Source organism: Physella acuta, unplaced genomic scaffold (genome assembly GCF_028476545.2).
Source record: "Physella acuta isolate Inbredline_101_S28 unplaced genomic scaffold, ASM2847654v3 ptg000289l, whole genome shotgun sequence".
NCBI classification, from domain to species: Eukaryota; Metazoa; Mollusca; class Gastropoda; family Physidae; genus Physella; species Physella acuta.
In genome coordinates, this window is record NW_026731808.1 from 273,896 (window position 1) to 342,500 (window position 68,605).

The following is a 68,605-nucleotide window of genomic DNA, read 5'->3' on the forward strand; positions in this document are numbered from 1 at the left end:
ACAGCAAAGTTGGGATCCATCGAACAGCGATGGGCAGCAGAATTGGCACTCTTTGACCTAGAGATAAAATATCGCCCGGGGCGGTCCAATGGCAATGCGGACGCTTTATCAAGGAATCCTTACGAGAGACCGGGCGATGAGGAAGAAACGCTGACAGGAATATGTGAGGTCAGAGCGTCAACAGATATCCCTCATGGGGTGCAAGTGATGCAAAACGGACAGACCGGGGTGGAGCACATTTCCACAGAGCCCCGTCATATGGACATTAGTGATTTTAATTGCCTTAATAATAAAGAGATAAGAGATGCCCAGAGAACGGATAGTGGCTTACAGCCGCTATTGAAACACGTCCAGGAACAAAAATTCCCAAGAAAAAGGGAAAGAGAACAGTTTGGTCGAGAAACAAAGAAACTACTGAGTCAGTGGGACCGTCTCAGTATAAAGGATGGTGTTCTCATGCGGAGAATTCATGACCAAATAGATGGGACAATACACCAGGTGGTGGTGCCTGGACAATTACGAGAAGAAGTGCTAAAGTTGGCACATGACAGGGCGGGACACCAGGGTCAGGACAGGACGCACAAAATATTACGACGGCGGTGTTACTGGCCCAATATGGAGATGGAGGTCAAACGCCATTGTGAGGCTTGTGTTAGGTGTCAGCATGCGAAAATGCCAGTTGTCAAAATGAGACAGCCATCAGGACACCTACTGGCGACAAAACCACTAGAGATTGTGGCTATGGACTTTACGTCGTTGGAGCAATCATCGGATGGGACGGAACATGTGTTGGTAATGACTGATGTATTCACCAAATGGACTGTTGCGGTGCCCACACGAGATCAGACTGCCAAAACAGTGGCAAAGGTCTTAATAGAACATTGGTTCACCAAATATGGCATACCAATACAATTACACTCTGACCAAGGAAGGGCCTTCGAGTCAGAAGTAATTAACCAACTGTGCAGCCACTACGGGATCAACAAATCTAGAACAACCACATATAATCCTAAAGGAAACGGACAGTGCGAGCGGTTCAACCGCAGCATGCATGATTTGCTGCGTACTCTAGAACCTGAACAGAAAAAACGTTGGCCTGATTTTCTCCCAGAGTTGGTATATCTATACAACTGCACCCCCCATGCCACAACCGGCTTTTCGCCACACATGTTACTGTTCGGACGGGAGGCTCGACTCCCTCTTGACTTGTTCCTAGGAAAAAAGGAGAGTATGACTGGCTCATACACCGCGCTAGAATATGTGAATGAACATATGAGACGAATTAGAGAAATGTACAGGGTGGTACAGGAAAGACTAGAACATGAAGCACGGCGAAGGGAACCGCCGGTACAGACAAAGGACCCGCCACTCCAACTAAACGACAAAGTATTACTGCGTAGCCACCCATTAGGCAGAAACAAAATCCACGACCTCTGGGGACAGGAGATATGGCAAGTCGTGGAGATGCCTAAAGTAGCAGGTGGCCCCTTTAAGATAAGACCCACCAATCACACCAAACAGGATCGGTGGGCGAATATTGCTCAATTAAAGAAATATTGGCATAGTCAAGAAGAGCATTTACACACAAAGAAACCTAAGACAATTAGGGAACCGGAAACTACAACGGAAATTCTCATACCCATCCAGGAACCATGTCACCATCAACAGCACAACAGCGATACACATGTGGAGGATAACGGCAACAAAGAGGATCCCGGTCCTCACAGAAGCAGAGAGACAGTAGAACAACAGATAAGTGGTCCGCGGAGAAGTTTGAGAAACAGAAAGAATACGAAATTTTTCGTCAGCAACCATCAATTCTTTTATGGTCGCGCTGGGATGAGAACAGACTGTTCAAAAAGTTATAAAAGTGAACTGGTGAAGGCACCAAACGAAAAAAGGTGGATGTGAATTCTAGAACTGCTTTGTGTCTGAGGAATATGATGTAGACACATTTGATATGTGAAATAGGGATAACTGTCAATCTTTTACGAATGTGACGACATTGACAGTGAATGGAACAATAAATTTTTTTTACGATGGTGCGATTGACATTTAAGAAGTGCACCTACCAAGCGTTGTTTGTGGTTGAAAACACACAAAAAAAAAAGGCGGCGGTGGATGTAACTAGTGTAGTTACCAGAGGCGATAACAACGCAATAGTGCAGGTGTTGGGCTGATAACGATCACAAAGCCAAGGCGTAGTGGGAAGCGATACGATAAAGCCGCTGCGCAGTTCACAGGCTGACGTAACAGTGCAGATGGTTTATTAATCGGATTGTATGACAGAAGCTGCGCAATTAATATTCTGATGCAACGATTAGAATACGAGTACGAATACGAGTACGAATACGAGTACGAATACGATTACGAATACGAAGGGATATATAGGAAGGCGACAGCTGAGAACGAGAGATCAGTGTCAGGATCAGTATCAAGTTGGTTACTGAACGGTGTAGCCGTATTGTGTTAATAGGGACGATAGACATGTGCATTCGGTTATGTGAAGACTAGTGAGGACGGTTGGGGGTCAGTTGACTCATTATATTATTGTAAAGTATTTCTTTTGATTCATGTAATAAAAGGATCAATGGTAAACCTGCATCTTCGAGTATCTATATTGTGGTCGATGTTGTGTAGAATGAGTAAATACACTCGTTAACATTTGGCACTACAAGCAAATAGACTCGGTAACATTTGGCGTTGTCGAGCAGAAGATGCAACTAGACTCGGTTACATATATATATATATATATATATATATATATATATATATATATATATATATATATATATATATATATATATATATATATATATATATATATATATATATATATGTGTGTTATATATATATATATATATATATATATATATATATATATATATATGTGTGTGTGTTATATATATATATATATATATATATATATATATATATATATATATATATATATATATATATATATATATATATATATTTAGATATATATATACATGCACACAATAAGCCTTTAGATCATCATCGGAATGTAAGTACACACAAACTGTACAACCAGATAGAACACTCGCCCCAACACACGAGAACTATTACGGTGGTGATTTATCACGGGACGATTGCTCTCTATTAGCTTCTCGCTGCTAGGCAACGCTTCCATTGTTGTAAGGGGCAATAACTGCAATGGGGTCGCGGACCTGATTAACGCCGTATTCGTGTTCTTTTGATCAGCGCATTCTCGCTTCTTGTACCGGGCGAGACAAAATAACTTTTTTCGATTTCTTTGAAGCATTGGAATGCTTTTTTTTTTTTTAGTTCGCGTATTGTTAAGATCTGAAGTCATTAGTGCTTTTGTTTTCGTTTTATTTCTAATTTTTTTATGTAAGTGCGAACATTGCTTTGTATTTGGAATGAACGCGTACATGATACAGTAAAGAAAGAGAGAACAAAGTTTGTGAAGAAAGAAGATGATAGTGAAAAAAATTCATGTGATAAGAAAGAGAGGCTGATAAAGACAAAAATGTATTGTGTTATTGCATTGTCAATGATGGAATGTCTTGTTTGTCTTTGACATTTTTTCCCCGTAGGGTGGTGGGAAGGGGAAGGGGAAGCATGAATAGGTCGGGTCGGGGTCGTGGACCCTGGTTAAAGTATATATTTTTCTATATACTTTATATTCTTTTTTTTTCTATTTCGTACAAAAGGTAGGGTGGGGGGGGGGGGGGGGCAGTGTTTCTTCCAGACTTTTTTCGGGGGGGGGGGGGGGCAGTAGACTTTCTTCGGGGGGGGGGGCGGACACTGTTAAAAGTATATATTTTCTATATATATATAAATTTTTCGGGGGGGGGGGACCACACGCTTTACTTAAAGACCACGCCATTTTCTTTATGTCAAAATTTGCTTTTGTAGATGTTGTACGTGTTTTTTTTGTCAGGATTAGCTTGTTTAGATGTTGATTGTTTTACATGTTTTGATGTCAGAATTTGTATTTTGTAGATGTCATACATGTTTTGATGTCAAGATTTAACGTTTGTTGTCACATCATTTTCACCGAAATAAAAATGTAAATAAATTTACTTTTTTAAATTCATTTTATTTTTATATTCACCCAGACCGTTTCTAAAAATAGATCTCTCTAATTGATTAATTCTCACTTCGCGCGGTGAACATATCGAGAAAACAGAAACATAATCGTCTGCTAGCTTTTTTTTTGTCATTGAAAACACCGGAAATTGAAAACAGCGACCTGACGTCGCCAATAGTTTTTTTTCTGTTTCCTAATTCTACAACTAAATCACGTGATAACGGCGTCCGCCATTTTGCCAGGGGCTGTAGTACTCTTAAAGTTTCAAATATAGGATAATTACTGCTCCATTTATTTTTGTTTTGTACTTGTCGATTTTGTTTTGTTCAATTAAAACGTCATTAAAATTAGTTTTTCTATGCATAATTAGGAACATCATCCCTGGGTAAAGCTGGGAAATTTGCGTTTTGTATATTTCGCTACCTATTGCCCAATTTCACTAACTATAGCCTACTTTTTTCGTTTTGGTTAAATATGTAATGGTTTCGCGGTTATTGTTTCCAAATCTTTATCCCTTAACTCAAAACTCAAGAAAACGATAATTCTTCTATTTTCTGTAAAGAAGACATTGCTTAGTTGTTTAGCCACCGAAGTCTTAACCCTATCTATCTCACTAACCCCAACCCTGATGCTAACCCTAGTTTAACCCTTAACAGCAATACCAAAATCGGCATACTTGTGGATATACTATTCTTTTACAACAATATTTTTTGTGATGTATTATAAGCGTTTGGATTATAGACTTATAGACTACTATCTTTATCGTGGTTTTACATGTTTCGCTTATGTGAAATGACTTACAAGGGGTCGTCCATACATAAATGACGTCAAACTCGTAAGGGGGGAAGGGGGGGGGTCCGTTATTTTGTGACGGTGTGTGATGAGGGGGAAAGGGGGGGGGGGTTCAGATGGTGCGACGTCACACTTTTGCATTATAAAAAGACAATGTTAGAAAACGAATTTTAGACGTTATTTCACGTTTTAGAAAACTGTTTTAATAAATTGTAATAGGAATTGATTAAAATATTCTATTTTGACAGAGTTCAGACAAGATTTTAGAAAAATATCGATGTTTAAAAAAAAATTCAACTGCAATTTTGAGGGAGGGGGGTTGTAGGCCGAGGTGTGACGTCATTTTAGAGGGGGGGGGGGGTCTGGCCTTTTGTGAAGACGTGTGACAGAGCGGAGGAGTAAGGTAAAAATCGTCCAAAAAGTGTGACGTCATTTATGGATGACCACCCCCCCCCCCAATACAAGCTGAGGAAACCTATGTTTGCTGGCTACAACGGGTAACACTTATTAATGCGATGTATGACAATACCACTCATGTGTCGTTCCGTCCCAAAGGATAATTTGATTTCATCTTAGGCCGATTTCAAACTGCTTCAACTAGCTTGACAAAAGCTCACTAAAGCTATATGGGACTTTATTCAATGAACATAATCGAGTTGACGAGAATCCTTCCATCAATATTGTTGACATTAATAAAAAAAACGTGTTTTTTAGATTTTGCAATCAAATCGACCGTAAAAATAATTTTAAAAAATAGTATTTAAACCTGAAAATAATTTTGAATTTTAATATTTTTAGAACCCATGTTATAGAAGTTGCAAATCCAGAGTACTTTACAGTATTTTTTTGCGTTTAAGACTACGTTTTTGTTTATTTTCATCAAAACCTAAGTTATAACCTGAAGTTTTACTTTCTTAAGAAAAACATTGATTGGCTCTAGAGCAACTCCGTGATCGATATTCTGAAAATCACACTAAAAATTTAAAACAAAATAACAAAATCATAATAATTTGTACTCAAAACTTTGCCCATACAGTTTTTTAAAGTTTTGCCATTTTTGTTTTCAATGTCTGTGATAGATGTTTACAAATAAACTGATTTTAGCTATTTTTTTTTATTTTACTTAGTTAACAAAAAATACTAAACACATCAATGACATTAAATCTTCAGTAAAGCCCAACAAAAATGAAACCGATTTTCATAACCATAGTTATTTTCTTTACATCGAACAAGATTTAAAAAAAAAAAAAATAATGGGCCTTTCGAATAATTTTCAGACTATTCTCGGTTGAGTTCATTGATTTCGACCCACTGTAATGACTTTATTAAACGCAGAAATTCCATCCCCAAACTGATATTTCCCGTTAAGCCTTAAGGTCTGTGGAACTCAATCTATTCAATCGATTTTTACCCACTGTAATGATTATATTAAAAAGAGAATTTTTTTATTATACGTGAAAATTTGATCCCAAACATCTTTTTTCCCGTCTCCAGGTCAGTTTTTCCTCATACCAAATATCTCGTTATTGATCATCAATTATTACTAACCCAACCTCATTAAGATTTCGACCAATGAGCCTCCTCTGAAAAATCCAGACTATATTCATCGTTGGTTCGGACTTTTAAAAATTCTATCATAAAATCCAAGTCAGATATATTAAAGTCGGAATGATGTATTGATAATTTTTTTTTCACAAAAATTGAATTTAACTTCGTTTCTTATTAAGAAATTTAAAAATAAATTTTTTAAAAGAAAGAAAATTTATTATTTTTTTCCTCTTAAGAACTGGCTGAACGCTGGTTATATTAAACCTCTTGGATATCAATAGATGTATCGCTGGGAAGTCGAGTGTCTCTAAGGTATGACGAAGGGGAGGCGATCATTACTTCATAACGTGTTCACGGTGGCGGGAACTGGATTGATAGCTTCTACGTCTGGGTCTGAGGATATTGTCTTTTGTGATGGCGGGTCATTTTCCCGTGTTTGAAAAATCACTCCCTAACCGCGTATAAAAACCTTTTTACTGAAACGTGAATCTAGGGGGAAAAAAAATTTCGTGGACAATGTAGAAATAATTAGTTTAAAAAAATAGAAGATCTAAGGTAGGAAGATATTAGAGTTGGTTTTTCTTTTTTACGGTTTCTTTTAAGTGTAATCAAGAAAACCAAGCTTAGGGTAATTTGGCTAATGTGTCTAAGGCACCAGGAACCACTTTTAAGCCGAGACTGAGCTTAACTTCAAATGAATACATTAAAGGTGACTTTTTTTTCAACTTTTTTCTCTCTCTCTCTTTTCTTGTCGTGTAAATGAAGCCAAGTTCGATGAAGCATCCGAGGAATTCAAATTCAATCTCAATGTGGACAGATCGCTGAGCGGATACTTTTCACCGTCATGATTACATTTCGATATCTCCGGGCAGAGACTGTGTGTAAAAAAAAAATGTGACCGTTTCAAGAAGGTGGCTGTGACGCGTAGTTCAATGATTCATGGCGGTTGTTTATATAAAGCGTTCTTTTGACTTAATAAATAAATTAACCTGAAACGATATTTTAAAATTTAAAACGCTGTTCCTAATTGATTAAAAGCGGTTTAATTTATATATTATATATTTCTATTTGAAAAAAAAAGTTTCTAAATGTAGACATATTTATAATTGATAGAAAGCTTCTAAATTTTAAAATTTAATTATTTAATTTTACTTAAATAAATATTTGTGACGCCAACTTTACTAGTTGCTTTTAGTTTTAATAGATTAAAACATCCTCCTTTAACACGTTTTACAGTTAAAAGATGAATGTTAAACACCAAATGTTAGCGGTCTAATGGTTTGTATCTATTTTTGATACCAGGTTTGACCAAGTATTCTATTATAAAGTATATCTGATAACGTTTTGTCCTAACACCCTATGACGACCAAAGCTTTTAAATTTTACATCAAAAGGAAGAGATTGTTAAAAACATTGTTATTGTAAATGTATTTTTGTACATACACGATTTTATTTTTAGATGGCATTTTCCATTATTAAATTATACAAAATGGAAAGTAGACCTATACGGACTAGTTCTGTTTTACAATACTTGATTTGTTTTTCGAATAGGTCCATCGATTTAATATTAAGTCTTTACGATTTTGGAGAGAAACTGCGATTTGCTGTTTAGGAAATAGTTTTCTTTTTATTTTGGCAAGTGGCTTTCGAACGACATTGTAAGACCCAACATATATCTACTAACATTTATTTAGAAAATTTTATGGAACGCCAATATTTCCGAGTTTTCATCAGTTTCTTCAAGGCATCTCTTCCGGGGGTGGAGGGGGTCTCTGCCCCACCCGGAGAACATCTACTTCCCCCCCCCCCCCCCCAAACGAAACAGAATTTATATTGCAAAGTTATACTTTTAACAGTAGTGCCCCCCAACCCGGAAAATTTTAGACAACCCCCTCCCTCCTCGAAAATTCCGAGAGCCCCCCCTCCCCCGGGGAAAAAAGTCTGGAAGAAACACTGGTTATCATGTGTCTTGATGTTTTTATATTTTGGTCTGCGAAACGCCATTGTGATAAAGTAAATTGGATTTTCACCGCCAACTATTGAGTATACTTTTAATCATTTTAATAATCCATAATCTTTAATAATCTCTACAATATATCACAAAATAAAATAGTTTTTTAAAGCTACTTGCACTTAAATACCTTTGCGGCTTTTGAAATCCAGCCTATTTTTTAATCCTTTGTGTTTAATTCTTTTGAAAATTCATTATCTTCTGGATTTCCGACCGTCGGATGTAACGTGTTTTCCGGAAACTTCCTCTGCTTTTATCTATTTACCACGCCTTTTTATTTTACCATTTTGCTAACAAGGGGAAATAATTCCTGGGTTTTATGATGCGTTAAAAATAAAATCTTCGCCAATACGTGTTTGGAGTTCGTGCACCGGAAAACTGACAAGTCACATAATGGCTGACATTGTCATGCTTTCCGGAAGTGACGTTTTCCCCTCCAACACACGCAAGCACCTCCATTTACGTGTGTCTTCTTATGTTTGTTGATGGTTTAAGTCGTGGGCGATCTAGAAGCTTCTACATACATTGCCTTTTACAGATATTCGTATACATCTTTCAATATTTGATACAAACGAACGTGTTTCTTTACGTGTGCTTGTATTCTTTATCATTAACTTATTTTGACCGACATTTAGAAAAAAAAACATATAAAGTAAATAATTAGAAAAAGAAACTTTAGCAATCACGCTTGTTACGATATACGTATTGCTATAAATCATGTGAAAATATGAGATAAGTATGTAATATGAGAATAAAAATAACATCATTATTATATAACACCTCGGTTTTTTGGCAAATATACAATTTGTTTGCACAGCAATTGCACATAAAGGTGCTAAAACGTCTAATAACATTTTTAACGATCCCTTTAATCCATCAAACATATTTATTTTTAAAATCTTTAATTAAAAAAAAAGATTACATTCTGATAAAAAAAACATAGCTCTTAAAAGTTCAAACCTTTAAAAAATGTAACTACTCTTGCTTGCTTTTTAAAAGACCTCGTTTTAGACACGTCTATAAATATCTTCGAATCAGATCACGTCTAAACATAGTAGCTTGAGGTCTATAAAAACAGCAGCAGATGAAATAAAGCCGGTTAAATATTTGTAAACAAACAGTCATTGAGCAATTTCTTCATGCTAATTAGTAGACTTGTATTAATAATGATGCGAATTAGATCGGATATTTCACCAGGATATGGTTTTACTGGGATTTATATAAAGTAAAACCATGTTACACCTTATAGTGTTCTTTAAGCGTGGTATTTGCAACGGGTGTGTGACTTTAATAGCATTATAAACACAATATGTAATAACTGCATACGTTGCCCATGCGTTTTTGAGGTTATAGCTTTATTTAGAAAACTGATCTTTATCTTTTCTTTGTTCCGCTCTAGCATAGAAAAACAACTTTGCTACTTAAAATGTTATCTTTACATAATTTTAAGGAATTACATTTACTATCAGACTTGTGCTTTTCTCACATCTTTAAAATGAAAAAAAATTGCATTGGTATTATATTATGTGCTTTATTAAATAAAGCTCATGGATGGTAAGCCAAAAATTCTCGAGTCTGAACCCTCGGGCAGATGAGGCTCGTTAGCTGGGGACAGCCACTCTTGGTTCTTGGTTGGACAAAGGCTATGGAAGCAAATCCAAAAAGAAAAGCAGGCTGAAATCGGAGTCAATGGCCTCAATGGCGCATAACCAGTTGACACATATACTTAATTGTGTTCGGGGGGGGGGGGAATCCCTTCCAACACTAAAATTAAGAACGAAGAAGAAGAAGAAGAAGTTAAACATTTAAAAATGTTATCATTATTAGGTCCGATAACTATTTAAAAAAAAAATCTTTGCATTAGTGATGTCGCCCTTACACCCTTATTTTAAGAAATAACAGAAATTTGCATACTTATATATCCCGGCAGTGTTTTGTTTTAAAATAAATTTTGAATGAATATTTATAGTATAATATTTTTATAGTATTTTATTAAAATAAAGAAAAAATACCTCAGATCAATAATATATCGACTAAATGTTTGATTTTTAAAAGAATAACTTTGCCTCAGTGTTATGTCCCCTTATGCATGTTTTTTTTTTAAATCAAAGCGGGCGATCGCGAGTTTTTTTTCCTGTCGGCTAAAAGCTCATGCACTGTCGGTGAGCATCACAGGAATCACTGCACATGCACTCCCGCGGGACGTAGCAGTTCTGTTCAAGGAAATCAATAATTAGATCACGTGACATATACCTACATAAACACATAAACAGGATTATATTTTTTGAACCTTTTAAAAAATAAAGATAAAGTTCACTGTGTGATTTTAATATTATATATTCATGTATGAAGATTGAAAAAACCGGACCAATTTCAGGTAAAAATTAGAAAATCTATTTATATTTAAGGATGCAGAATATTTATTTAAAAATGCTTTGAGCGTCTAAGAATTTAAAGTTACCGAGAAATTCATTCCCGCTGTTATTACACATTTATAGGATGATTCTTCAGTGTTGTTTTCGAGAGAGGAACTCAATTTCCAATGTATTTTGGACATTTAATAATATAAACTAATTAGGGTTAGATGAAATAATTGTTAGATTTAAAGCATTGAAAATAAATATACAATATCTAGTTCAGGAAAAAGAAATAATGATCTATTGTACAATTTTCAACACAGATACGTGGTTTTGTCGTTGTATGCTGTCTTCTGTTCCTCATTCTCACTTTAATCATTTTGTAGTATCTGGTCGAAAAAATGATATTTAAATTTCATAATTATCCTCTTTGGTATTTGGTAGCAAAATGGCGATTCTTTTGTGTGATGCAGATCTTTACAGAAATTAAAAATTAATTTTAATGATCTAAAAATTTAATGGACACGATGCAATTTCTAAAAAAAATTATATAAAGCGAGTTTGTTAAATTTTATTTCATGACTGGAAACAGTTCAACTTAAGTAATTTCCAGGCTAGCTTTTGACATTGTCCAACAAAACGGAAAGTCCCGGTTACTCCCCCCCCCCCACCCCTCCCCCTCCTCCCCCTCCCTCCTGACCGCACGAAAACGCATGTCAGAAGATTCTCTCTGTTCCTTTTTTTCTTTTAGGAGAAGAAAAAGAAAAAAAAAGCACCCGATCGATTTATTTCTCAAGTCGACAAGATCGATATCTTAGATCAGTGTTTTTTAAAAAAAAGATAGGATCGGCGATGCGTCAAATTAAAAGCGGTTTACGTAATGGACAACAGTACAACATGCTACAAACTACAGCAGCAAATGTAGCATGTTGTAGTAATTTTTTTTTTACCAAAGGTTTATGTGATGTTGATCTTAGAATTGAGAATTGAGAATTGAGTTGAATTTACCATTAATCTGGCTAGTCTTAAATACATCTATTTCAATAAAGAAGAAGGCACTTTAAGTGTGTGTGATCTCAAGAAATTACGATAGTACTTTTAATATTTCCAGCAATCAGAATCTATGGCGTACTGTAGTACTGTGGGATTACACGCAAGGCTATTTATCAAATGAGTTTCGTAATTTTACTGTGTTAGTTTCCACAGTGTCGATGGTTTTCATAGTAACTGTAGTTGTTCTAGTTTCGGTTATTTTCATAGTTACAGTAGTTTACCTAGTTTCGGTGGTCTCCATAGTTACAGTAATTTACCTAGTTTCGGTGCTTTCCATAGTTACAGTACTTGACCTAGTCTCGCTGATTGTCTAACAACAGCAGTTTACATAGTTTCCATGTATACACATTTTTTCTCCTCATTTAGTTTTATTCATACCAATTTATACTTCGGTTTTCAATTAAATATTGTTTGTTTTGCTATTAATTTTTCGATAAAAGACTTCAATAAACATGAAATTAGCCCTTTGAAAGAAATTGAACGATTTCACTGGAATATATACAAATACTTATAGTAAACCTCTCTCGTCTTATGAAATGATCAGCTTTGAGGTGGCTTAATTTATTGGCAGATACACAAACATGAAATATGAGTTAATTTGTTACGTCTTTAAAACGGTTTGTTGATTTATAAATAAAGTATTTAGGCTATTAAAATATATTTATTTGTCTTATGGTACTAACAAACAACTGATTTTTAAATATTTACTTTAGAAATCCGTTCAAAAGAACAATGTATTTGCAGTTTTATCTTATTGTTTATTACTATACAGCTTCTAAAACGCTAGCCTCGTCCCTTCATACAATTCACTATCTGTGCCTTTATCTGCCACAATTGATTGGCCTCATTGGAAATCAAACACACATACACACACACAAACACACACACATTTATATACGCACACACACACGTACACACACACACACATATATATATATATATATATATATATATATATATATATATATATATATATATATATATATATATATATATATATATATATATATATATATATATATATATATATATATATATACGCACACGCACACGTACACACACATAATTATATATATATATATATATATATATATATATATATATATATATATATATATATATATATATATATAAATACGCACACACACAAACACACACACACACACAAACACACACACATATACGCACACACGCACACACACACGCACACAAACACTCACACACACGCACACAAACACAAACACACACACACACACAATACAGATACAGATACAAAAACACGCCCGCCTACAAAAACAATGATTCCAAATGGAGATCAGACGCTTGAAGCCATATATATTTTTACGTACACTCTGCTTCGTTCAAACGAGTACATTGTCAGATCTGGCGCCGTCTGTCTGCTTCACCGTTAAACGTATGCATCGTGTTCGGTTCGTTACACTTGATACAATTCAAAAAAAATCTTTGATTTCTTACGCTTGACTCGGTTTCCATGGCAACTGTATTTCGTTCCTATTGAAAGGTATTTTGTCTCCTGTTTTTTTTTTTATTCTAGCATTGTTACATTTTTTCTCTATTCTGAAAGCTCATTTTGAATCTAATAAATATATTTAATAATGGTTCAAAATCAGTTTTAATCAGATATTTGTTTTCCGCAGGTGGTGCACTTGGGTTTGGGGAGGGGGTATTTAAAATTTCCATGCGGGGGGTGGGGGAGTGTGTTAAAGCATATGCTATATATATATATATATATATATATATATATATATATATATATATATATATATATATATATATATATATATATATATATATATATATATATATATATTAATTTCGTCGAGATGAAGGTAGAGAGGGGAGAGGGGGGGAGGTGACATGCTTCGGGTGTAGTGCTTTCAACTACCGAGAAAATGCCTGAAAGAAACTCTGTTTAAAACCTAGTTTAACTCTAAATTCAGTTCCCACGAGTACTAATTACACGATCAGTATTAAATATTTAAGCGCCTTTAATTCTAACCGGTCAGTATGAAATATTTTTAAGCGTGTATAATTCTACCCAGTCAGTATTAAATATTTAAGTGCGTATAATTCTACACACTGTGTCAAATATTTAAGTGCTTCTAATTCTACACAGTCTGTGTTAAATATTTAATTGCGTATAATTCTACACAGTCCGTGTCAAATATTTAAGTGCATAGGCCTATAATTCTACAATGCCATTGTGTTGGTTGTTGACAACATCGGCACATTCGTAGATCAATAAATGGCTCAACTAGCTGATCAATAACTACGGTGTTTACAATAGTAGGTTAACATGTACATGAGAAATTAGAGTGAGAAAATGTGTAGTTTTTTAGTTTTTAATTCAACACAATTATGATTTTAACTCGCAATTTAAACGAACGAACAAAAAAAAAACGTGACAGTCTTTTTAACACTCAGAAGGAATCCTTTAAAATTACATGTTAAATAAGTTACTTAAATAGGAAAATGAACAATAAACTGGTTGAATAAAAACAAGATTGCTTCGTTCATTTATATTTCACCAACAGATATAGGTCGCGTGGTCGGACGATAGAGCGTGCAACTGCTTACACGAAAGTCTCGAGTTCGAATCCCGGGTTTGAGTAACAAACTGAAGACACTCCGGTTAGCAGGCACTTGCTTGCTCTGCTTGACCACCCCATTCCTTTCACTCTATTTCTGCATTCAATAAATGTTTACAACTACGTGTTTACTGTAGCTTTGTGAGGAAATAAAAGTACAGAGTCCGTGGCACGCTCAGTCATTACCCCCCCCCCCCCTCCCCACCCCTCTACCCCTCCCACACTCCGATAAATAACACACCAGGAGACGATCTGGTAAATGGAAAGGTACTCTTTCGAATGCGGAGGATGTGGTCGAGTGTAAGAGCGCTCGAATGCTAACGCGTAGGTCACGGGTTCGAACTCGGTACCTTCGAGTTAGCTTTATTACTCTCTACCGTGGTATTCATTGAAGACTGTACCTAAGCAGTGGTGTCACCTCACTCCCTTCTATCAATTTAGCATTTTCGGTTTGGCGTCACCCCTCATTTTTTATTATTTTAATTGGGTAAAACATTGTTTTAACAGTACATTTTTATTAATTAAATAAAATTGGTGTCACCCTCTTAATGTTGTCACCTGATTCAAATCGCAACCCCACCCCCGCCCGCCTTATAACGCTACTCTGTCTAAGTATCTATCAATACCATTTACGTGAAGTTCATCATTTAGTTTACTTGCCCATGTAAACATCAAGATATTTATATATAAGCATAACTAGAGGGACGAATAACTATACATTTACAATTTTGGTTTGTTAATCTAAAGTATTAAATAACACAAATAACAAAGCGTACTTGTTAACCATAAGTCACAATTTGATTTTTATTTAAGGTTAGTTTTGAATTGAAAACATGTTAAAACGTGAATAATAATTCATGAGGAATTCAGGGGAAAGGGGCTTTTATCATGAACCGATATCACGTGAGACCTTGTTTTTGTTGAACTAGCGAGTCACATGACTCTTGCGACAGCTCTGTGTTCAGTCAAGCGTGTCTGATGTGTCTAGACACTGAAATGGACGAATTACTCGACCATGTCACGCTTGACCGGCGTTGAGACTTTACCCAGAGACTCGCCAAATCCACTCCGTGGTAGTTTGAAATAAAATTGTTTTTAAATCCCGACATTTCAGTTACATCTAGTGATATATAGCATTTTTTGTAAAGATTCGTAACAGCTGTAATATTTTAATCTGGGCGAATAATTTTTTTATCACATGATTTTCATAGTCTGACTTCATAATTTTGTCAAAACATAACATTTTAACTTTTCTACTTCTCTGGTAAAGTTAGAATAATACATTCTTCTTCGTCATCTTAATTGTATTTCATGCAATACAATTGAGTATCGGCCGTTGACTCCGAGTTCAGCCTGCTTTTCTTTGTCCTTTTTTGATTTTGGAGGTTTTTTTTTTAAATCCTAGATGAGTCGGTGTTCCCCAAAAAAATGTATAATTAAATAATGATTAAGGTTAAATAATCTTAAAATTGTTGTTTTAAATTGGTATGCTGATGTGTTGCAAGATTAGTTTGTTTACAATTACAACGAACGTGTCGAAACTTCAAAGTTGCAAGCAGTTTATCACCCATGTTACATTTTCCTAGTGTAAATTAATAAATACAAACATTTTTTGCTAAAAAGGCCATGAGATATGCTTTGTGCGTTGACTGTACGCAGTGAAGGATTCTTTTTCACATTGGGATAAATTATGCAAGCTAATGCGAACGTTATGTGTTTCCCGGCATGCACCATTTCATAAAACATGGCGGATATAATTCTGGACTTTGATTGGACTAATATCTCGGCGCTGAAGGCTTTAATTATTCTATACAGTATGCCGAACAGGTAACTTTAAAACAATGGAATTTTCATGGAATTTTTTCACTTGTGTGATTTCGTTGAGTACTTAACTTTGAACTCAACCCTTAGGCTACAGCGATCGGTGGATGGATAATCTCCTCATGACTCCCACGTGACCTGGTAATTAAAGGATTACTTCCTGTTGACAGTAAACAGCACTGTTTCCCTGATTCCCATTGTTAGCGTGACCGCTGTCAGGGCAGCAAAAGACAGCTTTAAAACATGCTGTCACGCAAGGGCACTATGTCACGGAAGAACAGAGCCAGTATGAGGAGGGGCAGGGGCAGGGGCACCACGGGGGTGTCTGGGGGTCTGGCAGGAGGAGGGAGCGTTGCCGTGTCCGGGATCCCTGGGTCCCGTGTCACCGGAAGTATCCCCGGGGGGATGACCAGACCCGGCTGTCCCAAAAGTCCGATTCTCCTGTCCCCGTCGTACCCCGGGCAGACTATACCCAAAACCGGAAGTACAAAAGATGTTTCTTTCGCGCCAACGGTGGAGAGGTGTACGTACGCCTTAGACAGCATGTCCGAGTTCACTGAGAGTTACCTGCTCCGGAGGACGGACTCGGAGCGGAGGGCAGAGTCCTTGCATAAGGACGGAGGAGCGAACTCCTTAAAGGCACCAAATGCCCAGGAATCGAACGGGTCCGTGACCAACCTCACGTCTGCTGAGAATTTAGGATTTTATCAAAGCATGTCGAAATCGAAGGTAAGGAATAACATTTTTTAAAAATATACTTCTTAACTGTCTCTTTTTAAATATAATACTATAAATACAATTCAAATTTTATCTTTAATCATAAAATGTATGCAAACTTCCATATCTTCTGAGAAATAAATTTTAATGATTTTTTTTTTTAACAAGGATAACTTTTATACAAACAGCTTATCCGTATTGTATTAGAACCGAAACCTCTATATGTTCAAAAATATCAGTACCTACTATATTTTGTTTTAAGATAATTATTGTGTAGGTGCCACTATATGTGAACCAAAACAAACACCATGCTAGCTGGTACGTCTGAGTTACTAGCACCAAATGATTTCACTCTGAATGCTAACCCTACCTTACCCCTTAAAGCTCCATATGCCTTATCCAAACCTTAAGCTTAGACACTGATCTTACTTTACTCTTTAATACATAATTAATATAACAACATTTTAATATTGATCTATTACATATAAAACATTTTAACATAGATCTATGTTTATTCTAAGAACCCATTTACATTCAGTGTTTATTAAATTCTTAAATTAAAATCAAACTACAGTCTCTTTAATAAAATCTTGAATTCGCACATGCACGAACGCACGCATATACGCATGCACACACGTAAAGACAAACACGCGCACATGCAAGCACGTGCAAACACACGAGCACATACAAATACATACACATAAAATCACACATAATGGCTCAAAAACACGACCGCATACTACGCCCAATTTTATACGCACAAAACACAATGGCCTATAAACATATACGCAAGTACACACAACCACATGTGTACACACACCAACACACAACACAACACACACACAGCACACGGACGAATACATGTATGCATAGCCTCACGAGTTCAACACGACACCAAAACAACCTTTCCATAAATGATGGATCGGTTTCCGAATTCTACATAAACATACGTACACACACGCCCCAGCGCACACACACACTTACACACACAACAGAACTCACCCACAACACGCACGTACACACACATGTATACATAACTCCACAAGTCCAACACGACACCAACACAGCCCCTTCACAAAAAATGGATCGGTTTCTGAATTATACACAAAAACGCACGAACACACACGCACCAGCACACACACGCCTACACACACAATATAACACACTCACAACACACACACACACAACATAGGCACGTACACACACATGTATACATAACCCCACAAGTCCAACACGACACCAACACAGCCCCTTCACAAATAATGGATCGGTTTCCGAATTATACAAAAACGCACGAACACACACGCACCAGCACACACACGCCTACACACAATATAACACACTCACAACACACACACAACATACGCACGTACACACACATGTATACATAACCCCACGAGTCCAACACGACACCAACACAGCCCCTTCACAAATAATGGATCGGTTTCCGAATTATACACAAAAACACGTACACACACGCACCAGCACACACACACCTACACACACAATATAACACACTCACAACACACACACACATCATACGCACGTACACACACATGTATACCTAACCCCACGAGTCCAACACGACACCAACACAGCCCCTCCACAAATGATGGATCGGTTTCCGAAGACGTGACTTCGATACCATCGATTGGTCCGCTGGTTAATTGAAGAGCTCTCTAGGACCTCAACGCGAAACAACCGTGATAAAGGGGGAGAACTTGTCGAATTACCGCCCCTAGTATTCTTCATTTAGCCTTCTCGGAGGTACCGACGTACAGATAAGTCAACAGGAGGGTCCATGCCTGGGTCTATTAGCTCAATATGTCTAGACGAGTTTTTTTTTTAAAATCGGAGAGTGATGTCCCTTTTGGACATTCAGTTCATTAGGTTGTTAAAATTAGAAGTAGCAGGAAAAAACGGAATAATTACTGTGGTTTAGAGATGTTTTAACTCATGTAGAAAATTTACTTTGATATTCTAATTTAGTTCTTTTGTAATAATTTAGTACTGAAAGTTCAATATATATATATATATATATATATATATATATATATATATATATATATATATATATATATATATATATATATACAAAGAACTTCCATTTTTCAAAAATGTATTAAGATGAGGTTTTAAAATGATGGTACTCAACTCACGTTAGGGAAAGTAAAGGCGGCTGGGCATAGTGTTGACCACACTATCCCTCCATATGCTGAATTTAAAGAAACTTGCCACATTGTCTCACTAGTAAAACAAGACAGGATAAAACAATATTTATTAAATATGTAAAGTTGTTTCTGCTTGCACTTTTGATTAATTTAGGATTAATTTTTGCTATAGCACTGACGTCAGATTAGGGTTTAGGATTAGGACTAGCTATAATTACTGCTAATTACAGCGTAGGGCTAGGTAGGTTAAATTATCAAAATTAATCATAATGCGTAGTTTTGACCGTCATGTGATTGGTTGTCGTTATATATTATTTCATGCGATTTTCGCCTATTATTCAAACAGCCCCCTCCAATGCTTAATTTTAAACTTCGGAGATACAAAAGGTATACTACGCAATAGTTTTTATGGACCTACCTCCTCCCCTCCCCCCATACACGTAGTACATGGTTACAAATATCACACCACCCCTCCCCTCTCAATAAAGTGCATCATGGCAAATATACGGTTCGTTAACGTAACAGAACGGTTCTTTAATTGTAATCATTCCACCTTCTTTGTTTACTTTTTTTATTTAAACAGTTTAAATTCTTAAACAGGGCGACTAATATTCCTAGAGTGTACATATGCATATTCTTATTTTTATAGCACCGCCGTTATTACTCTTACGGTGAAATATTTCAATCGTGTATTAAGTCAATATTGACTTGACAGTAGTGACCTGACAATATTGACATGACAATGTTGACGCATTTGACGAATATAAGAGCCGAGGTGAGTACACATATTTGAAGAGAATTGAACAACACTGGGAACTCGAGTTCGTCTAAACATCATCTTAAAGTAAGTAGCGCCGTTTTTTGTCTTTAATTTCTAAAATGTGGACGTTCATTGCCATACGCGAACGCAAGCAAATACAGTTACAATAAACAGTAAATTTATACTGGTCACATGTTTAGTTAATGGAAAGAAGTATTCGAGTAGAATATATCATGTATCTTAACGTATGATTAACACAAAGTAAAAAAAAAAAATGTATCCATTTTTTATTTTTTTTTATGATTAAAGTAGGACCAATTTTTAAATTAAAAAAAAAAAAATTGTTTTGAACTGAACCTACTCTAAATGAAGACAGAATTCTCGCTTTATTACGTTCAGAAAAATACAATCACTGTAAATAAAATACACGATTTTCACCTTATAAAATCCCAATTTCACAGCATAACCATCTGTAAGTATTAAGTTATTTTCTCCTGATACTTAACACGATTTCCTGAATTGCTATCGAAAAAAAAAATTGCGCTTCAATTGCATCGAAATTTTCTTGAGCAAAAAAAACACTATTTCAACAAAAATTAAATTAAGAAAACCAATTTACTTTTTTTTCCCCGTTACATTCGTGGAAATTTGTTATTGGAAATGTTATACTTTCTACGCACCAGCAAAAGAAAAAAAAACGAGAGTAAGGTCAAGGCCGCGGACATTACTCATCCTGTCAACCGGATCTAGTAATCCCGTACGGAGAAGGTAAATTTTTTTTAGAAGGTATTGATAAATCTTTATCAGTAGCCGGATCATCGTGTGGTTGATAACAAGTGCTCACACTTTAGAGTTCGCACATGTCAGTGACGAGTCTAGGCCGTAGGTCAAACATAGTGTGAGCTGTGCTTTTTCTTCTAGAAGAATAAAAACATAAAACTGAAAGGTTTGGGAGGGGTAGAGGCACTAAAAATAGATTAACTCGCGGCGAAATATTTAAATATTCTTTCACAATATTATTGAATTGCTTTAGGGTTGAATGAAGTGGTTGACGAAGCCGAATATCCTTTCTACGGTTTTACAAAAAAAAAGACCAATAAATATTGCATGCACGGTGTTTATTTTAAGACTAAGAGAGATAAGCTTTTTTTAATTCTCTGAAGTTTACATAAGGGAAATAATTAATATTTAAATATTTTAAGTCCACAAAATACTACAAATGTAAATATTCAACAGAAATTTATTTTATTTATTATAACGCAATCAGTTTTATTTATTTATTTAAATTGTTTTATAATTGTTTATGTCTATTTTAATATATTAAATTAACCAATTAAATAAATCTTGCTGGAATAGAAATTGAAAACCTTAACTTTATTTTTTTTTGAAAATCATTAACATCCGATTCAGAATGTTAGAATCTCATTTAACGTAGATTATTGTGTGTACCACATTTTTTTATAGATATAGATTACAAAGTTAGTACTTGAACTCGTAGGCCTAATCAATGTTTCTCTCTGGGCTTAGGCCTATTGTTTTAAAAATCATGGGATAAGGCCTGCACGCAAATAACATTTACTTAGATCTAGATCACCCTGACAATAATATGAAATCAAGAGAATTAAAATGCCACCAAATAAACTGTAGGCCGTAGGCCTATGGGGCTAAAATTATTTTATGCGAACATTCTGAAAAATGAAGACATTCGTAAAATGCCAATATTTCGATATTTTGGCCTTTTCTGTTGGTCTCTAGATCTAGGCCTACACTATTACTAAATTGCCCGGAAGGATGCTACGTTATGATGAGAGACTATTACGCCAAACAAGACCTAGAAATCTAATTTTGATTAATAAAATAGATAATTAAACAAATACAAAAGATTACATGTCATTTTACTGGAATCAATCTACATGATGTGTAATATCAATTCCCTCATTTGAGTGCTACTCACTGAAGGATTAACATACAAAAATCAACATGTTGAATCTTAGTAAAACTGAATGACCAAGGTAAAGTGAGTTTTGATTAAATTTTAATTTTTAAGTAAAAAAAAAAAAAAAAAAAAAAAAAAAAAAAAAATTATAGATATAGATATAGATGTCTGATACGATGTGTCTCTATATAATCAACATATTATCTAGACAGCATATATTAATTATGTTATTTTTCATTAATTCCAAATTTATTTCAGCTCTACCTCTTAGCCCAAACCCCCACAAAACAACACGTCGATATTAAAAAAAAATCACTCGAATCACCATTTGCATTTTCAGGTTTAAACATAAAATTGTAATTTCACGTTTTTTAATAGGTCTATTTATAAGTGAGCCATCTTAAATGAATGAAAGTAGGTTACCTGTCAGAAAGAAGTACTACTATTTATTGTTAATTTGTATCAGTCCTCGCAAGCCGATTATCAAAACTGTAATACTAAATCGAACATGGCAAGGCAAACTGACGTTGTAAATTACATGTCTGAGGCTAAAAATAAATGGAAAATTAAAAAAAAGTAAAAAAATAAATAAAAACAGAACACTGATTTTTAACTTTTTATGTTTTTGATGTACTGAATCCCCATACCCGTTTATGTGCTTTCACCATATCCTACTAAAAAAAATTAATATGATTGTTTTCAAATTCAAGCCATAGGTATTTATTTTACCCCGTGTACAAATTGAACCGTGTATTAAATATCTTTGTGTTCAATGAACAATACCATTAAAATATTATTTTCACATTTAAAAAATAATAACTGATGTTTACCAGTGGCGGAACTAGAAAAAAAGGGCCACCCCGCGAAAAAAAATTCTGGGCCCCCAGAATATATATATATATATATATATATATATATATATATATATATATATATATATATATATATACGAACATAGGATACTCATTTCTGGCCTGATCGGGTTTTGAAAACTGTCATTGTTTTTGGTTTTTTTTTTTTAAATTAAAACAACATGTGTGTGAGTGCATTAGTCTGTTTTGAAAATCTGTTTTTTTTTTTGCTTGACGTAATACAACCAAACCTTTAGCCGGTCAAAAGATTATAAAACCTGAAAGCTTTGTATGTGCAATGGTTTCTCGTGTTATGTTTATTTTATGTTTTTTCGGTATTTATATTATTAATTATAAATACATTTCCTTTTTATACTATGTGATTCTTTAGTATGTATTTTTAAAAAAAATAATAATTAAGAGAAGAAATTGCTTTTTAACTTGTTTAGTACAAATCTATGAGCACCCCTATTTAACTATTTAAAAAAGGGAAATAAATCATGGATGTGTATTGAACGTTAGCCTATCTTTCATACTACAGCTTATGGTTTAAAAACCAAGGGAAAAAGAATATACAAGAGCGTGGAATGGTGTCTATAGAATAAAGATAATCCAACCGCTTTTACACTATTCTTTTTACAAAGCAACCACCAAGTCAAAAATGCAAGACAATTAATATTTTTTTTAACTACAACAATTGATTATGGTCGGCTGTGGGCCCCTAAATGGCGTGCCCCCCCCCCCCCCCCCCCGCATTGCGGGGTCTGGCGGCACAGTAGTTCCGCCCCTGATGTTTACTGTAAATAAGTGTGACTTCTGCTATTGCCTTTCAGACAGCATTTCTGAGATGAGCGGCTTTACCTTGAAATAAATGTAGCTATAATCAGTGACGTAGCAAGGATTTTCGGGCCCCTATGCAAAAATTATCAGTGGGCCCCTTTGTCAGCCGCTAGACTACAACAGAGTTAAACGAAGAAATCAGCTGCTACTTCCGATGTAGGGTTTTAAATAATATAAATATTCGGTGTATTTGTTTTATACATCCTGGTTGTTTATATATCGTAGGCCTACTACCCGGTACTTTTGTAATAATGTTACAGGCTTACAGTTGATTTGATTTTTTTAAAGTAACCAAACACAGTAGCGTCACATGGCGGTGGCAGAGGTTCGGTCCGCATCTGATGACAACCTTTACGCGTGACACCTTGACGAAACATTGTAAAATTTACTATGTTGTATCCAGCTAAAGTATGTGAGCAAGGGGTGACATCCCACCGAAAGTGCAAAGTTGTTGGCGACAATTGAGTGACACCTTTAGTAAACGTGTAGAGTAACCGACCTTGTGACGCCCATAACCAAGCACAACTTTTTAACAATTGCTCAATATTTATTTAGATCTGGGTTTAACTTTACAAGATGATAAATTAGTTCCTTGAAATCCATTTTAGCTGTTCCTGTATGTTCTACACTTAAGATGGCCAAGTCACTGTCCAAATGGGCATATCTACAATTTGTTTCACAACAAATTAACCATTATTATAATCAGCAAATAATGAGATTAAAAAGTTACATCATAGACATCAAAACTCCTTCCGATCACCTTGGAATGTTAAAGAATGTTTAAACTAACTAGCGTACCCATCCACGCTGCTGCGATCTAGTCCCATATACCAGGTTAATGAAACATTTTGTAAAGGTTTCATCAACGCGTTACCAATTGTTTATTGTTAATCGTGTGACCTTGTTTTCTAAAACTGAGATAGTTGAATTGTAAACAATGCCACTACTTTTTTAAATTTCAGATCTTCGTTGCTGGGGTGCGGTTGTGTCCGCACTAATTATGTTAATCATCCTCCGTAATATTGAGGTTTTACACCTATAGCCAACCGCCTAGGGGCGTTGCGAAAGTTACTTGTTACACTAGGAAGCCGGATGCAACCTCTGGTTCGGTTTAATCATCGAACGTAGAGGCTCAAATTGACCCAAGTTTAGGGTGCTCTTATGCTTGATGTCATCCCCCGAAACCCGCCTCTCTTGCAGTTTGATCATTGAATAAGTAGTACCCCTGCAGGACGCGCAATCAACGGATTCCTTGCACTCAGGTAGCCGCTGGTTATTTCGGGGCGCCCAACCTATGCTACTGCTGGTGCGCTGGAGGACACTCATTCGATTGAGTCATCAATTTTAGTAGCCCTCCGTATCCTAAGTGGACGGTGCTCATTAAAACTAATATAGGCTGCACAACCGCTGGGGCGCCGGCTGATGCGCCTGTGCAATTTGATCGCGGAAGTAGTAACGCTGACCAGCTGCGTCGGACACACAATCAACGGATCTCCGGTGCAAAGATAGCCGCTGGGAAACTCTGGTTGGCAAACTGCACCGCCTTACTTCTGGGGCGCCGCTTTCCTAAATAAAATAAAAATGTAATGCCAGAAACCACCCCAAATGTCAGAGTTTGTTTCAGGCCCCATTTCAGAAATATAAAAAAACGGCCAAAAACTTTAAAAGTTTATTTGCAATTGGATGAAAACCAATTAGAGTGTTAGTAGCGCGATATAGATTAAAGATCAATTAGATCAACAAATGAAATTATATTAAGATAAAAATTTGTAGAAAAACATTGACTAATGTTGAAATTCTCTTGTGAAAACACTATCCATGGTTTTTTTTTATGGCTTTTATGGGTTTTTTTCGTGGATGTTTAGAAGGATGGAATTTCAGGAAGGGCAGACAGTCAGGAGGAAGGTGTACATTTACATATAAATGTAACAGTGCCGGATGCCAATCTCACAAAATAGTCAAAGTTCAAGTTTATTCATAGGCTAATTCTCTTACTGGCTTGCCAAGAGAATGCAGCAACGCCTTTAGTGTTTTTTATTACGGATGGGCCCTATTCGACCCCCCCCCCCCAACTGAATGCCACTGTCTGTATAGTACGAAAAATTGGGTTTTTTTTTTGGAACTTTTAATTATTTCTAGAGTAGAAAAGAAAATGTATTTCTATTTTCTTTTAAAGTTGATTACATAAAACAAATATTAAAAATTCCAATGTAAATATTTTATTTTTTTAAAGAGGGAAAAGGGCCCCCTTTTTGCCTTGGGCCCTATGTCTTGCTTACGCTAGCTTTACGGTGGTTACGCCACTGGCTATAATATTACCTAACATAATCTTTCCACAGATCTGACGAAATTTCATCATTTTAACTGACAACAGTTTTTTAAAAGCTAAAAACAATTCTTTCCGCATTTTCTCATTAAAAATGTAAATAAGTATGGTATAACTAGGTCATGCGCTATTCAAAATAATACTTTTAATTTAAAATATTTATCGGCTAAGTTTGAGGTAAAAAATTTAGCACATTGGGGTTTTCAGAAATACGAGCTTGTAAACATCATCAAAGTTTATAAAAATAAAAGCAGGGGAGGCAATCACAAAATGAATCAATAAAATTAACAAAAATAATTCAAACTCAATAGTTATTTAAAACATGAATATTTATTTTATTTAGTTGCTAGTTACATTAAAACAGGTTTGTAAGCTGTATATACAAAAAAAGAATACATCTCTGTATTTTATATCGTAATGAAATTAAAAAAATTAAAAACTATACCTTTATTAAATAATATGATCGGTCACTACTGATTAACAACAAGTAACAAACAATTCTTTCATATTCACGACAATAAAATTTTTGGCTACCCTTAAAGCAGGGTAAAATTTACTGAAAAACATTAGCTCAAAATTTCTTCTACCTCTTCATGTTATCTTGTACTAAAAAGCTACGATCCTACAAAATAAATGTATATTCTACACAGTTTACTTACACTGACACACCACTCTTATCCCGTTCCCGCTCAAATCAGTGTTAATCGCTCACACAGTAACCTTTCTGGTAATCCCTCCCCCCCCCCCCCCTCGTCACCCGGATAAAACACATTCTCTTAACCAACCAAAACATTTTTTCCTCAACTCGCTGCACGTTTCACTGCCTCTTAGTAAATCCCTAACCACCCCCTTCCCTTTCAACGACTTCATTACCACTCCCCACCCGGATTCCAACACTTTCATTTTACCTTTACTCCTGTTGCTGTTTATCCCGTTGAATTGTGTACAATACATCAAAATCAAGTATAACCAAAAATATGCCATGATGTAAATACTCATTATGTAAAGTTTTAAAATCCTTCGGCTTCATTTGATGTTTAAATTATGTAAAATATGTTGGTGTTGATGTACTAGTTTTAAATTGAAAATAAAAGCTTTTTTTTTAATTTAAAAAGGGTACATTTTTTATCAGAACATTGAACATAGTTCATAATCTACAACTGTGAACAAGTAATTTTAATCTTTGAACTCATTTTTCTCAAAATGTTGTTTTTGTGACTTAAGTACTTTTAGCACTAAGGTCTTCAGTTATTCTAAAATACATCACTAGTAGGGCTGTACTTTCTTTTAACGACTCAGACGTAAGATGTATAGAGCCGCAACCAGGTCTACGGGTCAAGTAGCTCAATGCAATATATTGTTCCAACCCATCCAGCCCCTTCAAGGACAGTCTCTTAAGACAGGTCTAAGAAGAGCTGTCATGTGCTCTTCAAGAACAACACTATACCAGTCATGATACCAGTCATTATACCAGTCATTATACTGACATTATACCAGTCATTATACCCGTCATTATACCAGTCATTATACCAGTCATTATACCAGTCATTATACCAGTCATTATACCAGTCATTAAACCAGTCATTATACCAGTCATGATACCAGTCATTATACTGACATTATACCAGTCATTATACCAGTCATTATACCAGTCATTATACCAGTCATTATACCAGTCATTATACCAGTCATTATACCAGTCATTATACCAGTCATTATACCAGTCATTATACCAGTCATTATACCAGTCATTATACCAGTCATTATACCAGTCATTATACCAATCATTATACCAGTCATTATACCAGTCATTAAACCAGTCATTATACCAGTCATTAAACCAGTCATTATACCAGTTATTAATAACAGCAATGGGCTCCTTCCCTAGGGCCCGTATCTCCAGTCGACTCATCAGCAACAAGCCCAAACTATTTCTCAACTATGATAGTAGACGAGACACGGTGATTTTTAGCTCATGTGCATTTGTCGTCAATACACTAGGCAAAACCATCACAAAGACCTCGCGCACTGAAATTCACAATCTACAAGACATCGGTAGATGGAACCTTGAGTTGGGTACTTGCCCCAATTCGCCTACCCCATAACCCCCACCCCCTACACTAATCAACGAGACTCTCATACAATCTCTACAATGTTTCAGCTAGAAAAAACCCACTCATCATCATCCCTAACACTGCAGAATTACAGTTTACACAGACAAGCCAACAACCATCCTACACTACATCACATTGAACTACAAGTATCAGAATGTTGTCAACACACGGACACGAGTGTAAATATTTAGCGTGAACCACAGCTCACCAGACCATTTGGGGGCTGGGGATGGTAGTGATAGAGAGGAAGAGAGGGGACTGCAAGGCGCGCTTGCAGCTTGTTTTCTAACGTCTCCAGGAAGAGAATTATATATATAGATATAGTAATCCGCGGTCACATACATAGAATTGAACTTTATATGTTAGATATAAATGCACTGAGTCTTCATCTCTATACACTAGAATAGGACTATGCAACTATTACCAAACTCAACAATGGGATTGCACCCATTCCTGTTCTCTCTAGGGCGAGAGTCTTGGAGTGGAGCCACCCGCACTATCGTTAGGGGGGGGGGGGAGCTTAATGAAATCTTGGGCCCCACCCTTTACATCTGCAGCCTAGTCAACAACAGTATCTCTAGATCTACATGAAGAAGAATGTCCAGACCTTTATTCATCTGCAACTGCATCATCTACAATAAAAGTACATAACTTCAAGAGGTCAACCAAACTTGTGAGGCCATATAATAAGACATCGCATTAGCAATCATCAAATTCTTCTACTCAACTATGGCAGAACTGACACTTGATACTTCTCCTCACAAGCCTTTGACGTCACCACAATGCATAAAACAAACAAAACACACTGTCCATGTACACTGCATTTCTAACTTCATATCAACGGGACCCTCAGATGGGTACCCCCTACACTTGACAATGCTACACTCATACTACGCCCATTCTGTAACAAAGTGCCATCCATAAACACAATCCTACACACTAATAATCGCAGCTGCTCTGTCTACACTGATAAACCCTCAACTATCCCACACTACATCAAAATAACCTCCAAAAACAAATCACTAACTATCCTAATCGCAAAAGCCGGGAGAAGACAAGCGTGTCAAATCTGTTCCTCCACCCTACACTGGACGAACCATTGCCAACAAACTCTTTCAGACATACCACTGCAGGAAGACCCAACAGCACAACCAACAACGCTAGCAAAAACAGCGTTTTTAATCAACGTCAGCAAGACACGACACAAGAGAACACCAGCACTCAGCTGCAAGATGCAACACCAAATACGCTGACACCGATTGTCAGTAATTCGACACAGTGCCCAAAAAAACAGAAGCCCAAAGTATAAGTAATTAAATATCATGTCTATATTCCGATCTGCCATCCCCCGTAGTGTTATATAAGAATATTCGAGAAAGTATAGGGGAGATTACTCCTGGTTTATTTAAAGGGTGAAAACATTTTTTTCCCGCATTTTCTGATTAAAAATGTAAATAAGTATGATATAACTAGGTCATGCGCTATTAAAAATAATAGTTTTAATTTAAAATATTTATCGGCTAAGTTTGAGGTAAAAATTGTTGCACCTTGGACAGAGATGTCGCGACCCTTCCCGGCATCCGGGGACAAACTTTCGATTTGCACCCCCCCCCCCTCGAACTTTTGATTTGCACCCCTCCCTTCAAACTTTCAATTTGTTTTTCCAACCCATTTCGGCGCCCCCCTAAGGTCAGCGCACGGGAACATATGTCCTCCCCCCCCCCCCTCGCTACGCCTTTGACCTCGGGGTTTTCAGAAATACGAGCTTGTAAACATCCTATATCAAAGTTTATTAAAATAAAAGCAAGGGAGGCAACCACAAAAATGAATCAATAAATTAAAAAATAATAATTCAACCTCAATAGTTATTAAATCATGAATATTTATTTTATTTATTTGTTATCTATATTGAAACTGGTTTGTAAGCTGTATATACAAAAAAAGAATACATCTCTGTATTTTATATCGAAATGAAATTTAAAAAAATAAAAACTATACCTTTATTATGATCGGTCACTACTGATTAACAACTATAAACTAACGACAACAACATATTTAGGAAAATAAAAATTTTGGCTACCCTTAAAGCAGGGTAAAATTTACTGAAAGACATTAGCTAAAAATTTCTCTACCTCTTCGTGTTATCTTGTACCAAAAAGCTACAATCCTACCAAATAAATATATATTCTACATAGTTTACTTACACAGACACACCACCCTCATCCCGTTCCCGCTCAAATCAGTGTTAATCGCTCACACAGCAACCTTTCTGGTAACCCCCCCCCCCTCGTCAACCGGATAAAACACATTCTCTCATCCAACCAAAACATTTTTTCCTCAACTTGCTGCACGTTTCACGGTTTTTTTTATATTTAAAAGGGTACATTTTTTTATTAGTACATTGAACACAGATCATAATCTACAACTGTGCACAATTTATTCTAAAATACATCACTAGTAGGGCTGTACCCTCTTTTAACGACTCAGACGTAAGATGTATAGAGCCGCAACCAGGTCTACGGGTCAAGTAGCTCAATGCAATATATTGTTCCAACCCATCCAGCCCCTTCAAGGACAGTCTCTTAAGACAGGTCTAAGAAGAGCTGTTGTGCGCTCTTCAAGAACAACACTATACCAGTCATGATACCAGTCATTATACCAGTCATTATACCAGCCATTATACCAGTCATTATACCAGTCATTATATCAGTCAATATACCAGTCATTATACTTGTCATTATACCAGTTATTATACCAGTCATTATACCAGTCGTTATACCAGTCATTATACCAGTCATTATACCAGTCATTATACCAGTCATTATACCAGTCATTATAGCTGTCATTATATCAGACAATATACCAGTCATTATACTAGTCATTATACCAGTTATTATACCAGTCATTATACCAGTCATTATACCAGTCATTATACCAGTCATTATACCAGTCATTATACCAGTCATTATACCAGTCATTATACCAGTTATTATAGCTGTCATTATACCAGTCATTATACCAGTCATTATACCAGTCATTATACCAGTTATTATACCAGTCATTATACCAGTCATTAAACTAGTCATTATACCAGTCATTATACCAGTCATTATACCAATCATTTTATAAGTCATTATACCAGGCAGTAGCGTAGCGAGGGGGGGGGGGGACATATGTCCCCGGGCGCCGAGCTTAGGGGGCGCCAAAATGGGTTGGAAAAATAAGCTGAAAGGTTGAGGGGGGCGCAAATTGAAAGTTTGAGGGGGGGGGGTGCAAATGAAAATCTCGAGGGGGGGGTGTAAATCGGAAGTTTGAGGGGGGGGGGGGTGCAAATCGAAATCTCGAGGGGGGGGGGGTGCAAATCGAAAAGTTTGTCCCCGGGCGCCGGGAAGGGTCGCTACGCCTCTGATACAAGGCATTATACCAGTCATTATACCAGTCATTACACCAGTCATTATACCAGTCATTATACCAGTCATTAAACCAGTCATTATACCAGTTATTGATGACAGCAAAGGGCTCCCTACCTAGGGACCGTATCTCCAGGCGACTTATCAGCGACAAGCCCAAACTATATCTCAACTATGGTAGTAGAAGAGACACGGTGATGTTTAGCTCATGGGTATTTGTTGTCACCTCACTAGGCAAAACCATCACACTGACCTCGCGCACTGAAATTCACAAACTACAAGACACGAGTAGATGGAACCTTGAGTTGGGTACTCGCCCTTATTCGCCACCCCCTAAACCCACCCCTAAATTAACGAGACTCTCATACAATCTCTGAAATGATTTATCTATAAAGAAATACCCATCATCATCATCCCTCACACCGCAGAATTACCGTTTACACAGACAAGCTAACAACCGTCCTACACTACATCACATTACATTGAGCTACAAGTATCAGAATTTTTTCAACACACGGACACGCATTAATATTTGACGAATTTGACGCTCTTAGTTTTTTTCGGTAACCGAACAACATGTTTTAAAGTAAAAAAAAAGTTTTTTTTCCTCATTTTCTCCATGAAAATGTAAATAATCATGCCTGGTAGTGTGGTTTTGAATAGAATAATTTTTTATTCAAAATATTTACTGGCAATATTTTGAATACAAATAAAAAAAATGGTGGGTTTTTTAGTAATATAATCAAGGAGCTAATCCTACATTATTCCCAACAACACTGTCGTTGAGCCGCTCATCGATTATGAAGATATAGAATAAGGCTTTGGGGTTATCACTTCAAGAGGTCAACCAAACTTGCGAGGCCATATAATAAGATATGTAATCAGCAATCATCGTATTCTTCTACTCAACTATGGAACTGATTCATGTTACTTCTCCTCACAAGCCTTTGACGTCATCACAATGCATGAAACAAACGAAAAACACGGTTCATGTACACTGCATTTCTCACTTCATATCAACGGGACCCTCAGATGGGTACCCACTACACTTGACAATGCTACACTCATACAAGCACTACGCCTATTCAGTAACAAAGTGTCATCCATAAGCACAATCCCACACACTAATAATCGCATCTGCTCTGTCTACACTGATAAACCCTCAACTATCCCACACTACATCAAAATAAACTACAAAAACAAATAACTAACTATCCTAATCGCAAAAGCCGGGAGAAGACAAGCGTGTCAAATCTGTTCCTCCACCCTACACTGGACGAACCATTGCCAGCAAACTCTTTCAGACATACCACTGCAGGAAGACCCAACAGCACAACTAACAACGCCAGCAAAAACAGCGCTTTTTAATCAACGTCAGCAAGACTCTGCTCAAGAGAACACTAGCACTCAGCTACAAGATGTAACACCAATTACGCTGACACCGATTGTCAGTAATTCGACATAGTGCCCAAAAACAGAAGCCCAAGGTATAAGTCATTAAAAATCATGTCTATATTCCGAGCTGCCATCCCCCGTAGTGTTAGATAAGAATATTCGAGAAAGTATAGGGGAGATTACTCCCGGTTTATTTAAAAGCTGTAAACATTTTTTTCCGCATTTTCTCATTAAAAATGTAAATAAGTATGGTATAACTAGGTCATGCGCTATTCAAAATAATAATTTTAATTTAAAATATTTATCGGCTAAGTTTGAGGTAAAAATTTTGCACCTCGGGGTTTTCAGAAATACGAGCTTGTAAACATCCTATATAAGTTTATTTTAAAAAGATCAAGGGAGGCAACCACAAAATGAATTAATAAAATTAACAAAAATAATTCAAACTTAATAGTTATTAAATCATGAATATTTATTTTATTTGTTTGTTAGTTATATTTAAACAGGTTTGTACGCTGTATATATAAAAAAAAAGATTACATCTCTGTATTTTATAACGTAATGAAACTAAAAAATTAAAAACTATACCTTTATTTAATAATATGATCGATCACTACTGATTATCAAAAATTATGGTACACCAACTCAAATTTATGAATTTTAAAAATTTTGGCTGCCCTTAAACAGGGTAAAATTTACTGAAAAACATTAGCTAAAAATTTCTCTACCTCTTCATGTTATCTTGTACTAAAAAGCTACGATCCTACAAAATAAATATATATTCTACACAGTTTACTTACACTAACACACCACCATCACCCCGTACCCGCTCAAATCAGTGTTAATCGCTCACACAGCAACCTTTCTGGTACCTCCCCCCCCCCTCTTCGTCACCCGGATAAAACACATTCTCTCAACCAACCAAACCATTTTTCCTCAACTCTCTGCACGTTTCACTGCCTCTTAGTAACTCCCCAACCACCCCCCTCCCCTTCAACGACTTCTTTACTACTCCCCACCCAGATTCCAACACTTTCATTTTACCTTTACTCCTGTTACTGTTTATCCCGTTGAATTGTGTGCATAACATCAAACGCAGTATAACTACAAACATGCCATGATGTAAATATTCATTATGTAAAGTTTTAAAATCCTTCGGCTTAATTTGATGTTTAAATTATGTAAAATATGTTTGAGTTTATGTACTTGTTTTAAATTGAAAATAAAAGTTTTTTTTTTAATATTTAAAAAGGGTACATTTTTTATCAGAACATTGAACATAGTTAATAATCTACAGCTTTGCACAAGTTATTCTAAAATACATCACTAGTAGGGCTGTACTCTCTTTTAACGACTCCGACCTAAGATGTATAGAGCCGCAACCAGGTCTACGGGTCAAGTAGCACAATACAATATATTGTTCCAACCTATCCAGCTCCTTCAAGGACAGTCTCTTAAGACAGTTTAAGGAGAGCTGTCATGCGCTCTTCAAGAACAACACTATACCAGTCATTATACCAGTCATTATACCAGTCATTATACCAGTCATTATACCAGTCATTATACCAGTCATTATACCAGCCATTATACCAGTCATTATACCAGTCATTATACCAGTCATTATACCAGTCATTATATCAGTCATTATATCAGTCATGATACCAGTCATGATACCAGTCATTATACCAGTCATTATACCAGTCATTATACCAGTCATTATATCAGTCATTATACCAGTCATGATACCAGTCATTATACCAGTCATTATAACAGTCATTATACCAGTCATTATACCCGTCATTTTACCAGTCATTATACCAGTCGTTATACCAGTCATTATACCAGTCATTATCGACAGCAAAGGTCTCCCTGGCCTTAGGGGCCTTATCTCCAGGCTACTCATCAGCGACAAGCCCAAACTATTTCTCAACTACGGTAGTAAAGAAGACACGGTGATTTTTAGCTCATGTGTATTTGTCGTCACCACACTAGGCAAAACCTCCACACTGACCTCGCGCACTGAAATATACAAACTACGACAAGACACGAGTAGATGGAACCTTGATATGGGTACTCACCCTCATTCGCCACCCCCTAAACCCACCCCTAAATTAACGAGACTCTCACACAATCTCTGAAATGATTCATCTATAAAGATACACCCATCACCATCATCCCTAACACCGCAGAATTACCGTTTACACAGACAAGCCAACAACCGTCCTACACTACATCACATTGAACTACAAGTATCAGAATGTTGTCAACACACGGACACGCATTAATGTTTGACGAATTTGACGCTCTTAGTTTTTTTCGGTAACCGAACAACATGTTTTAAAGGAAAAAAAAAGTTTTTTTTCCTCATTTTCTCCATGAAAATGTAAATAATCATGCCTGGTAGTGTGGTTTTGAATAGAATAATTTTTTATTCAAAATATTTACTGGCGATATTTTGAATACAAATAAATAAATGGTGGGTTTTTCAGTAATATAATCAAGGAGCTAATCCTACATTATTCCCAACAACACTGTCGTTGAGCCACTCATCGATTATGAAGATATAGAATAAGGCTTTGGGGTTATCACTTCAAGAGGTCAACCATACTTGCGAGGCCATATAATAAGATATGTAATCAGCAATCATCGTATTCTTCTACTCAACTATGGAACTGATACATGGTACTTCTCCTCACAAGCATTTGACGTCACCACAATGCATAAAACAAACAAAACACACGGACCATATACACAACATTTCTCACTTCATACCAACGGGACCCTCAGATGGGTACCCCCTACACTTGACAATGCTACACTCATACCAGCACTACGCCTATTCTGTAACAAAGTGCCATCCATAAACACAATCATACACACTAATAATCGCAGCTGCTCTGTCTACACTGATAAACCCTCAACTATCCCACACTACATCAAAATAAACAACAAAAACAAATCACTCACTATCCTAATCGTCGCAAACGCCGCGAAAATCAAGCGTGTCAAATCTGTTCCTCTAACCTACACTGGACGAACCATTTCAAGCGAACGCTTTCAGACACACCACTGTAGGAAGACCCAACAGCACAACCAACAACGTCAGCAAAAGCAGAGCTTATTAATCAACGTCAGCAAGACACGACACAAGAGAACACTAGCACTCAGCTACAAGATGTAACACCAATTACACTGACACCGATTGTCAGTAATTCGACATAGTGCCCAAAAAACAGAAGCCCAAGGTATAAGTAATCAAAAATCATGTCTATATTCCGATCTGCCATGCCCCTTAGTGTTATATAAGAATATTCGAGAAAGTATAGGGGAGATTACTCCCGGTTTATTTAAAAGCTGAAAACATTTTTTTTTCCGCATTTTCTAATTAAAAATGTAAATAAGTATGGTATAACTAGGCCATGCGCTATTCAAAATAATAATTTTAATTTAAAATATTTATCGGGCTAAGTTTGAGGTAAAAATTTTGCTCCTCGTGGTTTTCAGAAATACGAGCTTGTAAACATCCTATATAAGTTTATTTTAAAAAGATCATGGGAGGCAACCACAAAATGAATGAATAAAATAAACAAAAATAATTCAAACTGAATAAGTATTAAAACATGATTATTTTATTTATTTATTTGTTAATTATATTTGAATAGGTTTCTATGCTGTATATAAAAAAAAAGAATACATCTCTGTATTTTATAACGTAATGAAAAAAAAAATTAAAAACAATACCTTTATTTAATAATATGATCGATCACTACTGATTATCAACAATTATCCTATACCAGTACATATTTTGAAAATTTTAAAATTTTGGCTGCCCTTAAAACAGGGTAAAATTTACTGAAAAACATGAGCTAAAAATTTCTCTATCTCATCATGTTATCTTGTACTAAAAAGCTACGATCCTACAAAATAAATATATATTCTACACAGTTTACCGTGATTTACACAGAATTACCGTTTACACAGACAAGCCATAACTATCCTAAGCTACATCACATTGAACTATAAGTATTAGAATGTTCTCAACACACGGACACTCCTTTACGGGTTATCCGGTGCGTTGCGCAACACTACCCATACCTCGTTCCCGCTCAAATCAGTGTTAATCGCTCACACAGCAACCTTTCTGGTAATCCCCGCCCCCCCCCCCCCCCCACCCGTCGTCACCCGGATAAAACTATCATTCTCTCAAACAACCAAAACATTATGTTTCCCCCACTCGCTACTCGTTTCACTGCCCCATAGTATCTCCCCAACCACCCCCCTCCCTTCAACAACTTCTTTTCTACTCCCCACCCTGATCTCAACCCTTTCATTTTACCTTTACTCCTGTTACTGTTTATCCCGTTGAATTGTGTACATAACATCAAACCCAGTATAACCACACATATGCCATGATCTAATGAGAGCTGTCATGCGCTCTTCAAGAACAACACTATACCAGTCATTATAGCAGTCATTATAGCAGTCATTATCCCAGTCATTGTACCAGTCATTATACCAGACATTATACCAGACATTATACCAGTCATTATATCAGTCATTATACCAGTCATTTCACCAGTCATTATACCAGTCATTATACCAGTCATTATACCAGTCATTATACCAGTCATTATGCCAGTCATTATACCAGTCATTATATTAGTCATTATAACAATCATTATACTAGTCATTATACCCGTCACTATACCAGTCATTATACCAGTCATTATACCAGTCATTATATTAGTCATTATACCAATCATTATACTAGTCATTATACTAGTCATTATACCAGTCATTATACCACTCATTATTACATTCATTATACCAGTCACTATACCAGTCATTATAACAGTCATTATACAAGTCATTATACAAGTCATTATACCAGTCATTATACCAGTCATTAAACCAGTCATTATACCAGTTATTAATGACAGCAAAGGGCTCCCTCCCTAGGGCCCGTATCTCCAGGCGACATATCAGCGACAAGCCCAAACTATTTCTCAACTATGGTAGTAGAGGAGACACGGTGATGTTTAGCTCATGGGTATTTGTCGTCACCACACTAGGATAAACCTCCACACTGACCGCACGTACTGAAATACACAATCGACAAGACACGGGTAGATGGAACCTTACGTTGGGTACTCGTCCCCATTCCACACCTCCACCCCCACCCCCTACACTAATCAACGAGACTCTCATACAATCTTTCAAATGTTTCAGCTAGAAAAAAAAACACCCATCAACATCACCCCTCTTACCGCAGAATTACCGTTTACACAGACAAGCCAACAACTATCCTACGCTACATCACATTGAACAAGTATCAGAATATTGTCAACACACGGACACGTCTTTACGGGTTATCCGGTGCGTTGCGCAACATATAAAACAAAAACCATCAAACGGGCTTACAAAAAGACAAGACTAAATACAACAAAGGTTAGTTACAACACTAAAAAAAGGTTTAATGACTATCTACACTATTTACACACAAATAAACCAAGTCTATTCTAAATAAATAACACACAAGTAAAACACAAATCCTAGATTACAATGGCTGCTATTCACAGATATAAACTACACTAACCTGGTAGCTTGCATGTAATGAAATGAGGCAATGAAGCACACTGTCACACTCCTTACTAAACTGGGAGTGATCTCCCCTAAACTTTCTCGAAAATTCTTAAATAAGACAACAGGGGATGGGAACTCGGGATATAGACATCATTTTTAATCCATTTTAAATACTTAAACTTTTTAAAATAGAATAAAATCTCGTGGAAAAAGAATTGCACACCAAGTGAACGCCAAATAAAATGTGCATAATAGTGCGCAATATTATTAGTAGACCTACTTTATAAATTTACAGTATTTTTTTGAGAAATCGGAAATAGAGTAAATTACTACTTCCGGTCAACGGAAATGACTCACAATTTGACAGAAGGTAGAGAATTAGATCTCTTACTTACATGTGAAATTTCATTTATATATCTGAAATAGTACTCAAGTTATAGGCTTTTGAAAAAATCAAAGTAGAAAAAGTACCACTTTCGGTTATCGGAAATTGCTCAAAAGTCGATACGGATCTACGATTTTGATTAAATACTTATATATGAAATTTCATTAAGCTAGCTGTAACGGTACTCAAGTTATAGTGTTTTGCAGACACACAGGCACACACACAGGCACACACACACACACATACACACAGACATACGGACAAGATTACAAACATATATTTTTCCGACTCAGGGAGGTGTAAAACGTCGAGATTTGTAAAAATCTCGAATTTTTTTTTGCACGATTACAAGACTTTATACTTCGTATATACTTACTTACTTAATCCTCATCACTCCCTGTGGAGTATAGGGCAACAACAAATCTCTGCCATTCCACCCTGTCCTGGGCGAGCCACTTTAGTTCATGCCAGGTTTTTCCAGTAGCCTGTACTTCTTCTTCCATCTCCCTCCTCCATGTTCGCAGTGGTCTTCCTCTACTTCTCTTTCCGGGTGGGTTCCACTTCAGCGCCATGTTGGGGAGTCTTTTTTTGCTCATGCGTAGGACATGGCCCAGCCATCTCCATCTCCTCGTTCTAACTTCTGAGACAATGTCGTTTAATCCTGTCCTTCGCCATATTTCCTTGTTCGGGACTTTGTCGTCCCACTTTATCCTGAGGATGCGTTGGAGGGATCTTCTTTCAAAGCCTCTGAGTCGGCTGTCTACTTTCTTGTTTAGTTTCCATGACTCTGCAGCATAGAGGAGTACAGAACGTACATTAGACTTATAGATCCTTATTTTAGTTCTCTGCTGCAATGAGGATGATTTCCAGATCTTAGCGAGTCTGTTGAAAGCTTGTGCTGCCATTGCTATTCTGGTTGCAATTTCTTTCTCCATGCTGCCATTTGCTGATATATAGCTGCCGAGGTACTTAAAGTCTTCGACCTCTTCTAGCTCTGCTCCATTCGCAAAGGTCTTGAGAACACTTTTGGTTTTTATTTTCATTAGCTTGGTTTTTCCGGAGTTTATCTTTAGCCCATCTTCGTATATACGAGAAAGTAAAGGTTTAAAATGGTGTATCAAGGGAAGCAACTAATACATTAACAAATTAAATTAAAGAAAATAAAAACAATGCATAAACTGAATAAAAATATGACACATATATAAATAAATGCTTTTGTTAATATAGCCTAGAATAATATTTGAATAAATAATTTCCAACTTAACCACCGTATGTTTGATTTTATTCGTCTATTTAAGTCATACAGGGCATAGTTTAGATAAGAACGCTTACTGTTTATTATTTGACGATTTTAATGTATGGGATAAACATAATTGAAATACAAGTTTAATTTTGGCTACCCATTACAGGGTAATTATTTAAATTGTCCATTTTAAGATTCTCTTTTGAATTTAAATTTGATATAGTCAATAATTTATTTATTATTTTTAAAGATTAAGTAGTGTTTGAAAGGTAACTAAAAAAAAATTCATTAAAAAAACGTTTTAATAACACGCTTTTATGTTATAATGCACTAAAAAGGAGAAATATAAATTATCCACTACTATTTAAATAAATAAAGAAAAGCGTGGGTCACTTTAGTACCTGTTGGATACCTTTACTAATATTTGAGAAGAGACCCACGCTTTTCTTTATAGTCATTTAAATAGTAGTGTATAATTTATTTTCTCCTTTTTAGTGCATTATAACATAAAAGCTTGTTATTAAAACTTTTTTTAATGAATTTTTTTTCAGTACTTTACATGTTTTATTTACAATAGAGTTACATGACTAAAAACCATTTCGCGCCTATTGAACGTGATGACGCGTGTGGAGTAGTTGGATGGAACTGTCTACTAATTTGGTCAGAATTTTAATTAATTCATAAAAAATTTAGCAGGTGACCAATTAAATTGAATGTCATAATGCCTTCATGTCTTGACCCACGTTCCAACTACGAACCGTATCTGTCAGTTAGAAGTGCAAGTATTTTCGCTCGGGCATTTCGATCTAGACGGACGACAGAGGAAGTGATTTAAGTAAAAGCTTGAACAAATTTTTCATAAAAAACGTTTTAATAACAAGCTTTTATGTAATAATGCACTAAACAGGAGAAAATAAATTATCCAATACTTTTTAAATAACTATAAAATTCTTTACATTTTTTTATTTACAATAGAGTTACATAACTAAAAAATATTGCGCGCCTATTTAACGTGATGACGCGCTATTTAATGTGATGACGCGTGTGGAGTAGTTGGATAGAACTGGCTACTAATTTGGTCAAATTTTTTTATTTATTCATAAAAAAATTAATCTGGCGACACATTAATTCAAATTGAATGTCATAATGCATTGTCTTCATGTCTTGACCCACGTACCAGTTACGACCGTATCTGTCAGTTAGAAGGGCCTGCAATTTTGCTCGACCGTTTCGATCTAGACTGACAACAGACTGACGAGGAAGTGAGTTTAATAAAAGCTTGTAAACATGGGGCTGCATCAATAGAGAAGGGAAGACTGTATGTGTCTAATTGTTTTGTTATAATATAAATGGTGGGGGTTTTATAAAACAATGTTGTGTATCACTAGATTTACAGATTTTTTTAAAATTCATAGTTTAATAAATTTTACTTTTTTGAAGTGTTGGATGAATATGTGACACGACTGACCTTCGCATTATTCCTTTCAAACATGTCACTACTATATAAGGGATTGGCGTCGTCGAGTCGGTAAAGCTCTTGGTGAGTGAACCAAAAAATCAAACAACTGCTGCCTTGTAGTTTGTTCTTGGTTGTACAAAGCCTATGGAAGCAAATCCAAAAAAAAAGAAGGCTGAAATTGGAGTCAACGGTCGATATAGCGCATAACCAGTTGACACATAATTCTTAATTGTGTTGGAGGAGATACCTCGAACACTAGAATTAAGATCACTATATAAGATCTGCATGGGTTTTTCATTAAAATGTAGGAAGATATTGACTTTTCATAAAATAAAATGATGCGATCCCCATTCCCCATTAATAAACATCATTAGACAGATAAGTAGTAAAAATGTGTTGTGGGTTTTTGTAATAGTGTGTGGGAATATTTTATTTAATTGAACAAGTGTCCAATCTGCATTTGATGCTTTGTTTTTACCTTGGTCGTCCAAAGCTGACGCACATACCTCACTGCCTTATGTGACAAAACGACGTTTCATATATTTATTTTACGTTGAGTTGTAGTAGGGGTAAATATAGTGACGTAAATTGAGGTGAAGGAGGAGTAGGGAGGGGGGGGGATGGCCTAGCGTTATGTGATAGAATAGAGATAGAGTGGCTGTAAAAGTAGGCCTAAAATTGTGTGTTGTTGATACTTGATTTGGCAAAACGTGTAACAGACATTTTCTAGCATTTAGATTTAACAGAGACGCTTTATCTAAGCATATGGAAATATGTCTTAAATATATTACGTAGTTTAAATTATATGAAAAAATAAATCTTTTACTCGCACCCTTCAAATACACGGTATTACATTTTTCGCTACATTTTAACAGTGAAACACAGCTACCAGATCAACATACGTTTGTGTTAAATTCATGTATGCCCCTTTTCTTCCACTTTCATAAAATAAAAATAAGAAACATATTTTAAGTGTACAAAAAAAAATAATAATTTTTTAAAAAGTTAAAAAACGGCCAAAGGGCAATAACAATGTATAAATTACTTCTTAAAAAGAGACTGAAACAAAACGAGTTGTCTAGCTTTTATTTTGTCCTTTCAGGTTTTAAATTGAAAATTTCGGTTATACAACTCTTATAGTTTGCTACGTCAATTAAAGTTTTCCTTTTAAATGAATTAGAGAGAACGGTTTTTAAATATATTTTTTTTTAAATTTCGCAATATGCTACTAAACATAAAAATATTGCAGACTTTTCCACTCTTTGATCTGTTTTTTAAATTTTTTTTATAGGCTACTAATACAAGATTCAGGACAACTAAACAGATATATTTACGTAAAGATTAAGATTCATGACACTGTTCCATTAAAACAACATTGTACTTTTTTTAATAATCAGGTTGTTAATATCATTAAATAGCCTACTTTTCTTATATTAAACCTAAATTACTTAAAATAAAATTGGTTACCAAGGGTGTGCTACATGTTGTATTAAATTATTTCGCTAATCAATAAATGCTAACAATGTATCTATTGTATTTTACTTTATCATAAAAGAAACGTAGCCTATAAATACTCAAACATCAAAATTCTATAACTTAAATTGAAAATTTAATACAATCAACGCTTTACATTGAACATTAGTTTTTTCAATTATTTTTACTATTTTATCCTATAAAAGTTTTGTTTGGACGACAACAGCTTTCTGATTATAAAGGGTGTCAATTTGGGGGATTATAAAATGTATGAATAACACGAAACACAAGTTTGAAGATAATATTCTTCTATATAGATTCAAATAATTAGTAATCTGCTGTGTTTTTTAAATACATTTTTTTATTTTATTGGGTTTTTTTATAACCTATTTTCTACAAAACAAAAAAGTAGAAATAAAAATTTCGTAAGGCTTCCTAAAATAAATTTTTAAAAAATATATTAAAAAAATACCGTGACTTAAAAATAATGTCAGAAAAACAAAATGAGTTACGTCCCTTGGATCTGCAGTGCTTCGTCAGCGACCATATTGGCAGCGTAATTTGTCTGGATCTTTCTAGTAACATCTTTAGACAGGACGCGAGTGGTCTCCGGTAATGGCCGGGATGTTTGCTCTCATTGTACAGTATTTACCAGGCCCTTCGGCCTTTAGATCTTTCGTCTTTCTCTTGTTTACTTAATGGCGTATCTACAAATATTAAATGAAAATGAATGGGTTTTTTTTTTATTTTATTTTGTAACTGGGGAAGTAACATTAATATTGACAGAAAAAAATAAATGTATAAAATTTATTTACAAAGAAGAATAAAAGAAAAAAAATACATGAAAAATAATATTCAAATGCATTTCCAATGTTTGTTTTAGCTATGTTGTATATCAAAGCTTACCGTTGAAAAGTAGGTATTATGTTCATATTTTTTAAGAACATGACATGTAAATCTAAAGTAGCCCCATAGCTCTGAAACTGTGGGTTTTTTTAAAGTAAACTCTTCGGTGTGTGTGCCTGTCTCTCACCCCCCCCCCCCCCCCCCGACCACGCCTCAACCAAACGAAATAGACTGCATATAGAAAATGTATACTTTTAACAGTTCTACTGGACAAAACAATTGGATTGATAACTTTACAAGAGGCTTAAACACACACTGCTGACGCGAAAAAAAGTAACCATTCATGGACTAAAATATGACACACTCGAAATAGTTCGTTTAGTCTAGGTAACTAAGACCTACTGAATTGTTTAGTCAAGGGAAGGGACATAACCCCATTTTAACACATTTCTTTTTGAAGTTTAGTTTTCATCTCCAGGTTTTCCAACAACCCTGAGGACTAAAAACAAAGAGCAAAAGTAAAGCTACCTTTTTGGACCTGGCGATGCATGGCTAGATGAAGTAGAGTTCGCCTGTTTCTATGATCTCGGTATATGAATGGATAGTGTGGTCAGTACTTTTCCTCAAACGCTTTTACTTCCGCTAACGTCAGTCAGGTACCAATCGACTCATTTATGGCATAAGGATTCAAACTCGGGATCCGAACTCGAGACGTTTGGACCAGTAGTCTCGGGCTCTATCATCCTGAAAGGGGAGAAAATAATATAATTGAAAGTTTGAAATATAAAAATGTGTATTAAAACGCGCACTAGGCTCCTATACTTTTTTATTTTTTATTTTATTTTTATCTTTTTATTTTTATTTCATTTTATTATTTTTTTTTTATTTATATGTTTATTTTTAATTTTTTTTTAAATATTTTGTACACAGCTGTAACAATGCATACGAGCCGACCCGCTGCGTATCATACGCCGCTATTTAGTTGTTTTTTTCTACTTTTCAGTAATTTTTAATTTGTGAATTCGACAGTACCAATGCTGCCACTGAAAATATTTGCTTAAAAACACTAAACCCCCCTTCCCCCCCCCCCCCCTCTTGAATTCAGCCTCCTCTTTGTTACCTCCTCTAAGTTTAAAATCGTTTCAAACTAAATTATCTGCCCCTAATAGCCGTCACCAAACCCGTCTCTATGATTGTAAAATGTAAACAGAGTGAACAGTAGCGTACGCAGGGGTGGAGCAGGGGGAGCGGCCGCTCCCCCTCTGGCCATTTTTAGCAAAGTGGCGCCTTTTTGGAAACTTTTTAAACTCAAAGTTTTAAACATTGATATTTGTTAAAAACTTATTTTTGGTCGGCACATCTATGCAAATCACAAGATTTATTTCATGCAGCAATTAATTATAACAGTAATAGACTAGTAGAGTCCACGTTTACAACACGTATTAGCAGCTGTATCAGTTTGTCATTCTAAAAATAACCATTACGATGCATTGCACTGTTTAAAAAACCTCTACAGGCAGTACCACTTGGCAAGAGGGGTGTTAAGTTTAAGGCAACTGTATAATGTATTTGCTTACGAATAATTGAATTAGAAAATGTTACATGTAAAACTTCAATCATAATTACTTTATATATTATACAGTTTAAATCGTGTAATTTATTTTTTAAAATTACAATACAGACACAAATACAACTAATGTGGCACCTCTATTTAAATTTACTTATGGTCGAACTGCGTAGCGGTGGGGAAATTTTGACAAGGTCATCGACATCATCACGATGAAGTGGTAGTATTATGACAGTTTGATTACGATTACAAATTAAATGAAACAGTATCAACTTTCTATTAATACTTATTTTAGTTTACTAGATCTAGATCTATATTATATTTGAACAATGCTATATTTTATATATATATATATATTTATATATATATATATATATATAGGCCTATATATATATATATATATATATATATATCTAATATATAAAGCTCAATTCTGTAACGCATATGTTTGTCGTTGGCATTTCTACGGATTTAAGTGTTAGATCAATTATCGTGCGCGTTTGTCTAAATTTATGAGTTAAAAAATTACTATTAAAAGTGTTGGGAAATCATTTTCATTTTTCAAATTGTAGTAATAATTGTCGGCATGTTCATTAAACACAAGTTTTAAAAAAATATCATCTTTTACAAAAATTCTAATTATGTTTTTATTTAGTCCTATAGCGCTTACTTCCCTTTGATAAATTAGGCAAAACACAATTACTTCCCTTTATGAAATCATTGCATTAGTTGAAAAGCATTTACTTTTTAATTACTTTGTTTTGGTGTTGGGAAAAAAATAATTACATAATTAGCGGGGATTGATCAAGTGCAAATGTTTTAGGTATTTTACGGATAAGCTTGGAGTATTATAATTGTTCATTAAATTGAAACAGGCGCGTTCGTTTAAGTGAGTGCAAAAACTATGAATAAGTTGGGGTACTATAGTCGTTTATTAAGCTAAAACAGGCGATTCTGCCCCGGGCGTTTATGTTCGCGTTAGTGTTTTCTTTGTGTTTAGGTGGGTTTGCGTTAGTGGTTGCGTTTTGATTTGGTTCGTTTTTGTTCTTTCTTTTTTCGTTTTTGTTTTTTTTTTTGTTTGGGTTTGTATTTGTGTTTTTGGTTGGTTTTGCGTTTGGATTTGGTTTGTTTTCGTTTGCTTTTTCGTTGTTTTTTTTTTGGTATTGGTGTTTGTGGTTGGGTTTGTTGTTAGGTTTTTGTTTTCGTTTGTTTTTTCTTTGTGTTTGTATTGGTGTTTGTGGTTGTGGTTGGGTTTGTTGTTAGGTTTTTGTTTTCGTTTGTATTTCTAATTGTGTTAGCGTTATGTTTGCGTTTTGTTGTTTTGGTTGGTTGTGGTTTGGGTGGGCAATGCCGGGTTTATGATGATTACTAAACACACAGGTAATGGTCTTTAACGGAAAGGTTTTTCACAGAAGCCAGAGCAGGGCCTGGCCGGGACGGCTAGTATATATATATATATATATATATATATATATATATATATATATATATATATATATATATATATATATATATGGGAACAGGGCATTTCCCCCCTGTCAATTACCCCCCGGATATTTCCCCCCCGACATTACCCCCCAGAGTAATTACCCCCACTGTCCATTATCCCCCTGTCAATTACCCCCCGCCCAGTAGGACATTACCCCCCCCCCCCCCGACAGGGTTAGAGTTAGGGTTAGGTTTAGGGTTAGGTTTAGGGCTAGGGCTAGGGTTAGGGTTAGGGTTAGGGTTAGGATTAGGTTTTAGGGTTAGGGTTAGGGCTAGGTTTAGGTTTAGGTTTAGGTTTAGGTTTAGGTTTAGGGTTAGGGTTAGGTTTAAGGGTTGGGGTTAGGGTTAGGGTTAGGTTTTAGGGTTAGGGTTAGGGCTAGGGCTAGGTTTAGGTTTAGGGCTAGGGTTAGGGTTAGTGTTAGGGTTAGGGCTAGGGTTGGGTTAGAGCTAGTTTTAGGGTTGTGTCTAGCTTTGGTTTTGGTTTTGTGTGAAGTTTTAGGCTAAGGTGGATGCTTAGGTTTTGGTCATTTTCTTAAGGTTTGGATTAAAGTAGTATATAGGTATAAAATTCTAGTTAGAGTTAGGATTTTAACTTGAGAGGGGGGGGGGGGGGGGGGTAATTCCCCGGGGGGTAATTGACAGGGAGGTAATTGACAGGGGGGTAATTGCTCCGGGGGGTAAATACGGAGGGGAAATGTCCGGGGGGGGGGGGGAAATATCCAGGGGGGTAATGTCCTGTAGCCATATATATATATATATATAAAACAACAACTCAATTTAAACTTACACTGATCGAACAAGTTAATTATCCGCTACTTATTTAAATCTACTATTGAATCAGTATACATGCGTAATTGAATATGTATGGGGTCGTCCACAAATGACGTCACACTCGTAGGGGGGTCCGAAATTTTATGACGGTGTGTGATGAGGGGGAGGGGGGGGGGGTTCAGATGGTGCGACGTCACACTTTTGCATTATAAAAAAGCAATGTTAGAAAACGAAGTTTAGACGTTATTTTGCGTTTTAGAAAACTGTTTTAATAAATTGTAATAACAATTGATTAAAATACTATATTTTGACAGAGTTCAGACAAGATTTTGGGAAAATATAGCTGTTTAAAAAAATTTAACTGCAATTTTGAGGGGGGTTGTAGGCTGAGGTGTGATGTCATTTTAGGGGGGGGGGAGAGGTCTGGCTTTTTGGGACGACGAGTGACGAAGGGGAGGGGAAGGTAAAAATCGTCATAAAAGCGTGACGTCATTTATGGATGACCCCTATGTTTAGAACAGTCATCTAAAAACTGACGCTATGTTCACTCTGAGTTGGTTATCCACCCCCACCTCACCACCACAATTGTGTAGAGCGACATTAATGTCACACCTAGGTAAACGCTGGGTTGGATAATTGACCTAAAGTGACCGGACAGTGGTGAATGAAGTTGAACCCCTCCTCCCAACCCGCAACGAACTGATCTGTTAAGTACATTTGGAACGCGTAATGATGTACCAAAGTACCATGCCGCCAGAATCATAGCTATTGAAACGTAAATCTCTGTGAATATTGTTTTTGCAATTACCAGTAAAAGGTGTGTGAGCAGTGATCTAACCCATACCTTCTCATAATGTTAAAAAATTATCTTTAAAGAACACATAAAGTCAGTAGCTAATTAAAAAGTGAATGATATGTAATGGAAGACCAATATTTTAGTTTTTTGTAGACTATTATTCCGATTGTTTTACTTTTATTTTGTAAAGCTAGTTTTTATACCAACTCTGATTTAAAAAACTTTCATTATGCTGTAATATTTTAGCATTTATGATGACAATATATTTAGATCTGATTGTAGACAAAACACTTTTGTAAAAACAAATAATGTTAAGCTACTTTATTAGAATTATAAGTAATTATTGATTTGTTTTGATATTTATAATAAAATGTGTAGAATATACATATTTATATTAAGATATTGATTATTTCCCCTTTTCGCTTGTCCCAGGAATTTATAATGTAGTTTTTTTTACAAGGGTTACGAAACAGATTATGCTGCGTTCATTGTTTTTGGTTGTAGTGATATATATATATATATATATATATATATATATATATATATATATATATATATATATATATATATATATAAGTAAATAAATAAATAAATATATATACATATACATATATATATATATATATATATATATATACATATATATATATATATATATATATATATATATATATATATATACTTATATAGAAGATATTACAAATTCGGCGCCTTTTTTTTGCTATTTTCGCTCCCCCTACACCGAAAACCTGGGTACGCCTCTGAGAGTGAACCACAGCTCATCAGACCATGTGAAGGGGTGGGGGGTGGTAGCTATAGAGAGGAAGAGAGGGGACTGTAAGGCGCGGGCTTGCAGCTTGTTTTCTAACGGCTCCCAGAAGAGAATTATATATATAGATGGTATTGGAAACTATTCGGAACAGAGAAAGTCATGATTTAGAGAACGAAGTGTTGGCAAATGATTTAAGGCTATTCAGTTTATTAATGTTCCGATATTATCATGTTGATTTGTTGGCCTTATTGTGATAAAACTTTCCTCAGTTATGTCACACTTCAATACAGCGCTGTGGGTGTGTAGATGTGTGAGTGCTTACCAGTGTTTCTTACAGATTTTTTTCTCCGGGGGGGGGGGCACTTGAAATTTTCGGGGGGGGGGGGGCGGTAGACTTTCTTCGGGGGGGGGGGACACACTGTTAAAAGTATATATTTTGTATATAAATTATATTAATTTAATTTTGTTCGGGGGGGGGGCGGTAAAAATTTTTCGGGGGGGGGGGGGGGGAGGCTAAGCCCCCCCCCCCCCCCCCCGAAGAGATGCCTGGAAGAAACTCTGGTGCTTACGTAATTGTATTTTTTTTCCACAATCGTATTGATTCTGAACTTCTGATGGGAGACAACCTGCAACAATGTTACCAAACAACGTTAAAATAGAGATAAATTTTATTGCCACAAGTTGGATCGTAGATTCTTTGTTGCTTATTTCATTAAAAATACATTTTAACATCAGCTTATAAAATACTTAATTTTTATCGTTTTGTAACTAATATTTAAATAATTAATCTATAGCTTTATTTTAAATACAAAAACTTTAACTGAAATAATTACTTTTTTGTTATTGAATTGAGAAATTACCTAACACGTTACTCATAGTCATAGCTACTAACAGTAATGCCAGTGTTACCTAAATCTCTTTGATAGAACAATATAAGAATGTCGCGAAAAAAGATGGCCTTGAGAGGCTTCCTCCAAGGCCAAGGTGGGGGTCACTCAGATCGCTGTAAATCCTCACTATCCAGATGCCAATTTGTCAGCATCAAAAAGTAAAGTCTCTTTATGAGGAAACTTACAAGCGGCGGGACTATGGTGTTCCCTACGAATCTCGTCATGCTCATGGACACTTTGTCAGTGATGCTATTTTGTCATCTGATGGTCAGTTTACTCTGTCCTCTTGTCAGTGATGTTATTTTGTCATCTGATGGTCAGTTTACTCTGTCCTCTTGTCAGTGATGTTGTTTTGTCATCTGATGGTCAGTTTACTCTGTCCTCTTGTCAGTTTATTCTGTCCTCTTGTCAGTTTACTCTGTCCTCTTGTCAGTGATGTTATTTTGTCATCTGATGGTCAGTTTATTCTGTCCTCTTGTCAGTTTACTCTGTCCTCTTGTCAGTGATGTTATTTTGTCATCTGATGGTCAGTTTACTCTGTCCTCTTGTCAGTGATGTTATTTTGTCATCTGATGGTCAGTTTATTCTGTCCTCTTGTCAGTGATGTTGTTTTGTCATCTGATGGTCAGTTTACTCTGTCCTCTTGTCAGTGATGTTATTTTGTCATCTGATGGTCAGTTTATTCTGTCCTCTTGTCAGTGATGTTGTTTTGTCATCTGATGGTCAGTTTACTCTGTCCTCTTGTCAGTGATGTTGTTTTGTCATCTGATGGTCAGTTTACTCTGTCCTCTTGTCAGTGATGTTATTTTGTCATCTGATGGTCAGTTTATTCTGTCCTCTTGTCAGTGATGTTGTTTTGTCATCTGATGGTCAGTTTACTCTGTCCTCTTGTCAGTGATGTTATTTTGTCATCTGATGGTCAGTTTACTCTGTCCTCTTGTCAGTGATGTTATTTTGTCATCTGATGGTCAGTTTATTCTGTCCTCTTGTCAGTGATGTTGTTTTGTCATCTGATGGTCAGTTTATTCTGTCCTCTTGTCAGTGATGTTGTTTTGTCATCTGATGGTCAGTTTACTCTGTCCTCTTGTCAGTGATGTTGTTTTGTCATCTGATGGTCAGTTTACTCTGTCCTCTTGTCAGTGATGTTATTTTGTCATCTGATGGCCAGTTTACTCTGTCCTCTTGTCAGTTTACTCTGTCCTCTTGTCAGTTTACTCTGTCCTCTTGTCAGTTTACTCTGTCCTCTTGTCAGTTTACTCTGTCCTCTTGTCAGTTTACTCTGTCCTCTTGTCAGTTTACTCTGTCCTCTTGTCAGTTTACTCTGTCCTCTTGTCAGTTTACTCTGTCCTCTTGTCAGTTTACTCTGTCCTCTTGTCAGTTTACTATGTCCTCTTGTCAGTGATGTTATTTTGTCATCTGATGGTCAGTTTACTCTGTCATCTTGTCAGTTTACTCTGTCATCTTGTCAGTGATGTTATTTTGTCATCTGATGGTCAGTTTACTCTGTCATCTTGTCAGTGATGTTATTTTGTCATCTGATGGTCAGTTTACTCTGTCCTCTTGTCAGTGATGTTATTTTGTCATCTGATGGTCAGTTTACTCTGTCCTCTTGTCAGTGATGTTATTTTGTCATCTGATGGTCAGTTTACTCTGTCATCTTGTCAGTGATGTTATTTTGTCATCTGATGGTCAGTTTACTCTGTCCTCTTGTCAGTGATGTTATTTTGTCCTCTGATGGTCAGTTTACTCTGTCCTCTTGTCAGTTTACTCTGTCCTCTTGTCAGTTTACTCTGTCCTCTTGTCAGTTTACTCTGTCCTCTTGTCAGTGATGTTATTTTCTCATCTGATGGTCAGTTTACTCTGTCCTCTTCATGGGATAAGACTCTGCACCTTTGGTATCTAGTCGAAGGTCAAACCACCCACCGTTTTGTTGGACATGAGAAAGATGTATTGAGTGTAGCATTTTAGGCAGATAACGAACAGATTGTGTCAGCTTCTCGTGATAAAAGCATTAAGCTGTGGAATACCCTAGGTGCCTGCTAGTACACTGTGTAGGAAGACTCCCACAAAGACTGGGTCTCATGTGTCTTATTCTCTCTCAAAACTTGAAACCCAATAATTGTCTCATGTGTCTGATGCTCTCCCAAAGCCTCAAACCAATCTTTGTCTAATGTGTCTGATTCTCTCCCAAAGCTTGAAACCCAAACGTTGTTTCATGTGTCTGATTTTCTCTCCCAAAGCTCCAAACCCAATCTTTGTCTTAAGGTTCAGATTCTCTCCTAAAGCTTCAAACCAATCTTTGTCTCATGTGTCTGATTCCCTCCAAAAGCTTCAAACCCAATCTTTGTCTCATGTGTCTGATTCTCTCTTAAAGCTCCAAACCCAATCTGTGCCTCATGTGTCTGATGCTCTCCCAAAGCTCCAAACCCAATCTTTGTCTCATGTGTCTGATTCTCTCCTAAAGCTTCAAACCCAATATCTGTCCCATGAGTCAGATTCTCTCTCCCAAAGCTTCAAACCCAAGTTTTGACTCATATGGCTGGGATGAAGTGGTTAAGATTTGGAACTTGACTAACTGCAAGCTAAAGACCAATCACTATGGTCCAGTGTTTCTTCCAGACTTTTTATCCGATGTGGGGGGGGGGAGGGGGCACTTGATATGTTCGTGTGGGAGGGCGGACTAAATTTTCCGGGTGGGCGAACACTGGTAAAGTATATATTTTCTTTATAAATTCCATTTCGTTCGGGGGGCGGTAGACTTCTTTCAAAGAATGGAGAGAATTAGATGTTCAAAAGTAAAAGGCATCTGAATTTGCAGATAACTAAGGAACAGGATATGTGAAACAGGAGATTCTATTGACAACAGTTCATCGTCATCGCTATCATCATTATCGTTATTATCATTGTTATCATCAGCATCATCATCATCATCATCAACATCATCATCATCGTCATCGTCATCATCACCACAATCATCAGCACAATCATCATCGTCATCATCACCACCACCATCATCGTCATTCATGTGGATCAGTTTATGAGCACCGAGACACAGACAGTCCAGACGTAGCTAATGGGCTTTGAAATAAATAAATAAAACATGTTCTCAACTACACACCGGCCCAAGTACTAACACACCCACTATGAGCTTGACGAAAGAACGCCCAAAGTTCATACAAAATATGCACCTCCTGTACGAAGATACGCACCTCAGTCTTTAGGAATTACTTCATTTCCTGTTATCTAGGGGGTCGTCCTTAATTAACGTCACACTTATAGGGAGGGGGGGGGGGTCCGTAATTTTGTGATGGTGTGTGATAAGGGTGAGGGGGGTTCAGATGGTGTGACATCACACTTTTGCATTATAAAAAAGCAATGTTAGAAAACTAGTATTAGCCGTTGTTTTGCGTTGTAGAAAACTGTTTAAATTAAATTGTAATAGGAATTGATTGAAATACTCTATGTTGACAGAGTTCAGACAAGATTTTGGAAAAATATCGATGTTTTAATAAATATTCAACTTCAATTTTGAGGAGGGTTGTAGGATTAGGTGTGACGTCATTTTAGGGCGTGGGGTCTGGCTTTTTGTGACGATGTGTGACGGAGGGGAGGGGATTGAGGTAAAAATCGTCATAATAAAGCGTGACATCATTTATGGATGACCCCTAGGAAGAAAAAAAAACATCATAGGTTAATAGTGAAAAAAAATGTCTACCGTGGCTTGTGTATCTACTATTGAAAAGAGCCTTCATTGTAGTAATATCACCTCTTTAGGCCTGATTGAGAACACTCATTAGAGAAAAAAAAGTGTGAACATGGTATTGTAAACACATTTTTCAGCGTCGCATGATTAAATCTTGGTTTTGTTGATACGTGACAACAAGTCTCATTGGCAAAGTTTTCGTGTTGTGAGTAATACCCTGTGAGAAATATAAGCGCCCATGTCAAGCCTAAGCCTCATTACGGAATCTTTCCGGGGAGATAATCAAAGCAATTTTACTCAAGGGAATTAACTCTACATGTTTTTTTGAGAAAGAAAATTCTGTCTTTGAACACGTTTCTCCACTAATTTTTACGAAGAGTACAGCATGATTTCTTAAGATTTCTAGAGCATGTGTTCTTGCTTTTTGTTTTCTTCAATACATAAGTTCATCTTGAATTTACCAAAATTTGCTTTAAGTAACTTTAGAAATGTTTACCGATTTTTAATGGAAAACATGTTCTATTTGCTGCTTCAAATTATAACTCAAGTCTCCAATTGATTGCAGCCTATTCTATGTGGATTACGCCTACCTAAAACCCCGGACAATAAGCGCCCCCACCCCCACTAATAATCCAAGAACAATCTCACAGCAGGGTGCCAATTTTCTCGCTCCTGACGTACCCATTCTGTTATAGGTCAATTAAATGGACACATCGGACACACACAAACACTTGTATTGGCTTGAAAGATTAAATCCTTGTGATGTGACTTGTTGGGGAAAAAATTGAAGCAAGTTAACAAACCAACTAGTTAGCTTTTGAACATCATTTGTTTGATTTTAACTAGATTCACAATTCATCCCCACAAGCACACCCCCACAAATATATACACAAGCGCATACACTATATATATATATATACATATATATATATATATATATATATATATATATATATATATATATATATATATATGTATATATATATATATACAATGTATATACAATGTATATATATATATACAATGTAATATATACATATATATATATATATATATATATATGTATGTATATATATATATATATATATATATATATATATATATATATATATAAACTTATATAGTTTTTCTAGTCTCTCCTCATTATACGTTCCTTCTATCCGAATATATTATTACATGTGTTTGATATCAACTTCTATTATACCGATCCATTGGTCTTGTATTTTTTTTACGGACCTTAGCTTCTACAGTACTCATTTTTTTTTTATTCTTTGTGCTTTACTAATATTATTCCTCTTGAAAACATGTTCAATGTTTGTTTTCAAACCTCAGGTTTTCTCTTTCGTTAAACTAAAGAAAATATCGGCACGATTCTCACCGTCTTCAAGACGTCTAGCTCGTCCTCGTTAGCTTGGGGCTAGTAGCCTCACCCCCCCCCCCCACCCCCAACCCCAGTCACGTGACCCTAATTACGCAGGAACATATGACAAGAGACATGTTTGGGTACTGTGTGGCTAAAATCATTACTCTCCTTTCGTTGCTATTCACTTTTAATAAAAAACAAAAAGGGAGAGAAGAAAAAAAATTGTCGTCTAAAACGTCAGCAAATACGATTCTGCCACCCCTCTAGAAAGTAATGGGTTCGTCTGGAAAACAATTTCGTTATTGTAAAAAATGGTTTAGGATCTTCCTGGATTGTGTGTGTTGGTGTTTGGATACAAAATAGTTACTTTGAATGGTGTTTATTTTCTGTCTAGCCATACATTAGTATTCGAGGTAAAATTGTAGTATATTTTGTGTTAGAAATACTTTCTATATAATGGATCAGAATCAAAGTCAGTTATTTTTAAAAAAATAGTATTGAACTTTGTAAAAATACAGTTAATGCTACCGGTGTATGATTTAGTAATTAATTTATACATGGTCGGAAAACTAATTGATAATTCAACTGTCTTTTTTTTTAATCGGTAAATTTAATTTAAATTTTTTATTTCAAATATCTAGTTTGCTTTTTGCGTCCCTCTAATCTAAAAACCTGTCGTCATGCAAATAATTGCTAGGGAAGGCCTTACTTAATGTGATAGCATCTAATTGCCTGTATACGTATCTCTTATGTATCATTTATAATCATCATTGAACAGTTAACGTAATCAACATTAGACATGTAACAAGTTTTATTTCAACAACTTGATGAACTGCTTTTAATTTGAGGTTTTTTTTTTATAAATGAGAAGACTACGTGTATGCAGGGCCGGCGCTACCTATAAGTCGAACTAGGCCGTCGCCTAGGGCGCTGTCCGTAGGGGGGGGGGGGGGCGCCAATATGGGTTGGAAAAACAAATCGAAAGTTTGAGGGGGGAGGGGGTGCAAATTGAAAGTTTGAGGAGGGGGTGCAAATCGAAATTTTGTCCCCGAGCGCCGGGAAGGGTCGCTACGCCGCTGATAATACGGGGGCACGAAAAAATTGCGGGGGGGGGGGTGGGGGGCGCTTTTAATAAGTTTTGCCTAGGGCGCTAAATAACCTGGCGCCGGCACTGCGTGTATGAGCAGGTTACTTTATAATCAAGCAACTTTAACTTAGATGTCGGTTGATACATTTTCAATGATAAACTATTTTAAGACAACCAGTGAATGATAATTTCCGGGTAGTCAATTTTTTGACTAATTAGTTGTAGAATATATCAGTTAGTACTCTTAATACAAACGTATTTGACATTTTCTTTTTTTAAAACTCGGCTTAATTCATTCTGCAAGCAGTTTTTTTAAAAACATTTTTAAGTATATGGCTGTTCGTAATTTTTACAATATATTTATTTTTATTTTTCCTGTAATAAGCAGAAACATGTTTTACTTTACGTATATCAGACATTAATAATTAGTTAAATATGTTAATATTTTTTTATTTTTTTTAAATCGCCAAGTTGAGAAATATTTCAATGAATACGTACAAAACACATATAGAGCCGCTCTTAACCACGTAGAAGTTCGATCACGTAAGTAACTTACACTTTCGAACCTTACGATCCATAATGTAGATGAGGTAGATTTCACCTTTTAAGTAATTTTAATTTCGACTTAAGTGTGGTCAGCGCACTTCCCGGCCACCTTTTCTTCCCCCCCCCCACCTTTTACGTAAAAAAATGAAACAGAACTCGTAGTAGCTCGATCTAGTAAGTAAATTATTCTTTCGCACCTTGCGGTCCCTAATGTAGGTGAAGTAGAGTTCACATGTTTCACCTGTTTCAGTAATCTTTGAATATGAGTGGTCAGCGCTCAGCCCAGCCGCCTCCCCCCCCACCCCATCCCCACATAAACACCTAATACGTAGAAAACACATATTCAGCCGCTGTTGACTTTGTAGTAGCTTGAGCAAGTTAGTAAAGTACCCTTTTGAATCTTACGGTTCATAATGCAGGTGAAGTAGAGTTCACCTGTTTCTATGATACGTGCAATTTCGTGCTGTGACCAGCCGCCTTTACTCTCCCTTCTTAGTGCGTAATAAAACATATATCCAACTCGTAGTAGATCGGTCTAGTAGTAAGTAAATTACACTTCAGAGCCTTTCCAAAAGTGCAGGTGAAGTAGAGTTCACCTGTTTCAGTGATACGCGTCGTCCGTGCTCTGCCCAGCCGCCTTTACTCTCCCTTCTTAGTGCGTAGAAAATAAATTTGAATTCGTAGTAGCTCGATCTGGTAAGTAAATTACACTTCTGATCCTTTTCAAAAGTGCAGGTGAAGTAGAGTTCATCTGTTTCTTTGATTTTTTTTTTTTTATTTTTTCCTTTTTTTCCCTCTTTAGTACGTAGAAAAAAAAAACCACTCAAACTATTGTCTCACCCAATCTATTAATTTCTCACCGCGCGACGTGCACCCCCCGGGGAGGCACGACTCTGTCTGGTTAAGCCAACACAATGATGGAATTATGCGTTATTTCAAGCAAGCCCCCGCGCTGGACTAAGGCCAAGCGGGATGGGCTAGAGTGAAAAGATCAACTGGTCGTTTACTATTAGCGACCAAATGGTGGGGGCCGGATGTACGTGTCAATAGGGGGAAAATTGAAAACGAAAATGAAAACAGACGTACAGCTCACACCGGAAATTGTTTGGGGAATACGGAGCAAGTGTACTCTGGGAACTTTTGTTTTGTTTTTTTGAATGCGAGGAAAACAAAAATAAAAGTTCTATTTTTAAAGTTGTGTGATGGGTAAACATGTTTTTTTTTTTAAATGGATTGGTTTATTTTTATAATCGGCGTGTTTATGAAATTAGTTATTTTAATTTGTATCGTACGTCTTTGTTGACTTTTATAAGTTCAATATGTTAACATAAAAAAAAACAGAAATTTTGTTTTCGTTTCATAAAGCAGATTTAAATTGTCAAGTTATCGTCGGATTTTCTAGTTCGTGCCCAAGACACATGGGTCAGATGAAGTAGTGTTTATCTCTTTGACATAAAAGGGGATAGTGTGGCCAGCACTGTGCCTGATCGTCTTTGTTCCCTAACGAGAGTTAGACAGAGGGGCGCCCCACGCCCCCTCCCACCCCCGAAGAAAGTCTACTGCAACCCACCCCTTCTTCCGAACGAAATGGAATTTATATAGAAAACATACTTTGACCAGTGTCCTTCACTTGGAAAATTTAGTCCGCCCCCTCCCCCTTCCCCGCCGAAAATATCAAGTGCCTCCTCTGGAGAAAAAAAGACTGGAAAAAACACTGACCGTGTCTTGTGCTAAAAATACTTTTATTTAAACTCATCATCTAACACAGGGGTCTCCAAACTACGGCCCGCGGGCCAGATGCGGCCCGCGAGGTCCTCTCATCCGGCCCGCGTAGATATTTTTGTCCACGGAAAAAAGCGTTTGTTGTTGATGGCTGAGGAACTTTGACCAGAAAAATTAAAGACATGCCAGGAAGAAAGTGGCCCCCGAACTGAAATTTGATAGTTAATGCGGCCCTCGGACTGAATTTGGACCGATTTGGAGACTTTTAGGCTAGCTCTACCATCCGACCGCACCGTACCTCAACTTTATTACTTAATTATACATATTTTTTTAAAAAATGGACTACTTTGTGCTATTCTTTTTTGCGAACGACAAATCGGGCCCGAACTCGACACTTTCGGGCTCGCAGTGGTTCACTCTACCATCCGACCACACGGTCCCTCAATTTTATTACATAATTATACATTTGTATTTTTTTTAATCGACTACTTTGTACTGTTGTCTTATTGCGAACGACAAATCGTCTAAGTATATATACACATGCAAAGAAACAGGAATGTATAAACACAAAGGACAAACAATAAGGTATTTTATGAAGATTAGCTGTGACATTTCAGATACAGAGTGCACAATCTTGTTAGGAATTCCGTGTCCCCCACGGCAAGAAAACCTGACCTCCAAAGATCTCATAATCCGTTCATCCGGGTTCGTTTACACTGACGAAATTGAAAATCGGGTTGACGGTAATGTCGCGGTGGCAGTGCCGTGTAGCCAGTCGAACAGGAAGCAGGGTCATGTAGTCGATCATACAGGTAGCAGTGTTGTGTAGCCTATAATACATGTAGCAAGGTTGTGTAGCCTATAATACACGTAGCAGGGTTGTATAGCCTATAATACAGGTAACAGGGTTGTGTAGCCTATAATACAGGTAGCAGTGTTGTGTACCCTATAATACAGGCAGCAGGGTTGTGTAGCCTATAATACAGGTAGCAGGGTTGTGTAGCCTATAATACAGGTAGCAGGGTTGTGTAGCCGATAATATAGGTAGCAGTGTTGTGTAGCCTATCATATAGGTAGCAGGGTTGTGTAGCCTATCATATAGGTAGCAGGGTTGTGTAGCCTATCATATAGGTAGTAGGGTTGTGTAGCTTATCATACAGTTAGCAGTGCTGTGTAGCCTATCATACAGGTAGCAGTGCTGTGTAGCCTATTATACAGGTAGGAGGGTTGTGTAGCCTATCATACAGGTAGCAGTGTTTTGTAGCCTATCATATAGGTAGCAGTGTTGTGTAGCCTATCATATAGGCAGCAGTGTTGTGTAGTCTATCATATAGGTAGCAGGGTCATGTAGCCTATCATACAGGTAGCAGGGTCATGTAGCCTATCATACAGGTAGCAGGGTCATGTAGCCTATCATACAGGTAGCAGTGTCGTGTATCCGTCATTGACCTCGCAGTAGTTAAATCTCGTAGCGTAATTCTACGTAAGTACGTAAAGTACCCTGTCGAACCTTACCACCCATTGGGGCAGATGAAGTAGAGTTCACCTGTTTAACTGAAACCAAACACGCCAACCAAGTAATATTCTGCAGGCCAGGATTAACACTCTTAGTTGCCCTTGGCTTTTATGCCCCCCCCCCCCCATCAACCCGCCCTACACAAATTAAAACCGATCCAATCGTGTAACGCGATACTTTTCATCCTTAAACATTATTTTGTGCACTCCGTCACAAAAGCATAGACTAGCACTCCCCTTATTCCAATACTTTTTAGCACTAAAATCCATTCCCTCTTGGTGCTATGGCTATTTTCATCTCCAACTGATAACGTTCCCGATCATTTTGTCCACAGAAACATGTAATTATCCCCCGTGTATTCAGCCCATTAATTTTAATCCCAACAGCGCCACGATGTGAAATGAATTAATGACCTTTAATTACTACACGTCATTTTAATTAGACCTTGACAATTCCGTTTCCTTAAAATAGAATTTACAACAGTAGCTGAAAGCCAACCGTATCCTATAACTCAATAAATGTATTAACCTTCCTGTAATCCATTAGCTATTTATATCGCATTGGAATTTCCGAAGTTCCTAATTCCGACTTGGACAAATTAACGACTTACTTTTTCCCCCACTAGACAGCTATTTCAGAACGACAAGACACAACATAGAAAAGGGCTGAAATAACTCTGGGTGGTCACCCTAATTTACACGCTATTCTATAACTTCGTCGTGTGTAATACAATATCGTGATTGGATTATTTTCGCATGGCCATTCTCTGATGCGGAGAGTGCGCGAATATCCAGATAGAATAAGAATATTTGCTGCTGTAAATCAAGAGTAGCTTAGCGAGAATTTCGTTATGGCGTTATTTTTTTCCCTCATATGCAGAGCATATAAATATATATATATATATATATATATATATATATATATATATATATATATATATATATATATATATATATATATATATATATATATATATATATACACACACATTATATACATTATTATATATTTTTAATACGTCTTGGAAGGGGGATAGGTGGACGTGATCAGTGGAAATGGGGGGGGGGGGGGGGGGGGGGGCTAGAAACTCACTATGAAATATGCTTTCAATATGAGATGTGAATACCTTGTGCTACGTTCACATTTAATTTCAGCACTGACTAACTAGTGCCTATTTATTTTTATCATAAGCGATTGTACTAAAGACTTGATAGGGATCATACATTCCATCTAGAACCTCAAGGTATTTTTTTTCTCCTGTTTATTTGTTTCTTTAGTTCATTCGCATGGTAAAAGCTTGCTAGTACCCATGCACTTCAATCAGAAACAGCCATGCTTAAAACTTGATAGTGACCACAATTATATCAGAAACAGCCATGCTTAAAACTTGATAGCGACCACAACTATATCAGAAACAGCCATGCTAAAACTTGATAGCGACCACAACTATATCAGAAACAGCCATGCTAAAACTTGATAGTGACCACAACTATATCAGAAACAGCAATCCTTAAAACTTGATAGTGCCCACGTCCTTCCATCAGAAACAGCAAAGCTTAAGAATTATAAATGTCAACGTTTACAAGTTGTCTTGAGAAAAAAAAAAAAGAATAATTGTCTTTGAAATCGATTACACCTGAAGTTCGTTCGCTATTCTGTTTTACCTTACAAAAGAATTTTTCTTTTAAATAATAAAAAAATTCGTTGTGCTGAAAATTGCATCGTCTTCATGATATGAAGCGCCATCATCTTTAGCAGAGCGTTGGCGTGTGGGCGTCTGTTAGGAGAAACTGTCATGTTAAGGTTAGACGTTTTTAGCATACACAATCGTCTATACTTGAAAGAACGCCAGTGTTTCTTTCAGATTTTTTAATCGGGGGGTGGGGGCGGACACCAGCAAAATAAAATAATATATTTTCTATATAAATCCCATTTTACTCCGGGGAGAGCACTTGCTATTTTCGGGGGAGAGGCGGACAAAAATTTTCCGGGGGGGGGGGGGAGGCGGAGGCGGAAACTGGTAAAAGTATATGTTTTCTATATAAATCCCCCCCCCTGTAATAAACTCTGAAGAACGCTAATAGTGCTGGTTTATGAAAATGTATAAAGCTACCTTAACCAAATAACACTATCCAGGGAACAGGGCATCCCCCCCCGTCAATTACCCCCCCCCCTCCAGACATTCAACCCCCCCCCCGATATTACCCCCAAGTAATTACCACCCTGTCAATTACCCCCTCCCCCCCCCCCCACCGGACACAGTCTAGAATTGGTTTTGGCCTAAAATCTGGATGTTACAATTAAGTTTTAGGCTGAGGTCAATGCTTAGGTTTTGGGTCTTTTTCTTAAGTTTAGGATTAAGGTAATATATAGGTATAGAATTTGAGTTATAGTTAGGATTCTAGCTTGAAAGGGGGGGGGGGGGGTATTTCCTCAGGGGGGGGGGAATTTACAAGGGGGGGGGGGTAATTGCTCGGGGGGGGGGGTGTAATACGGGGGGGGGATGTCCAGGGGATAATTGACGTATGGGGTAATGCCCTGTAGCCCCATATCAATGACAGGTTTAATCATTTTTTAAAGAATCCATTTATTTTATTCAGTTTTAAAACAAAGAAATTGCTGAAGTTTAATGTGTTTTCTTTTGTATTCGGTAATATGGTTTAGACACATTTATTAAAATTGGCCTACGTGCTATGTTTTTTTCGCTCTAGATTACTTAACAAAACAAGTAATTAACAAAAAAGATAATGTTCTGCATTTTAAATTTGCTATAATGATCATCTAACAACAAGATAATTCAAAAATAAAGCTTGGTAAACAAAACATCTATTTAACTTTTTTCTTGCCAAAATGATTTCAAAATCTTTATTAGGTTGTCTGGCCTGTTAATAAAATAATGTGATGGATATAGAAACCAAACACAGATATTTTTTTCTAGCTCAATAGTCTGCATAAAAATCATACATTATTTTAACAAAAAACTACTTCCTTGATTTCTTTAATGCAACATAACATGTGTATTATTCAAGTGATTCTAAATAAATCTGATTCGATGTTTTTGTAAGCTGAATACGCATGCGCGGCACTAGTGATTTCCGGGAGATTTTTGTATATCTTCTCAGCGAGAGTGGAGATGGTTTTATTTCATTAATTCAAATATCATCTAGGTATTGATTTCTGAGATTTTTTTGCTCTGTGACTTAAATATTCAGTATGTAATGGAGTATTTGTGTATGTACGCTATTGAAAGGGTCGGAGACCACTAGTTTATGTTGTCGTGTATTGATATTTCTATTGCTGACAGTATCTATCATATATTTCTATTGCTGAATGTATTCATATTGCCATCACGCAAAGTTAATGTGTTGTTTTGTTGATTTTAAAGCCAATAGAAGTAAATCACAAAAAGAAGGCTGAAATCGGAGTCAACGGTCTATATGGCGTGTAACAGGTTGACACGCAGAGGCGTAGCGAGGGGGGGGGGGGGGCGGGGGTGCGGACCGCACCGGTGACACCATTTAAAAAAGAAAGCAAAATATATAGAGAAAAACCTGAGGGGGGTGCAAATCGAAAGTTTGAGGGGGGGGGGGTGCAAATCGAAATTTGAGAGGGGGGGGGGGTGCAAATCGAAAATTTGAAAGTTTGTCCCCGAAAAGGTCGCTACGCCTCTGGGGGGGTGACACCATTAAGTGCCACACCGGGTGACACCCGACCTCGCTACGCCACTGTTGACACGTAATACTTAATTGAGTTGGAGGAAATATTATCCAACATTACCATTTAGATCGAAGAATAAGAAGCAAATTTTTCTACTGCTCAGAGTGTATCTGTTTGTATGTTGATTTTTTCTATTAGTTATGAAAATATGTTGATAAAGTGCTATTATACTAGCTTTCATTATATTTCAGTTGGAAACCATTTTGGCGTCTTGAATATTTTTTTTTGACACAACCCAGAAACTCTGTCCATCTAAAAAAAAAAGAAACTTTGTTCATTCAACTCCATTTGTGAAAATCATCTCTTTTTTCTTCGCGTGTGTCTTTGAGTCCAGTGTTATTTTTGTCCAAACCTCAAGTGGACAGTGGCATCCGCTGATCTCCTGAAGGTGCCCATTGTTTCAAATAAAGCATTGCAGTATTACGGCTTTCCTCTTGTTTAGCTCCGTCTTCTCCAGATAACTCTTCTTGTGGTTTGAGCTCTTCTGTTTTCAGTTTGTTCCGCTTAGTAACAAAGATGGGTTGGTTAGTCCTTAGGCGTAGCTAGAGTTATGTGCCCCTGTCGTTAGCTTCATGGAAATGTAAAGACTATGCATTGTTATGAATACACTATCTCTTTATATGGGTAGTTTACTTAAATTGACCATGTCATTTGCTAGATGATATTTAACGTGACGGTGTCATTTAGACTGGTGTTGATAGATGTCATTTGATATATAATACCAATATACAATTGTTGATCGATGTCATTTGCATAGATGCCATTAGCAATAATGTTGCTACATGTCATTTGACTGGTGTAGGGAGATGAAATTTGATCTTGCGTAACTACATGTCATTTGACCTGGTGTTAATAGATGATATTTGAGATGGTGTTGCTAAAAGTCATTTGTCCTAGTGTAGTTATATGTCATTTTACCTGAAAGTGTCATTTGCCATGGTTTTGTTTAAAGTCATTTGACCTGGTGTAGAGAGATGTCATTACACCCGCTATTGTTAGATGTCATTTGGCATAATATTGCTTAAAGTCATTTGACCTAGTGAAGCTACATGTCATTTGATCTGGTATAGTTACATGTCATTTGAAAGGGTGTTGTTTAATGTCTTTTGACCTACTAAAGCTGCATGTCATTTGACCTAATGACTCTATATGTCATTTGAACTGGTGTTGATAGATGACATTTGACACGGGTCCTGCTTAAAGTCATTTGACCTGATGCCTCTAGCTGAAAAGACTTCCACCCCACCAAACAGCAACATTTTATCTAGCTGGCTACCCCCGGAGTCTCATTCAAAACAGAACTAGACGGCCATTGGACCAAGTAAAATCGTCTTACGTGGTTAGTTACCCACGTGATGTAACCAACCATCATTTCGAGGTGAAGGCAAACCCCTCATCTCTTCAACCACGTAACGACCTTTGACCTTTTCGCGCATGCTCAGTGGTTTAATCAGACAACATCCGTGCTGTCGGTCAACCTTCTGTTAAAGTACAGCATCGGGCGAGAGAATCGCACTTCAGGTAGTCGTATGAGCCGAGGATCGATACTGCAGACTATGTGTTTTAATTGGAATCGTGCTGCATTATTCTGGATAATTACCTTTTTTTACGCAATATCGATTACAGTATTCTTGTAATTTTTTAAAGTGTATTATTTTAGTTAAATGTTTTAGCGTAGTGATTTAAACTTGTAGCGTGTGATACAGCTATGAAACTAAAACCTATTTGTTGTATTTTTTTACTGTGTTAAAAATTGCATTGCAGATATCTTACTGTGAAAAGTTAGTATTGCAGTTAGCTTACAGTATAAAAAGTTCGTATTTTTAATATTTTACCATGTGAAAATTTCTTAATCCAGATATTTTTACCGTGTTGAAAGTTCGCGTTTCATATATTTTACCGTGTAGACAGTTCGTATTTCAGATATTTTATCGTCTTAAATGTTTACCATGTAAAATTAAGTTGTTATGTTGATATTTTTTTAACAACTCCGTACATTCTACATTGAAGTTTTGCAATTGTATTGTCTTCATTGAAATTGTTTTTATCGGTAATTTTTGTTGTAAATAAGCAGTATTATTGTCGCAATCATTAAGTGCATGGAGTTTATGAAACTGAAAGTTATGATTACGATGGACAGTGTAGAATTCTCAGACAAAGCCACCTGAATTGGCTATGGAATATGTATATATATGTATATATATATATATATATATATATATATATATATATATATATATATATATATATATATATATATATATATATATATATATATATATATATATATATACTTGGTTTATTAGCTGTGTAGAGAGAGGGGGTCTGGTGCGTGGGCAACTTAAGACCCAAGCTTTGAATTTCGATTTCAAATGCACTATCATCCTATGGAATATTAGACTATGGATACCACTTTTCCTCCACGACATAGATTCTTAAATCGCGACCAATCCACCGTATTCTATACTACTACTGTCGTATTTTAATATTGATTATTCCTATACTTAGCGCGTAAACAGTGCTTCCAATTTCAATTAATTTCTTACAAATTATTGATCAAACTATTTTTTCTAAAACTCATGTTGATTAAGACCGCAAGCTACCCCTATACCAAACTTCCGGAAAAAAAAAACATATTTTTTTTTCCCCTCCCGAGGTAACCTAATTTACCCATCTAATTTCGGTCGAACGACGGTCGTAGCGAAGATCTAAATCAATTTCGACCCTAACCCTGAGGCTTAACCAGGTCTGTATGCTAGAGGTTTATGAACTGAGTTCCTTAAGTTAGGGCTTGCGCTTATGATTATGATAAAGTTATATATTTTTTTTTTAATCCCTCTAATTGGTTTTTTGATTGAATGATTTAGCGATACTTCAATCGTGTCCACACTGAAGACTTCGTAGATATTTTTAGCTTTGATATACTTTTGTGTGGAGAATCAGCTGGTCAGATGGGGATATTGTTTACATCGAGCATTTTTCTCAGTCAACTAGCAGGCATGTTAAACTTTTGCTTCCTCCCAGGGGACATGATGGCTTTTCGGTCACGGACATAATGGTAGTTCGGTCATGGGCATGATGGGCAGTTCGGTCAGGGACATGATGGGCAGTTCGGTCAGGGACATGATGGGCAGTTCGATCATGGGCATGATGGGCAGTTTGGTCAGAGACATGATGGGCAGTTTGGTCAGAGACATGATGGGCAGTTCGGTCAGGGACATGATGGGCAGTTCGATCATGGGCATGATGGGCAGTTCGGTCATGGGCATGATGGGCAGTTCGGTCATAGACATGATGGGCAGTTTGATCAAGGACATGATGGGCAGTTCGGTCATGGCATGATGGGCAGTTCGGTCAGTGGCATGATGGGCAGTTCGGTCATGGGCATGATGGGCAGTTCGGTCATGGGCATGATGGGCAGTTCGGTCAGAGACATGATGGGCAGTTCGGTCATGGGCATGATGGGCAGTTCGGTCATGGCATGATGGGCAGTTCGGTCAGTGGCATGATGGGCAGTTCGGTCATGGGCATGATGGGCAGTTCGGTCATGGGCATGATGGGCAGTTCGGTCAGAGACATGATGGGCAGTTCGGTCAGTGGCATGATGGGCAGTTCGGTCAGTGTCATAATGGGGAGTTCCATCAAGGACATAATGGGCAGTTCGGTCAGGGGCATGATGGGTAGTTCGCTCAGTGAACGACCGCCTGTTTGTGCGCCCGGGTTTCGAACTCATCTTGTTCATGTTAGAAGCGCGTGGTCTACATCCAGACCACACATCTTTAACGTTAGTCTTACAGAACTGCAGACTGTCGTAAAATGACATAATTTCCCTAAATTATCGACATTCAACGGGCGTCGAGGGGTGACGGTTATGACGTCAGCTACATACTACACATTATTTTATTCAATAACAGCTTTATACGTCAGAAAAGTATAGGACATGGATCGCTATCATGCGCTCCTAAATTTTTGGCGTTAATTTACCTTCAACAGTACACACAGCGATTACATTAGGATAATTATTACTGACAAGCATTTTTCGTAAAAATTTGTCTACAAATTATACCCCTGCAGACTAAATATGAACGAGCAATTGATTAAATATCATCGAGGTGACATGCCATAGTCGATACACCCTACAATTTGCCAGTAAAATAATTTAGTATCGATACATGGTTTTGTAAAGTATTCGATATTACTTATTTCTATTTAGAGCGACTGCTAATGCGCCAAAGTGAAGATAGCACAATGTAATGGTATATACAAAGATTTTTAGATGTAGTTTGCGATATCTGAAAATGGCATTTGCGATTACAGGAAATTACATCTACGATTATAGGAAAAACATCTTTAATTTTAACAAAATGGCATTTACGATACCAGAAAATGGCATTTACTGTCCCCGGAAAACATATTTACTATTTCAGTTAGTGGCATCTATGATCCTTAAAATGACATTTACGATCCCGAAAATGACGTCTACGCAATCATAAAACAACATGATACCAAAAAAAACCCTTATGATCCCCAGATTACATCAAAGATCCCTAAACTAGCATTTACTATCTCCGAAAATGACATATATGAACCACGAAACTGCATATACGAACCACGAAAATGATAATTTTCCTATCCCTAAACTGCATGTAATAAAAATTATTAATATCCCTAAATGTGATTTGCGATCTCCGAAAATGACATTCACGATCCAAAAAAAAAATGACATCAATAAACCAAGAAAATGACATCAACGAACCATGTAAATGACATCAACGAACCAAGAAAATGACATCAACGAACCAAGAAAATGACATCTATGATCCATGTAAATGACATCAACGAACCAAGAAAATGACATCAACGAACCAAGATATGACACCTACGAACCA

At 36.4% G+C, this 68,605-nt stretch overlaps 1 protein-coding gene and 1 pseudogene across 1 annotated transcript; both read left to right on the forward strand.

Annotated features, from left to right (window-relative positions):
* Positions 1-31,489: 31,489 nt before the first annotated feature.
* Positions 31,490-37,748, forward strand: LOC131939677 (calphotin-like). Its single transcript, XM_059298135.1, has 3 exons — positions 31,490-31,698; positions 34,225-34,741; positions 37,233-37,748. Exons 1-3 carry the CDS (start codon positions 31,490-31,492, stop codon positions 37,746-37,748), a joined length of 1,242 nt encoding a protein of 413 aa, XP_059154118.1.
* Positions 37,749-50,110: 12,362 nt separating this feature from the next.
* Positions 50,111-52,904, forward strand: LOC131939678 (small ribosomal subunit protein RACK1-like; annotated as a pseudogene).
* The last annotated feature ends 15,701 nt before the right edge of the window (positions 52,905-68,605 follow it).

What these genes read in the sequence shown, in the direction of transcription:
- LOC131939677 (XM_059298135.1), top strand. Translation starts at nt 31,490, where the DNA reads ATGACAGCAAAGGGCTCCCTACCTAGGGACCGTATCTCCAGGCGACTT. An exon ending in ACGAGTAGATGGAACCTTGA is followed by an intron (nt 31,699 to 34,224) that starts GTTGGGTACTCG and finishes CAACCTATCCAG; the next exon opens with CTCCTTCAAGGACAGTCTCT. An exon ending in ACGGTAGTAAAGAAGACACG is followed by an intron (nt 34,742 to 37,232) that starts GTGATTTTTAGC and finishes GCGCTCTTCAAG; the next exon opens with AACAACACTATACCAGTCAT.